A 71,300-nucleotide genomic window follows, 5' to 3' on the forward strand; every position below is an offset into this window, starting at 1 on the left:
ATTCATTCAATTCATTCATCAATATGCACAATGGAGTGAAGTACAGAAGCCAATCTAGTTGCAAGGATCTTTGGATAAAGTTTACAATCTTGGTTAAGCATGAAGGTAGTGTGGTAAATAAATAAATAATACCCTATTTTTGAATGAATAAATGAATAACAGATAGCTCAATAAATAAGAGTCAAGATTCGAGGTAGCAGGAGTTTTGCAGGTTTAATACAGCATAAGGACAGGAACAGGACGACCTGCACAGGAATAGGAAGGCAGGGCCCAGCAGCTGCTGGGGCTGGATCTGGGATGAGCGCGCTAAGGGAGGATAACTTTTTAATAACAGTACATGAGCATATATACATAGCGCAAACACATAGCATTACATTGCAATAGGCGTAGCAGTGGGTGGAGCAAAAGGCGTGACGCGTAGCAGTCGCGAAAGATAAGGGTGAAAAGAGGTGTAACAGGGCGTATACATAGACATGTGATGCAAACGTAACAGAATATGTCATGAATGGGGCGGAAACCATGGAGGGGGCTACCTGAGGAGCCGGGACCTCTAACCTGATGGTGCGCGCAAACTAGCAATGACGTGTTACTAGGAGAAGCTGGGGGCTTCGAACTCTGTGCTAGGAGCAGAGACTGAAGTCTGGAGAGTCAGGGCGACATGTACCTAAGCAGTATCTAGTATCTGATGTTTAGAGAACATGTTGATATAAACTAGAAGTCAGGAGGGGAAAGGCTAACAGACACTAAGACTGGACCATGCATTATTCTACATGTAGTGCGTGATGAAGAATACTAAATGACCATTAAATGCAGTATTTCTCTTACATGGAGACGTGAAGGCTAGACACTGACGGAAACTGTTGATGTAATTCAGTAGCTTTAGGAATGCAGAGAAGGAGGACTGAACTGATAACTGGAATCATAACATACTCTTGGCAGACTCAGAGGCAGAGCCAGGCTGAACCGGGCACTGCGAGGCAGGAAGTAAGTGAAGGGTCGAGGATACAGGTGGGGGCTGTATCGCTCCTCAGCGAGGGCTTCAGGAGACAGGAGCTGAATCTGATGTCCGGGCCCTTTTGAGGCCTAGAAACGGGGACTTTACAATGGAATAACGTGCACACTGAGAAACGTGACAACGTAACTTTACATAGGCCTGATATTCGTAGTATTCACGAGAACTGGAAACTGGCATACTAGAGGTGGACACAACTATAATTGCGTCTTTAATCAAACATAGGGAATACATATGCATATTTAATCATGCACACATAACATACGACGGATGACACGTAGGGACACAGAACATGGCAAAATTTACTTTTCCACATTCCCTCCTTGTCACTACGTTTCCATCAGGAAACATCAATATTCATGATACCATCTATCATTTCATACAGTATCATTTGCTCGTCTCGAATTGTCTTGGAACGGGATTTAGAACGGGGCTTGGGACTAGGAATACAAGAGGTAGCACAAATGCCGCAAATCGCAGGGCCACATTGTATACAGAGGCAGCAGCTGAATATGATCGCTACTGCAATACCTAGAAAGGACAATACTTTCCATCCCCAGGCGGAAATTATATTCCAGAACCAACCGGACCATGTCCAGGTGCCTGGATCTTGGTGTAACAGATGGGCAATTTTATGGAGTCTGGTTATAGCTGAATAAACAGACGGCGCGTTATGTGGAATGAAAATGCAGCAACTAGATCCGATGACTCTACAGGCCCCGCCCCTATCGGCCAATATGACGTCAAGGACAAGACGATTCTTGAGCACGACAATTCTCATAAAGGATTGTTCTTCGGTTAAATTACTTAGAGCAGAAGTAGTCTCAATTACTACCGCTTCGAGTGTTCTGGTTAATCTACGTATCAGTTTACTATTCACAACTGTACCTAAATAAGGAAAGACACCTTTATTGATATCTATATATTGTTCTAGAGTAGTTTCAGTATAATCGACAATCGGGAGGTTTCTCTTGGGTCTTGTATGTACTAGGTGGGAATTCCTATGGTAGTCGGGTGGGGCTAGGAAAACTGGTGGCAGTAGGAAGGCAATGTAACAGGTTCCCTCCCAATCGAGGGGCAGACGAACATATGCAGTTTGACCACAAATAAAATAAGAATGACGTGAAGCTTTGAAAATAGATTTCCCACTGTCACTATACTTGACAATAGTAGTACAATCACTATGTCCTACATGTACGGAACCATTATTTCGGACACATAATTCACCTTTGACTGGTAGTACTGAAATAGCAGGTAAGTCTGGAGTAGTATCAGACTGAACGTTCAGGACCATGAAATTCGAAGAATAATTACCTAAATTATACACTTCATTTTCTAGATCTAACCCGGTTCTATGGGGGAGACCTTGCTTGTCTGGAAAACATGTACTGTTAAGAAAAGACATATCTGTTGGGGATGACGTTAACGTGGACCATGCTCCACACGAACCATTATGTGAAAACGGATAAGGGAAAAGTGGCAGAACTCCCTTCGGTGTCTGGAAAGGGGGGAGTCGACCACACACCCAACAATTAGTGGCATTGCTGGTCTGGTGTGAATAATGTAACATGCGGATGAAAGAAATATTTCGCATAGCGAGGCGGTAAGAGAGTTCATGAGGAGGTAGATCACTAAACGTATGCTCTACTGTAGCATTAGCAGACTTATTTACATGAAGAACTGGGAAATACAAGTAAAATGCATAACTGGTGCAGGAAGTCATAATGCTGAGAAATAATATGAAACATAGAAAAACGATACATCGAATTGAGTTTTGACTAACTCTCTCACTATGGGGGTCTATTTTATACATGTCAGAAACAGTCTAACCGTTTCACCTAGGGGAGGACTTAGACAATCAAACTGGCTGACTTATTTTACTAGACCGGAGTTTCAATTTATACTCCTGTTGCGGAGTTTTCTCTAACAGGGGAGGGTTTGTAGCAATGTCTTTTGCGGGACAGTCCTTGAGAATAGTATTTTGGCAATCCTTCAAATCCTGGGAAATGTTCTTTGAGACGGGTTTCAGTCCATAAAACTTCTTTACATGCGAAAGGTGCACCCAGCCTTTGCGACCCTCCAACTTCACGGCTGTACGGGTGGCGAGGAGGACCTGTCGGGGCTCCTTCCAGCGTGGCTCCAGCGGACTTGAGCGGTCAAAATTGCGGACAAGAACCATGGATCCTGGAACGATTTCATGCGGTGCCACCTCGGTATTGTCTGGAAATGCGGCGGCAACCTGTGAACGACAAGAGTTGAGGGCAGACATCAAGGAAGCTAGGTAATCTGTCAGCATATTACTTGAAACATCGGTAATACTTCGGGGTCTAGGAGTACCCCACATGTTAGGGGGGCGGCCGAATACGACCTCATACGGGGACAGACCTGATCTGGAATGTGCGACCATGCGCATATAGAACAAAGCGACTGGCAGAGCTACTAGCCAGTCTACACCTTTCTCTTTACATACTTTGGCGATGCGAATTTTCAGAGTCTGATTATGTCTCTCTACGAGACCGGCTGCTTCAGGATGGCGTACACAATGAAACTTCCACTGGTACCCTAACAAAAGGGAAACGTGCTTCATCAACTCAGATGAGAATGGCTGGCCGTTGTCAGAATATACGACTCTAGGGAGTCCATAGCGGGGGAAGAACTCACAAACCAACTGCTTGGCAGTGGTCGCGGCTGTGTAATCTGGGACTGGATATGCTTCTGTCCACCTGGACAAAGCGCATACAACTACAAGGACATACTTGAAACCTCGACATCGTTCCATTTGAATATAATCCATCTGGAGGACTTCAAAAGGGTGGTCAGGGGGCTGGAATCCACCTTGTTCCACCGGGACACTTTTACCTGGATTAAACTGGCAACATATCATACAGGTACGGACTTTCTGCTTGGCTGCAGCTCGTAAATGCTTGTTGAACCAAATGTTCTGGATACTGTCTAACATAGCTTTTTCTCCTAAATGTGCTGGACTATGTGCGGTATTAATAATGACTTGAACCATAGAGTCGGGGAGAAACCATGTGGCTCTACCCTTCGTTAACCATCCTTGATCTGTCTGGACCCCTCCTTGTTCGGACCATTTCTTAATTTCATCGGGAGTAGCATGTAACTGGATATCTATGACATCTTGAGTAGGGTCTTTAACTGTCATGCATGTAGTCGGATCTGGAGCGTGTGTCTGTGTCGGATTAACTGGAATGTCTGGAGTCTGTGCTGTAAGCTGGGCTGTGCGATCTGCTAGATCGTTACCTTGAGAAATAATGTCAGTAACGTTCGTATGTGCTTTGCACTTCATGATAGCGATAGATGTCGGTAAATGTATGGCATCCAACAGAGCTTGAATAAGGAGACCATGCTGAATCTTGGTTCCATGAGAAGTCATGAAACCTCTCTCCTGCCAGAGCACTCCGAAGTCGTGTACAACTCCAAATGCGTAGCGTGAATCTGTGTAAACATTAACTTTCAAGTTCTTGGCGTGTATGCAGGCTTGTGTCAGAGCAACTAGCTCTGCTGCTTGAGCGGACAGGGTGTCAATACGGTGTGTCTCAATAACTTCGGTGTCGGTAGTCACTGCATACGCGGCGACTAGTTCTCCTGTACTTGTTCTCATGCATGAACCATCCACATAAAGTGTCAGGTCGGGGTCTGGTAACGGAATATCTGTCAGATCTTGTCTTGGCTTTGTCGTAATGTTAACTACTTCCACGCAATCATGTGTGGCAAGATTCGAATTAACTGATGGTAACAGTGTAGCAGGATTGAGAACGTTGCAGCGTCTGATTTCTATGTGTGGCTGGAACAGTGTCAATTCATAACCTGTTAAACGTGCAATTGTCAAGTGCTGAGTTTGTGTTCGGTTTAAAAGAACTTCCACGGAATGTGGAACTTGTACTGTCAGGGAGTGTCCTAATACTATGGAATCACTTTGTCTGATAGCTAGGGCTGTGGCTGCAACTGACTTGAGGCACGCAGGCAGAGCCTGGGCTACAGGATCTAATGTGCTCGAAAAATAAGCACAGGGCTTGTATTGTCCTGCTTGATCTTGTGTGAGAACAGATAATGCTGTACCTTCACGTTCTGTGACGAAAAGTGTAAAAGGCTTACTGTAGTTCGGTGTCGCTAGAACTGGAGCTTGGCATAGGGCTTTCTTTAACTCATTGAAACTAAGTGTATGTTCAGATGTCCAAGGGAGTACAGTCGATACGGCTGCCTCCTGTGTCGTTAACTGTATCAGTGGCTTGGCTAGAAATGCATACTGAGGAATCCATTGTCGGCAGTAAGAAGTGAGGCCGATAAAAGCACGTACCTCCTTCTGGGTCTTGGGCTGAGGAAGACTCGCTATTAACTGGATACGGTCTGGTGTCAACTGCCTACCCCTCTTGGACAGTAAGTGTCCTAAGTAGACCACTTGCTGGACACAGAATTGAAGCTTAGAAGGGGACACCTTGTGCCCCATCTCGGCTAGGAAATACAAGACTGTAAGGGATGCTCGCTCGCAAGCACGTTCAGAACGGGCTGTGATCAGGAGATCATCGACATACTGGAGCAGGGCAGTGTCAGTTGGCATGTGAATGTTGTCTAGTTGTCTCTTAAGTGCTTGACTATAAATACTAGGACTTTCTGTGAAACCTTGAGGAGCTCGTGTGAACATATAGCTCCTTCCATTTAAACAAAATCCGAAAAGGAACTGGCTGTCTGGATGAATAGGGACACTGAAAAACGCGTTCTTGAGGTCGATTACAGTAAAGAACGTGGCTTCGGAATCAATGGCTGTCAATAGGGAAGAGATATCTGGAACGACTGGGTACTGAGGAATAATACATTTATTAAGTTCTCGTAGGTCAATCACTAATCGATATACTGGGGGTGCATTTGGATCAGTACGTTTCATGACTGGAATGATCGGAGAATTGCATACATTGGAGTCAGTTTCTACAACTACTCCTTGAGCGATGAGCTCGTCAATAATTTTGGATAAGGCTGCTACAGCCTCAGGTGGCAATCTGTACTGTCTGATTCGTGGTAACACCACACCTGGCTTGAGAGTCACACGATGAGGTGTGATTTGCATATAACCAACATCAGTTGGACCTTGCGCCCATAGATGCTGCGGAACATTGGACAATCTGGGATCAAAATCTCGTAATACATAGTGACCCTTAAAGTCACGTAGGAACAGACGTATTCCCTCTGGGGAACAGCATATAACTGCACCTAACTCTTTCAGTGTTTTAATGCCTAATAGATTTTCTGGACATGACTTAGTAAGTAACAGATCAGTAGTACGGGACAATGGACCTACTTCTAGAGTAACTGGCTTTGATATTTCATTTACAATGGGTTTTCCTGAAAATCCAAGGGAAACATTTCTTGAGCCTGAGAGCGGAGCCCCTGGAACTTCGGCGTGACTGATGGTGGTCCTACTTGCCCCTGTATCAATCAAAAACTTTCTGTCTTTCCCTAATACTTGACTGTGAACATAGGGACCTTCTTGATCTACAGGTATCTCGATGAGAGGCAAGCCTACCTCCCTCTCTAGGCTGTTTCATGAATATGGCTGGTACTCTGGATACTCAGACTGTGCATACTGGTACATCTGCTGTGTAACGTGCTGTGTTGCAGCAATAGGCTGCGGTACAGTAACTGTCTGTTGTGCATTCTGTGGCTGAGGAGTCTGTGAAACTTGTTCGTGTCTAGGCTGACGTGGTCTTTCTTTAGTCTTACCAGTGGCTATGTTGTGTTTCAGAACTGCACACTCGTTTATAAAATGACCTGGCTGTTTACAATAATTGCAGTTCCCTTTAACGGGAGCTGCAGGATGACTGGCTTGATTCGGACCCCTCTTCTGACTGTCTTGAGGAACAGATTGTGCAACTAGTACTTTCATTTTCGTGTCTTTCATACGTTTTCTCTCGTGTTCTTGTTCTTCCCTGATCCTATTCTGGTGGTATTGGAGCATCTGCAACATCTGGGACGGGGTATTAGCTTGCCAGGTACTTTCGACTTTCAAAACTCGATTCTTAATTTGTGGACTTGAATTCTCGACTAATTTAGTAACAAAAAGGTGAGGGTATGACTCACTACTTGTCTTGAGGCCACTGTTGATGCTAAAACATTTCTCAAATCTGGAATAAAAATCACTAATGTCTTCGTCTTGTTTCTGTTTACAGGCTGAGATTGCATCCCAGTCTTCTTTTCTAGTTGTCAATAACCTAGGCAAAACTTGTATTAATAATTCCGGTAATTCTTTACATTTCGCTCCAAGACCGGTACCTGGTACTCGTGCCTTGTCTTCGGCTTCTAGAACTGCCCAATCGATCTTTTTCTCTCCCACCTCCCATTCTTTTTCCTTGAGCTTTTCATACACCCCTGCGGGCAACAGAACCTTTAACATTTTAATTATATCTGGATACGTGTATTCTCCCATACGGAGCATGTCTTTTAATTCTCTATGGAACCCTGCTGGATCTTTATCATGACAGGGAATTAATTTCTTCATCTCTAGGAGTTCCATCTTTGTAATCGGAGTGTAAACAAACACTCGTTCTAGTTCGCCACCCGTTCCTCTAACTGGGTGGACTTCTCGTAACGGATTCTGTCTCTCCATGTAAAATGGTTTACTTTCTGGGGGTGAGACATGAACAAAATGCGGATTCAAAAACGTTCTATATTTGTGACGCTGTTCTAGAATGACACTAATTAAATCGGTACCTAAGCCTTTCCATCTATACTGGAGTAACTCGTTCAGGATATCGTGTAACGGGCCTGGATCAGAGTGTTGACCCTCATACAATGTAATGAGGTGCTGAATCATATACATACCCGCCAGTCGTTGCTCGGCTGGGGGCATTTTCAGAAACATTTGTGCCACTATTTCGTCTGGAAAAGTGGTAGAATCAGTAGTCCATCGGACTGCCGATCGGGCTAGTTCTTGTTCATGCATGGTACTTAACTCACTGTAACCGATTCGTGATTTCAGAATGTGATCGGTAGCTTGAAATACTTGTTCTAGAGAACCTTGTTCTGGTGCTGGATGATGAAAAATAGACTTGTGTTCTAGGCGTAAATGGCGATCTGGAAATCTAGATTTTCCTACATACGCTATTCTGTCGGGATTCTCGTCGTCTAACTCTTCAGGATCAGAGTTACTTTCTTTCTCGCTTACTTGTGCTGCTTTACGCTGTTCGTGTAACTTTATTATTTCTTTACGGATTTTCTTGTACATACTTTCCATAGCACTGATGGTTCTGTGCTTACCCTCGGCTATATTATCACTCCACTTTGTCAGGGTTCTCATTTCGGCTGGATCTTTGGTCGGATAATCTTGTTCTCGTATTAGACAATTAATCAGAAACTTTAATAGCATGAGCTGGACTTCAGCTTTTCTTTGAGACATGACTTCGCCAATGCTTTCTGGATCATCCCCTGTACGGATGAAACGATATATTCTGTCTAGATCTTCTTTCATATTCGGTAGGGTGACTAGATACTCGGCCACCCTTCTTACACGTAATGAATATAAAACCATATTATCCTCTCCTGGGACTGGATCATAGCCACATTCATTAAGGGCTTTTCTTATTTCTGCTACAGACTGATGTCTGGGCGTACGCTGTGACGCTTGCATATGTAATTCGGCTGTCGTTAAACGCTTGTGTGGCGGCGGGGTTTGAGGAGTACCTCCCCCTGCGGCCCCTAAACTAGAGTCGTCGACTGATCCTCTTCGTACTAGTGTGGCAGGAAATTGAAATGCGGGCTGGACTGGTATGGCGGGCTGGACCTGGGGGACCGTAGCAGGTACTGCAAGGGGTACCCCGGTGTCTGGAGGAACGGGAAGTGCCTGATTTACAGGGACTGGCGGAGCGCGAACAGGATTTGCATATTCTGGGACTGTGTCGTCCAAATAGGACGAAATAAAAATATCAGCTGCGGTCTGTTTGTGACGTAGCTTGGTCGGAACTAATGGTGGCGGGAAATTACTGGATGCCTCTGGGGTCGCTTTTGGCAAGCCCTCGGCAAGAAGAGGATACATACCCCTAATAAGAGCATGCCTCTGTCTGTCTGACTGTTCGGCTTTAACTTGTTCACCTATCTCGATTAGTTCTTTTTCTTGTGCTCGTTCTAAGGATTCTCTACTTAATTCTGACTTTCTGATTTCTTTTTCGGTTCTTTTATGAGATTCTTTGCGCCATAACTCGATGGCATCTTTCTGTGACTGTCTGGCTTTCTTTTTCCATAATGCCTCTTCTACTCGCATGATGCACTCGGCATCCCATGTACCCGATACGGGCCATCTATACTTTTCTTCTAACTGTTTGGTATACTCTACCCATAAATCTAGATATAGTATGGCACTTATGCCATATTTCTGATACATAAAATGACCTGGACTGTCCCTAGGCGGAACTGGAACTGCTGCTTCCAGCAGACCCTTTCTAGTTTTTAACTGACGTAACTTAGAAAACAAGGGCATGACTGGACTGTAATCTAGACACAATACAATACACAATGAACACGATACTTATTCCCCATTCATACCACGACATTAAAATACATGAAGAACATTTAAAAATAACAGTTCGAACAGAATACTACCTGGAATACGGAACACAGAATACATGAATTTTCTCGAGAACAGAACTGACTGGAACAGAAACTAGATGTACTGCTGAAACAGTACGAAACTTACCGGTCTCATAAAGAGACACGTCAGGACCCGCATCCACCGAAGTGGACACTTCGTTTGTGGGTCTGTGTACCACCAACCCACGGACCAGAGTCAATTAAATTGACCCTGTCTAGATACTACCCCAGTAATGGTACTTACCGGGCAGTAAGAACGGAAGGCCTCAGACTGGACTGGACTGCTTCGACGTCGGACGGACGAACTTCGGACTTCTGTTACGGGTGGGCCTCCGGATACCTCGAACCTTGGACTCTCGGCTTGGGCTCTGGTCGGGACTCGCCGCGTTCCTCCACCGTCTCGTCTGGATGCTGGACCGCCTCCTCCGTCTCCTCCGTGGGCCTGAGGGATACTTGAAGCAGAAATATCTGCCGGTGCGCAGAAGAGTTCCGTCACGACTGCAGAGGGTCAGGGGGTCGGCGTGGCTTCACCGACGCGTGGGGAAAGGGCAAGTCCCTATTCGGGCGCCATTATGTGGTAAATAAATAAATAATACCCTATTTTTGAATGAATAAATGAATAACAGATAGCTCAATAAATAAGAGTCAAGATTCGAGGTAGCAGGAGTTTTGCAGGTTTAATACAGCATAAGGACAGGAACAGGACGACCTGCACAGGAATAGGAAGGCAGGGCCCAGCAGCTGCTGGGGCTGGATCTGGGATGAGCGCGCTAAGGGAGGATAACTTTTTAATAACAGTACATGAGCATATATACATAGCGCAAACACATAGCATTACATTGCAATAGGCGTAGAAGTGGGTGGAGCAAAAGGCGTGACGCGTAGCAGTCGCGAAAGATAAGGGTGAAAAGAGGTGTAACAGGGCGTATACATAGACATGTGATGCAAACGTAACAGAATATGTCATGAATGGGGCGGAAACCATGGAGGGGGCTACCTGAGGAGCCGGGACCTCTAACCTGATGGTGCGCGCAAACTAGCAATGACGTGTTACTAGGAGAAGCTGGGGGCTTCGAACTCTGTGCTAGGAGCAGAGACTGAAGTCTGGAGAGTCAGGGCGACATGTACCTAAGCAGTATCTAGTATCTGATGTTTAGAGAACATGTTGATATAAACTAGAAGTCAGGAGGGGAAAGGCTAACAGACACTAAGACTGGACCATGCATTATTCTACATGTAGTGCGTGATGAAGAATACTAAATGACCATTAAATGCAGTATTTCTCTTACATGGAGACGTGAAGGCTAGACACTGACGGAAACTGTTGATGTAATTCAGTAGCTTTAGGAATGCAGAGAAGGAGGACTGAACTGATAACTGGAATCATAACATACTCTTGGCAGACTCAGAGGCAGAGCCAGGCTGAACCGGGCACTGCGAGGCAGGAAGTAAGTGAAGGGTCGAGGATACAGGTGGGGGCTGTATCGCTCCTCAGCGAGGGCTTCAGGAGACAGGAGCTGAATCTGATGTCCGGGCCCTTTTGAGGCCTAGAAACGGGGACTTTACAATGGAATAACGTGCACACTGAGAAACGTGACAACGTAACTTTACATAGGCCTGATATTCGTAGTATTCACGAGAACTGGAAACTGGCATACTAGAGGTGGACACAACTATAATTGCGTCTTTAATCAAACATAGGGAATACATATGCATATTTAATCATGCACACATAACATACGACGGATGACACGTAGGGACACAGAACATGGCAAAATTTACTTTTCCACATTAGTACAATAATTTGAATCCAGAGAGGGGTCTTTATGCGGTATTGGCAGGACTATAATCAAAGCTTCCTTAAAAGACCCTGACGTTGTTCCTGTACGGCTAAAATGAGGAAATAATTTGAAAAAATGTGGTGACAGGAGAGTAGCAAATTTCTTATAAAATTCAGCTGGAATACCATCCGAACCTGGAGATTAACGAAACGTAAGTGATTTATTAGCTGAATGTACTTCATCAATATAAATTGCCATGTCTAATTTATCTTTAGCTGATTGGGAAATGTGAGGTAAATAACACTTCTCTAAAAAATTATCAATAAATGATAAATCATTAGAAAGAGGTTTATTATTTAACTTGGAATAATAATTCATACATTCATTCACTATTGCTGTATGAGATATAGCTGTTTGCCCATCAGATTTTCAGATAGCATTAATTTGAGTTGTATCTTTCTTAATACAAAGATAGATGTCTAGGAATCTTTTTGATCTATTTGCATTAAAACAAAATGTAGCTTTATAAAAAGAGATTTCTTATGCCTGCTCTAGTGCTTAATATAGAGTACAATTCATATCAAAGTTTTTGCAGATGTATTTTGTATTTAATGTGATTAGATGTAATGAAAAAATATTTGTATTTGACAATTTGTTTGTCTAATTCTTGAATTTTTGCATTAAATGTTGCATTATTATTAGCCAAATTGAAATTATGACCCCCCTGATATGGCTCAAAGGCATCCCATCTGTTTAAAATTGCTTAAGAACCCTCAGGATTAAAAGTAAAAGATTCATGAATTGGTGATACAATGTTAGGTATGTTGTCATTCTTAAGAACATTATTTGTTTACATGAGCCATCTTCCGCGAGACTGTTGTGAGACTGTAGGATGTAAATGCATGAGACAAGGGCATGATCCAAAATCTATATTTAGAATAGTCGGTTCAGAATTAGAGGGAATTAAATGAAGGGATAATATTAAACAATGTAATCGAGAATATGAATTGTGAGGATTAGAAAAAAAAGAGCATCTATCCAATGAAGGATCACTTACAAGTTTAAAATCAACTCCAATAATAAGTGGAACATTACCCAATTTTAAGACTTCTGACGTAAAAAGAGACCAGAACTCAGGGTCATCCTTCATGGGAAGATATATATTGATCAAGTGTAGGACCATGACACCAAATGTAATTTTAGTTATAAGAAAACAACCATTAGAATCGGAATACTTATGTAATATTTGACAATTTAGTTTTTTTTACAAATAAAATAGCAACTCTATTTTTTTATTAGGAGCATTATTTTTTTCATGTAATTTAGAATACCATCATCAACATAAGTCTCCTGTAATAAACAAATATCAGCCTTATGCCGTAAGCCTTTGACATTAAAAGAAACATGTTTAATACCATGAATATTAGACATCATTGTAAGAAATTGAGAAGAGAGAAAAATAAAGAATTAAAAGAAGTAACAATATATACGTAGCTCTGTTGAAAAAGAAACAAAAGAAAACGGACCAACATATATTAGGAACGACATGTAGATAGAAATAGAATTCTTGAATCGCACACACGCATAACAAGAATAACTGATCGAAAGGTGCCCATTAAAGAATTAAATCAATTTAGGCTAACTATAAGAGAGTAACATGACTACATATCAAGCAAAATTCCCATTAGTTTATATGGAGAGTTGTGAGCGCTGATTTAAGTATAGACAAAGGTCATCCGGTCGTTGGAAGGACTTTGAGAAGCCATCTTTCCATATTCGCATGGTAGATAGGTCGAACAGGCCATATTTGAAGCTACAACTTCTCAGCCTTGGAGGAAGATCAGCAAATTATTTGTACATTTTTACAGTCTGCTTGGCAAAGTCTTGATGAATAAAAATGTTATTACCGTTGACCATTAAAGATGGAATTTCTCTTCACGCTTTCCATATTAACACAAGATGAGATGGTGATGATGCAGCACCTTGATTAACATTTGATGAGGTTCGGTTTGATTTGGCTTCTGTGGGAAGGAATTCTATAAGCTGTGTCCATCTCAAATTTTTTGGGAAATGTTAGACTTAAAAGACCAGGCAATAGGTTTTTTAAGTTCATCCTGCAATCATTACCTTCCACATCTTCTGGCAAATGAAAAATTCTTAAATTGTACTGCCGATTATGATTTTCTAAATCCATCAATAATTTTTCATTGGTTCTATATTTGTTGCAACAGGAATAAGAGCATCTAATTTTGTTTTGTTGTCTTGAGTTTTAATTGCATTGTTAGAAACTTTCATGGAAATACTTGCCAAGTATTTGCGCACATTTTTATTTTTTATTTCTGACACAATAGTGTCAGTGTTAGAACGAATAGCCTGTATTTCATCGAAACAAATCAGCTAAGGAAGGTTCACAAGTGTCTAAAATGTTAGATTTGACCAGTGGAGGTGAAGTAGTACTTGTTTTAAGTTTGCTGAATACCAAAGGAGTATTTTTACCTTCCATAATAAAGAGTTAAATGTTTAAAGCAATAATTTATTCAGAATATAATTTCCAATAACTTAGATCAGGAACAGTATAATTTAGTACTGTGCAGCAGCTAAAACCAGCTGTGGGAGTAACCAGGCCACAGCCACGCCCTTTCCTGCCTGTGTCTCCGCCCTCCTGACAGAGCAAAAGGCAGGAATGGGCCATATTGCATTAAATACAGCGCATCCCTGCCCTTACCTGTAATGCAATGCAGCACAGCAAGGTTACGTGCTCCGCTGCACTGCATGACATTCTTGTGAATAGGTCCCTCAATGTCTGAGATATCCTGGTTCAATCTGAAAGATGGGACGGTGTCATGGTCTAGCTTCCTGAGTTTTAGTAATCTGTATCTGAAATTCGATCCCTACCGCAACCAGTCCAACCCTCCAGCACGTCCATACGTTGCTTACTCTTGGAAGGTGAGTGGGCAGAAGTAAACAAAATGAACCTAGAGTCACTGTAGAAAGGGCAAGAAGAGGAACACACTGTTACTGTAGCACTTCTTTCTCTTTGGGATGACAAGGTTTGCATGTTCTGCGTTATGAATTTTAGGTGTAATAGTTGTGCACATGTTGGCTGTGAGAAAGACATCCTTTTTGCCCTGATCATCTGAGTGTGTCTGGGTTCTGGTAACCAGGCCCGGTTGCAGTGCTCGGATTAAAAAGGTATATGGTAAATAAGTAAAATTGCAATTGGCAATGACAGACACCTGTAAGTTCTTAGTATATAATAAGGCAAGGGGGATTCAAACTACCTACAAGTCCCTAGTATATAATAGGGCAGGGAGGCTGAGAGGCCCAGTAGATTTCCTGGTGTTCCTGCTGTGTTGCCTGCTGTCATTTTTTAAGGCAGTTCTGTCTTTAAAAGTAGATTATATGCAAATTCGACTTTAGAACTAAAGGTACTTCCCCTATGACAATCTACCTTATGTTTTTACATACAAGTTACCCCTAAGGTCTCTTCTAAGTGCCCCGGGTGAGTGGTGCAATGTAACTAGAATCAGTAACAATATAGAAGATGATTTGTATGCACAAGTGAGGGAATAGCTTCCAATTTTGTTTTTCTCCATTGTAGCTCCAGAGACTAACAATGGAATCTTTTATTTTAGTATTAATATTGCTAGGATGGAGCTGAAAATGTCATTCTAGGACTTAAAAGACTGGTGATGATAGAACCAACAGCTTGCCACTGTTGAATTTATGATAACTAGTACAGAAATGAAGTTATAGAACTTTATTTTCTGTGAGCTGAATTCCAGCCATCCAGCAGCCTCTCCCGATAGGACAACCTTAACAGGCTTAGCCAAGCTGCTTTGATGAGGTGATAGGTGACCTGCATAGAGCAGACATTATCTGATGGAGAGAGCTCTGCAGCTGCAGATAACAAGCCAGGATGGAGCCTGTCTAAATCAACCTGGGCTTCAAAGAGAGCAGGAGAGTAAGGAACACCAGAGCTACCCCCTCTTCCTGTAACCCCCGGCCAGATGGCAGGCTCAGGAAAGGAATTTGTAAAAGGTCTGGAGGGGAAGTAGTAATGGAAATGAGTCACATCAGTAGGTTGGTTTAGCCATATCTTACTCTCCAGAAGGAAATCTAGAATTTTAAAGTACAATGCTTTGTGGGACAAGCGTATGATACACTTTGGAAGAAGCTGTCATCATTTTGGGTTGCACCCTGCACCTGGTTGGACATGAGTGCCCCCCACTTGTCGCCCAAGATCATTGAATAAATATGTGAGAGCTGCATTGCAACTCAGACATCCTGCTGGAAACTACAAGGAGAAGAAGGACTGCCTTGCTTGAACCCTGGACTGACCTAAAGGCTTGCCTTCTGAAGGACTGCACCTGCTGCACACTTAGAACTGCAGCCCTCAAGCTTTGCTTTGTTTTAAAAATAATTAAGGCGTGGACTCCCTGAAAGCAACAGGTTAACAGAGCTTCCCTGAACCCTCTACCTCAAGATGACCCCAGCCTCGGTGAGTCCAGTGTACTCTTAAGGATTTGGTCAAGTGCATTGTGGGAATTGTAATTCCAAACTTCCATGGACCATCTCAGATCTTCTAGACCCATGGATTTGTGTTTGGACACTTTGAACCCTCAAGGTGAACTTCAGTAAGAAGTTCCAGAAGTTAGGAGAAGTTTGGAGCAACTTTTGGAATAAGATCCATAAGTGGACTGACTCGGCATCAAGGATCAAGCTGAGTACCCTCAACTGCATCCACGGCCTGTAATTCAGGGTCATCCCACTGAAAGCATTGGAGCTCCAGACTTTCAGGATTTGATTGGGTCCTCGCCGAGAAGCAATCTGATGTTGTTGAATCAAAATCGGCCTGGAGGGGACCGCACAATGTCAAGAGAAAATCCTACAGAAAAGTTTCGAAGTCCGTAGCAAAAAGTTTATCTGAGACCTCCCACTTAGTGTATCCGACCAGGGCTCCATCATGATCAGCCTGAAACTTTGACTTTGCTCCGGTCATGCGCAACCAGATGTCACAAGTTGGCGATATATGTTTTTCAGCACTATTAAGTGTTTAATCTTAAAAAAACATATCTTCGGTTCCCTATATTGGATTGTTCTAATTTTGGAGTCATTTTAAAAATACAAATATTTCATAGTTATATAAATTGTGGTGGGATTTTTATTGTGTTGCATCTTACTTATTTAATTTATTGGTGTTTTTAAATGCTTTCCTTACTTATGACCTGAGTTAAGCTTGCCTTCTCGTAACCAGCTACCAATGGTTGAGCCATGGGGTAATGTACTGCATATGAAACGACTGGGCCACTCCACTATTTCCTATTTTCAAGGTGTAATTGATAAATTATGAATTATTAAATCACTGTAAAACTGGGAAGAAAATAAAACTGCAACAGATTTGTGGTTAGAAAACTGGTTTTATTGTCAACATAAGTGATTTTATTTTAGTTGTTGAATACAATGACCAGGATACATTACGTTCAGTTATTCTAAAGTGATCTGCAGTTGAGGCAGCTGTAGAGTTTGATTCACGAGGAGCACGACGGCCTTGGCCTGGACTCCAAGTATCTTCTCCTAACAATGCTCTCTTCACATGCCCTGGACTACAAGAAGCCAACAGGGACTCACCTTGAGTCAATAGAAAACCTGCTTGGCAACCATCTTAGGAGGTGCATTGGCTGTCACACGCTTTCCATCTTTACTATTGTGTGTTCCATTATATTGACATTTTCTTCCACTTTCTAAAGATATTCTATAAACAACCTCTTTTTAATGAAGAGTGATTTTCTGTTGATGTATTCATCAATAGCTTTTTTTACTGTTTTACTCCATGTCGATTTGCCAAATGTTTGTTAACCAGTTATGGTGTTTCTGCCCAGTCTCTCCCTGATGAATCTGGGACATTTGAGGATGCTTCTTCTTCAGTTGCTGGAAGCCAGGCCAATGGCATTGTTTGCACTGTCAAACACAACATAGTACTCTCTGATGAAGACGTCTCCAAGGATCCAGAAGCGAGTGTTGGAATTGATTTTCATGGTGCAGTGTTTCTGTGGGAAGACAGAAAGTGGCTATTTAGTAAAGGTTGCGTGATAATTTGATGCTTTTCTGTGGTTTACTCATTTTCTAAATTATTTGGAAGTACATCCTTGAGATAAATATTTTAGATCAATGCTTGATCAATATACACCGAGCCACATACTCTACAGAATCTTTGTGAATAGATATTTCACTACATTTGCTTGTGTGAGCGCTTGCTGGAGCTCATCAAAAGATAACAGGATCATGTCTTTCTGTTGGGCGATGCCTATTGTCATGTCTCAGTCCGCCAGAGAGGGATCTGCTTTGAACATCTCTAACAAAGCTGATGAAGAATAAAGGAGGCCACCTGAAGAACCACCTCAAATATGTCAGCAGTGGGTTTAGGAGTGGAATGACCCATTGATAAATATGGCCGCTAATGAACCGAGCACCCTCAACTGAAGTCATGGAAGAGAAGGAATGTGACCTTGATGACAAGATTGTCACGGTTTAACAACATGTTAATGTACATCACATTTAATCATAGCTTACGTATATTCTAGTATGATTTTGTATTCATGTGTGCCATAATTCATTACTTCACATTAATAATAATTCATAGCTAGTTAACTTAGCCATAGTCACAGTCGGTCTGAATTTGAAAGGCCCATTTCTGTTTGCTGTACATAATCTGTTCTCTTGTTTCAGAAGTCAAGTTTCACCTGTGTTCTCATTAAACTGTGCTGTGATTGGTAGATCGTGTGTGTGAAGCTCATTGAACGTATGTTTAACTGAGCTGGACAGAAACTCTTAGAACCAGTGTGTGACTAAACCAATGAAAATGAATGCGCCCTTGTGTGATATCTATGAAGACCATGACGCTGACAATCTTCCATAATATGGTTCATGAGAAGAGGGCTGACACATTGGGCCCGATTCACAGAACTAACTTAAGACAAAATCCTAAACTTACTACCATTTTGGTATTCACAGAAGGCACTTACTCATTTCGGTATTCACAGAAGTTAGGACCCCTAACTTTAGGACTCCTAAATGCCTTCTGTGAATACCGAAAGTCTTAAAATTAGGATTTTTTGCAGTTTAGGAGTTCTAAAGTTAAGAGTCCTAACTTTACTACTACTAAATTGAGAAAAATCCTAATTTTAAGACTTTCAGTATTCACAGAAGGCATTTAGGAGTCCTAACTTCACTACTACTAAATTGAGGAAAATCCTAATTTTAAGACTTTCGGTATTCACAGAAGGGATTTTGGAGTCCTAAAGTTAGGAGTCCGAACTTCACTACTACTAAACTGAGAAAAATCCTAATTTTAACACTTTCGTTATTCACAGAAGGCATTTAGGAGTCCTAAAGTTAGGAGTCCTAACTTCTGTGAATACCGAAATGAGTAAGTGCCTTCTGTGAATACCAAAATGAGTAAGTGCCTTCTGTGAATACCAAAATGGTAGTAAGTTTAGGATTTTGTCTTAAGTTAGTTCTGTGAATCAGGCCCTGAGAGCTTTGTGAATGTTTACCTTTGATTGGTTCCTTATCCATGGGAACAATAGGAGTGTCTACCTTGTAGAATTTCATGACTTAATTGTGCATTTTGTGTGCTAGGCAGTTAAACCTGCTCCCGTCCACCTCTGAAGGTGGATGTCCCTTTATCTACCTTGAGACATGATGCTTCTTTTATTTCCGCTCATAGAGTTAATCTCTTCAGTGTACTCCTTTCTCCTTTCTGTAATTGGAACCTTTATTTGTTTCTGCTTATTGGCTTTATTTTGCTGATACCTGCTGCTTGACCATCTACAACTTCACTTCTGGAAATGTAGTTCAGGATTAGGGAGTTTCCCTTCAGGGGTACTCAAACCATTATGATTTGCCTACAATAATCTTAACATAACCTGGCGCTGCATTATTTGTTCTGACTTTCTTAGATTTTGTTGATGTTTGCTTTCACCAGCTGATTATTTTAAAATTCTAATATCTCAAGAACTATTGCCACTGAATCACAAAGGTATGCTTTCTGAATAAAGTTCTACTTTTGTGCTAGATATGGCACAAATCTATAAAGCAGTTTTTGCTGTAGCTGAAAGCAAATTTTCTGGCAGTATCTTGAAGGGGAAGTATATCCTTTTGACCCACCTCCCCTTAACTTTTTCTGCTTCATGGAAGTGAAAATAAAATCACTTTCACTATATTTTCGTCTAAGTTTGTTTTAAGGGCCGGGCAACATAAACACCTCTCCATTAACTTTGGATAAGGTAATGAGAAAACAGGTTATTAGTTGGGAAGTAATCAAGTTCTATCAAAGTAATAATTGAAACCATGGCTCATCCCCTGGTTCCTGTGGCACACAGCAGACAGGCTTCATTTAGGAATTTATGGTGAGTATTAAAAACCATACACAAGACAATCCCCAAAACCAAATGCTTAAAATGTATGACAATCTAAAAAGAAAAAAAAACACCAACACACCAAAAATCCAATAAAGGGGGGTGAGTTAAATCTTTAAATCAAAAATTGCCAAGAAAAATTAAAGTATCAACCAGAAATCATTGTTTGTAATTGACTGGAAGCTAGGGCACAACGTCAGGCTGACAGCAGCGGGGTAGAGGTTGGATATTGGCTAGACTGATCAAATCCCATGGCTTTGCTATGGTGTCATATGCAGAGGCCCTTGGAGCTGGGCCCTCTCCCTACCCCTGCCACTAAGGCAACAAATCTGTGAGTCATTTTTTATACCACCCTGTCCTTCTCCCATCATGTGAAAGCGATGTTTTCATCCACCTGATATACATTGAAGATTCTGAGGAAGATGTTTCCATACATACCGCCAGACCTTTGGAAAACTGTGGTTTCTGCATTAGTACTGTCAAGGCTTGACTACTGTAACATCCTTCTGATCTGTATAAATAAAGCACTTCTTGTGAAATTGCAGGTTTTACAGAATTCTGCCACCCGTTTGCTCTTTGGCATCCCAAAATATTCCAAGATGGCCCTCAAAGCTCTACTTAGGCTTCCAGTGGAAAATAGAATTACGTTTAAGGCCCTCTGTATCGCCTTTAAGGCACTGCATAATCAGGGACCTGCTTACCTGATTGACCATTTCCGCTGGTATACCCTGATAAAAAATGTGGGATCCTCCTCACATATGTTAGTGGAGGTTCCCAAACCTCCTTTATCAAGCTGGAGTGTAGTCCCATACAACCACACCAAACTCCTTCTGGGAGCCAATTCCCTCCTCCACTGAACTTAATGCCAGAAGGCTAACACGTATACTGGGATCACAATATCTTTCTTTTCCAGGATTCCCTCATCACTAAGCTGAAAAAGAACAGGGATCAGGTCACCTTTGAGTTAGGGAATCAAGGCAAGTAAGGCCATTTGTATTTCACCAGCAGGGCCTTCGTGTAGGCAAATCATTACCTTTTAAAAGTTGCTTTTCCTATATAGTTATCAAAATCCACATTTATTCTTGCTCTGAATTTTGAATAAATATTGAAAACAGTGGTGAAGCCCCCTCTGAAGCTTATTCCAAACCAAAGATAATAGATTAACACATTAATTGCACTTCAGCGTTTTCTTCATAGAACCAATTGCAGTCCAGACAGCCACAATAGCTTTTGGAGGCTGATCAGTGTAGGGAGTCTGCAACTTTCTACATGTTCCAGTTTTAAATACCAGGCAAACCATGTTATGGGCTATCTGGGCTGCTTGGGGCAACTTGAATAATAACTGGAGATACAGTCAACGTCCAACTTTCTATACTATTTGCATTTATTCTTTCACCATGGCCTTACTAGAAAGTTAAAAATGACAGTTGGGGACTAGCCAATTTCAACATCTTTTAGCAGTTAGAGCACAATGAGGGTGACCACAAAAAGGCAGAACTTTCTCACATGGGTTGGTTAAGGCTTTCTTACCAGACTCCGAGGTATTTATCTTTTAATTTGCTGCAAAACGAGTATTGTATAAGAGCACCATTTTACCCCATTTTAATTAAATATTTTTGGTGAGAAAACAGCCCAAAGTCTCTTTGGATTAGGAAGCTCACTCATTCAGTGTAATATATCACATCTTTTCTAGGAGTGGGTATAACTCGTGTAACGGAGTGTGTAGCGGAATCAGGTGCAATTACGCAGAAATTCCCCCCAAATTACCAAAAAATTCTGAAAGATTATCTAAAAATTATGAAAGATTACCCAAAAATTCTGAAAGATTATGTGGAAATATAGGGGAAGAGTAATTCTGCTTTTAGTGCCATTTTCTTAGACCAAAAATGGCCCATCTCATAAGAAATAGGGTTAAATGCAAAGGAAAATGAATAGCAAGCGCAAACAGCTGCTCGCTAAATGTGCTCTTGCTGTAGAATTCCTTCCCCACCTCCAGTTACTCTTAATTATGCGAGCAGTTGTAACTGTTGTATTATTAGTACTGCTTATCACTTCAAGTCATTTAACACCAGCCATTCAATAATGAATAAGAGAGTTTAACTGCCTTAAACACATTGTTAGGTTTCCTAGTTTACAGGACATATTACCCAAGCAAACTGTGACTGTATAATTGTGTCTAGAGCCGCATGTATCCTTAGATGTTGGAGAGGAGAGGAGAGAAGCCTCACTGCATGGCGGCCACCAGGTCCCAGTCCTAGATTGTCCATCCAAGAGGTTTGAACTTTAACCCCTTGGCCGCGGGGGTAATTCCCCCACTGTGCGGTGGGGAGGGGTCCGCGACCCAGCTGTGCTCACGAGGAGCTCAGCTTGTCATGACTCACAGTGGAGCTGTGCTCATGACTCGCTAAGCTCGTCACAGACCCGCCCACTGGGCGGGCCGCGGCCGTTATGACGAGCTCAGCTTGTCATGAGCACAGCTCCACTGTGACTCATGACGAGCTCAGCTTGTCATGAGCACAGCTCCACTGTGACTCATGACGAGCTCAGCTTGTCATGAGCACAGCTCCACTGTGACTCATGACGAGCTCAGCTTGTCATGAGCACAGCTCCACTGTGACTCATGACGAGCTGAGCTCGTCATGAGCATGCAAGGGGTTAAGGATCTTTCAAGTACTGACAAGACAGTGCTCTTTGGAAGAACTCTTACCTCACTGATGTAGGCGCTGGCCGGTACAGGATAGTCCACACCACTGATAGTGAAGACGATGTCTGGCAGGGAGGTGATGGAGCTGCAGTCAACCTCATACTAAAGTGAAAGAAAAAGACAAGGTGTGTTAGGGTCATCGACCAGCCAAGGTCCATATGCTAAAAAAGTCCAATGTGTGGGCAAACATGTTGGGGTGTAATTCCTGCTGCACACTATATTTGAGGGCATAGTTCACGCAACGCAGAGCAGCAAGTAAGGTGTTTGCGTTCCACTTCATTGTGTGAATGGGAGAGACCAGAACTGTGACATATCTACTTAGAAGTGTCTCAGTCTTACTCTGGACCTGCACTGATGCACTTGCGGCTGTCATGCGCTAATGCAGGTTCCTCTTTCTGTGTGTGCTGTAGAATGCAGCACACATCAAAGATGAAAATGACAGGAGAAATTAAAATATTTCTCCTTGTTACCCCTGCTTCAGGGAGGCACAGGATTTTGCTGCAAGTCCTTGTGTACAATTCTTAATAGATGGGGATTTGCATCAAAACCCATGGGTGGTTGCTTGGGAGCATCAATGCTTCACCCGTGGAATGTCCCCTCGATACAAAATAATACAAGTCAGTGCGTTGCGCTGTGTTGCGATACTTTGCATTACAAACAAACGCAAATTGTGTTTTTCAATGGTTTCTAAATTCCAGTAAAAGACTTTGTGCTGGGTTGCAATTAAAAATGAATGGAATCTCTTTGTGAATCTGGGCCTGGGTGTTTTTCAAACATACTGTCATGCTCCTATCAGTTACAGGTATGGCACGTACTCCAAATGGCTTAAAGTTCTTTGAAAGCCTGCTGATAACTGCATCACAAAAACTAGTCAAAGAGAGGGTAAAATGCACCTGGAATTGTATAACCTTTCAGAAAAAGAAGAAAAGGATATGACATGGTCACAGGCTCTAGAGTATAGCACTACTCTGAGTGTAAATGTAGACTCAATGAGGGATAAACAGGGCAGCTTCTCAGTGGTAAAGAGCAGATCTGTCACTGCCCATTGTGTACACTTTCCTGTTGTCATGCTTGATGCAGGGGGTACACATTTTACCTGTTCTTTCTAATCTTAGATGGCATACCATTGAAATGCATGGTGTCATTATTCAAAAGTGCACAGTGAGTGTCAATTAAAGGGAAATAAATCTATAAAATATTCCAATAGTAGCTCATTACTGAAGACACTAGAGATTTGCGGATTCTGAGTACAACTATTCAAACATAAGCTACATGAGGTAATACTCCATCAGATTGAACACAATTGTAAGCACATATAGATCAAAGCCATAAGGCTCCAAAGGTGTCATCTGTCCCTGCAGGTCAACTCTTCTCCTAACTTGAGAAATCTTAGTTACTTACCTCTCCATCTGAGTTCTCACTCGCTCCAATCTCGTTCTGGATACTTGCGAGTCCAGAGGGCGACGCATCAAGATTTGTGGTCCCGGTGTCCACGATGGCTTGACACCCCCCATCACAGGCGACCACGTTCCCATTCATGGAAACACTAACAAGGGATACAAGAGACAACAAGTAAAAGTCAGACCATCCAAACTGAGCATAAGTCCTGAACTTAAACTGACAGAGGAATTATGGACTTAATTACTGTAAAGAACTTGGATCCTGTTTTCCAGATGGAGCCTGAGGCTATTGATTATGGACATGATTATTCCAGGAGAATTCCCAGTCATCCACCTGGACAGAATAAACAAACTCATGGAGGGAGTTCTCTGTGATTCTCAAGAAGCTCATGAGATATATGAGTTCACCGATCAATACTCCAGCTTTCAAAGCCTGTTGATTTCAGTTCAGTTCATATAGCTTTTGATTGAAATTACAATGACCTACCATATACCATCCATCCGTGCGACCCTTATCGAATCAAATAATGGCATTTTCATTGGAGACTTTAATCTCCACTGGGCAACAAAAGAGAAACTTCTGCATCCCTCCTTGCTCCATTTGTGTATGTTACTATTACCTCAGTCAACTGTTTGCAATTCCCACCCATGCAAAAGATGCCACTCTAAGCCTACACTGACCCTGGTTACCTGGTCAGACTACATCTACATTCTTTTAACTCACATATCCTCAATAATGATCATGGCTGCTCAGTTATGAAGATCTAAGTCATGGGTAAGGGATATGGGGAACTTCATCAATCGTTTACTTGCTGAGAAGTAGCTCATTCACTTCAACTTATCGAGCAATAGGTGTCGTGCATTTTGGTATGTGTGAATTCCAATTTGCGATTTGGTAAAATGTTCCCGAATCACAATTTGGAATTGCAAATACATACTGAGTCGGTATTGGGAAAGGGCGTGTCAAGAGCGTCCCTTCTAGCACCGAATCTCAGCAGCATGTAGGAATGTTTTGTGATTGAAATGTGGTCACAAATCATTCACATTTTACGACCTACTTATAGTAGGTGGTAACCCATTCACAAGGGAGAATGGGTCCCCAAGGAGAACGAAATTTTTTTTCACGTCAGGCACTTGTCCAGGTACTTCTGACTGCTCTTCAACAAGCATAAGAAATGCATAGGTTTTGCCAATGCGATGAACAATGAGTTGTTATTATTCACCGCCGGGGACAACGGGACGAAGGAAAGAGCTCCCTGACAAGCATTACAGGAGTGGACAGGATGTGGTGCAGCGGCCAGAGCTACTGACTCAGGGCTGGGGATCCCAGTTCAAGTCTCGGCAGTGCAACATCCTGTGATTCTGCGCAAATCACTTAGAGCTAGATGAAGGTAATTGAAATTTACCGATTCGAAAATACTGAATTTTACCGATTTGGTATTTTCGAATCGGTAAATGCTAGGTAGCTAAAAAATCGGTAAAATTTACAGAATCGTTAAGATTCGGTATTTACCGAATCGGTATTTACCGATTCGGTAATTGCCATTCATTCCTATGGGCCTGGAGGCCCATAGGAATGAATGTCAATTACCGAATCGGTATGGTAAAAGGGGAAAACATTGAAGGGTGGCAGGGTGTCACTTTGACACCCTGTTGCACCCCTCGATTGTGTATGGGTGCACATGTTGCAGACATACATGCCCTAAGGGCTATAATGTCTGCAACATGGCACTGAAGCAATTTGCATGAAATTGCTTTTTTTTTTTCGTTATTTACCACCAACTTGTAGTTATGTGACCCCACAACATTCTTTAGAGTTAAACTCTGAAAGTTCCACCCACCCCTTATTTGCAACCCCTACCGTCAGAGGTAGCACAATCAGTGCCAGGGACACTGGGGCAGCTCGTCCTTATCGACATTTGTTGGAGCTCCAATCGCCTTGTTTTTTTGTAAATGTTTTTTATGACACTGACAGAGAATAGTAATATATTATTCACTATCAGTGTAATAAAAATGGAGTACAATTAGCTGGAATATGAATATGGTAAGTGAATATACTTTTAAATAAATTGTGTGGTCATGCCTTCAGGTGAGAGTGTGTTTATGTGGCAGACAGTGCATGTATGTGTGGTTGTGTGTGTATATGTAAGAATGTGTGTGTGAGTTAACGAAAAGTTCAAATTGTGTGTGATGTCACATCCGGTACCCCAGGCCTTTTAGCGAATGGACATTCACGGGTGTTTTTGCAGTGTAGGAATAGCATTTTATGGTTTGTTTGTAGAGCTATTGTAGTAGTACAAATGTGTTAGAAAATGACGTTTTTGATTGAGGCTGGATGTGCCCTAGGTTTCATTGACGACTTCCTAGTTGCCAGTCACAATGCACTGCAATGGAAGTTCCCTTGCAGAAAATGTGTTTACTGACCAGGTACTGAGGCTTGAGGCTGAGTAAGGCTTAGTAGCCTGTACTGGGGCACTTCTCTGAAGAGCTGTGCACAGTGAGAAATATGTACTATAGCAAAATGACACCAACTCAATAATTACAGTTATGTCACTAAGGTATAGTGCAAGGAAATGCATTATCACAGAGACCACCACAATGACCATAATGCATCTCCGCGTGGGAAAATAAGTTAAGGACTGGGTGAAGGGGAAACTTCAAATGTCTTTACGAAGGTCCACAATGCAAGAGGAGACAAGAGCAGAAGAGATACTAATGCCAACATGTACACCTGAAAGTTTTTACAAAGCACTTCAAATCACTTATGAGGGTCATTATGCCTCAGGGCACTATTTAATCTTCTTTTAGCCTCTTATAGCTTCTTTGAAGAATGCACCAACAAGATGTCTGTCGGATTACATGATAGGGTTCATTATCGAGACATACCTGTCGATGGTGATCTGCCAGTAGCGCTGCTTGGACACCGGCACCCAGTTGAGCTCTCCAGAGTAGTAGGATGAGTCAATTCCACCAAAAATCACCACACTCCCACTGTCCCCTTCCCTGTGAGAGGAAAAAGAGAACAATTTGAGATTTCATCTGTGATGTCATAAATGATGTCATAGATAATGTAATGAGTGATGTCATATGTTAGGTCATAATCAGTGTATGTTGGGGGTGCAAGTGATATTTAGCTCTGCTAACAATCACCAGTGCATTTCTGCGTTTCTTTTATTTCAAATCGTTGATGTTGTCACTGACATATTCACCTAACTATAATATGACTTTAACCTTTGTTTCTTTCAGTGAATTTTTACTTTTTTCTGATTTAAACAAAAAGAGATCTTTTTATCACACCTAACTATAATGTTACTTTAATCGTTGGCTTTCTCATTGAAGTTCCAGGATTTTTTTAAACATAAAGTAATATTTTATTACCACATGAAAGGACAACCCCCTGCCACACACGTGACCGTGCCCCGTATGTTTTTTAAAGGTGAGGGGGTCCATGCGCTCCCCTCCCTGAGTCTCATTAGGACCTGGGGAACGCACATTTTTAAGGTACTTGTATTTTGTAAAGGGAAGGGGGGACCGAGTTGCCCCTCTCTCCTGAGCATTATCAGACCCTGGGGACCCGATCCCTCAGGGCTGTTTTTTACTATTGAAAGAGGCTGGAGGCTGCGTAGCCCCCTTTATTGAGCTCTTTTAGGCCCTGGGGACTCCATCCCTCAGGGTTTTTTTTTATTAAAGGGGGGGGGCAATACATTTAGAGCTTTAAGAGACTCCAGGAGGGGGCCCCCATCCCCATATACACTAATTTCAGCTTTAGAGGTGGGCTCCACGGTGCCTCTGATGACTCAGGGAGCAGGGCTGTGCGCTCCCTCCCCCCCCCCCACCCTTACATGCAAATTTCAGCCCTCGCAAAGCCCCCCTCCTCTTTTTCATGAGTTCGCCTGCATGGGCCATTAATGGCTTGGGAAGAGGGGAGGGGGTTCCTCTTACTAAATAAGGCCCTGGGGGTGGACTCCCGCAGGCTTATGAATAATAGATAAGGCCCATGGGATGGCATCAATTTCTGCTGACTTTTTGGCCCCAGGGGGCTTCCCTCTGCATCTCCCTTTGTGGCCTGGGCAGCCAGGGTCCCTATTCACCATTTCAGGCATTAGGAGAAATCCTACAGATTCCCATAGAGGACATTGAGCACTCAAAATCTCCGGGGTCCATAAAGTCCTGATGAGACCTCCTACCCTGCCACGCGGCCCAAACGTTATTGATTGACAAAGTAGCATTCTAGATATAGGACATTAAGGACTAAAAAACTAATCTCAAATGTAAAGTTTTTGATACAAAAACACAACTTATTTCTGCTGCAATTGTTCATCAGCCTCGTTTTGTTGTGGTTTTCTCTTCACTGGCTACACAATGGTCTTTTGGTTTTCCTTTTTATGTGGAAATTACTATTTCGTGTTTATATTTTATAAACATTGTTTCTGTTAAAAGAACAAGTGTAATGGTAATTTATAATGTATTTACATAGCATTATTTGCAGGAAGTGATTTCAAAGGTTATGCAAAAGAATTGTGTGAATGATTCTTAAGAGAACCAATACTGCCATAGAATAACATTTCCTCTTGAATCACGATTGCTCAGCAGACAAACACTTAATCTAACCTTTAATTATGATTGATGTTTACTTCCAGAGTTTTCAATACCTCTTTCAAAAATGTATTTGTACTCAATTTACTTTTCTTATATTAAAATGGATTGTTGTTGAAAGAAATGAAGTTGATGTTATCTTTGAGTGGACTTCTTGCTAATGAATCTAAGATGAGCAATCCGCATTAAAAAACATTTAAAATATTTACATCCCATTACCTAATTTTTTAAAATACTTATGTATATAGTTACAGGTTTCTCAGCGTATATTCCCTCCTAAAATATTATGTTGTGCTTTGTAGCAAGAGCTCTTACTTACTGGCTCAAGTAGACAGAGAAGAGGTCTTCCGACAGTAGGCCCTGATTCCACATGTTGTCAAAGACAGGGGTGGCATCATCGTGAGCATCACTAGGGTAGGCCATACCCATGATACCATCATATGGCCTATGTGCAAAGTGCTGGGCTTCAGTGGTACAAAGACCAAAGGCCTGCTGTGTGACCACAAGGTCTCCAACCTGCAGCAGAAGGATATAGACATCAACAGTCAGCAATACGAGACAAGGTTAGAGCAGTCGGGCATTGATTATTTCTGTTTAATAAATTCATTGTTTAAAACAAGTTATATTACTGTCTCAACACTACAGTCAACACTAAGGAGAGAGCAAATTGTACCAAGATACAAAGGAGCACACTTTCCTGGGTTATGATGTAGTGTCTGGCCATACCCTTTTCCCTGCCCAGACTATTGTTCATGACATCCTCTCCCATTTATCACACATTCCTAATGTTCCTTTTGGAAAAATTGCATTCCAGCCCATGGATTACACTTTATCCGTCCCGAGCCGGCGATTACGGCTCGAGCCGGAGAGTACGCCCCTAGACAGAGAGTACTTTTCGGGTGCAGAGAGTACCGTCCGGGTGCGGAGATTCCGGCCCGACTGCAGACGTAAAGTTAGGAGTCGTAAGTGATTTATGTGAATACCAAAAATAGTAAGTGCCTCCTGTGAATACCAGAAGTAGTAAGTTTAGGATTTTTTTTCAGATTAGTTCTGAGAATCGGCCCCTAAGACTCTGCAGGCTATGAAGGTATTAGAACAACAATTCTTAATTTTATAGTTGGATAGATGATCCCTCAAATTAATTACAAGCAACCTATCGTGGTCCAGTTCTGCAGCAAATTCGTAGCCAGAGTAGACATTTTCAGGATGTAGGAACATTGTCATTACTTATTCGGATTCAGACTAGGCTGACCTAATTGTGTGCACACACTGGATTATAGTCAGTGAAAACTTCTCGAGCAGTCAGTCTGAAAGTTGACTGCTCCCTCGAGTACTAGACCTCTAATTTGTTAGAGAATAAAGACTGATTAATACCACATGAAGTGGAAAAAAGTCAATGGTTTTGAGAATTGTTGAGAGTGTTGTTTTCACTGTCCTTTCCCGTCATGTGACCAAATAGGGTATTACCTATTTGATAACAGGATCAAAGTTTGCATAAAATCCATTTGATCGTCTGACATACTGTAGGCCCGATTCACAGAATGACCTTAAGACTCAATCCTAAACTTACTACTATTTTGGTATTCACAGAATGCACTTACTGCTTTTGGCATTCACAGAATGAACTTACTACTTTTGGTATTCACAGAAGTCAGGATTTTGTCTTAAGACAAACTTAAGACAGACTTAAGACTGACTTAAGACAGATGTATGACAGATTTAAGACAAAATCCTAACTTAAGGCTGTCTTAAGTCTGTCTTAAGTCTGTCTTAAGTTTGTCTTAAGACAAATTTTAGACAAAATCCTAACTTCTGTGAATACCAAAAGTAGTAAGTGCATTCTGTGAATACCAAAATAGTAGTAAGTTTAGGATTGAGTCTTAAGTTCATTCTGTGAATCGGCCCATAGAGTCAAGTATTATATTCCAACTACAACAGAATGTCAAATGAACAAAAGAAGTCTTTTTTGTGCAGATACAATACAAGTATCCGTGTTAGGGATACCCGGTTTGTGTTTTGTTATTTAATTGGTTGACTATTGCTCCAACTGTTCTTAAGTCTTTCTTGCTATAAATATATTGTAGTATATCCCAGTTCCATCATATTCCACTTACTGTCGTGGGTTAGCCGTTCTTTCAGTTTTCTTTAAAACTTCGCCTGTGCTTATTTATGCACAAATGACAAGACTTAGGTCTAAGGTGAACTTGTTATCTTGTCTCTTGCTATTGGTCTCCTATGTACTCTTTCCCTATGTAGTTAGTGAGTTGGCTAAAATGAAGCGAGTTGTGATTGGTAAATGTAACTGGTGTTCTAGGCAGATACTCTTGAGTTATCCACATGATTTTATTTGTCTACAACAATTGATAAACTTTTCTCAATTTTATTAGAAGGGATTCCAGAAATTTTTCTTCCACAAAAGCATATCTCTAGAATTTGTCAAACTAATCACAGAGTGTGCCTGAGTAGGGGGTATTACTTCTAGAATAACATACATATAGACTCTTTGAGGGCGAAAGGGAGAATTGCCTTGAAATAAAGCTATCTACAGATACCTCTTCCCTTCACGCTCAAGCACCACCAGACATGCCTGATTCCAAAAGCTCTACAATACATTTGCATGGGGCTAAACTTGCTCGTCTACAACTGCAGAGGATTCTAGTCAACCAAAAGTGTGACCTCAATTAAATTGCCTGAGGATACTCAAGCAGGACAACCACCATTTCTGTGATTTCAAGGTGACCCTACCTTGGCCAAAGAACAAAGAAACAAATTTACTCTGAAATTATGTTTCTTTGTAACATCTATGTATGGCTCCACAACCTCTTACATTTTCTATTTATTTTACTTGCTCAATGTTAACTCTCCCAAGGTTTTATGTGAAACTAATTCTGCTTGAAGGGAGGACATGTGTAATACACACGTTCCTCATCCAGCCAGATTCTTCAGAGAAGGACAGAATGGCAGTCATGGGTTCAAGGAATATATCATGGTGGATTTTATCGGAGACATTTTGAGCACAATTAACTCTAAATATAGCCCCCCCACTCACTACTACCCTAAATCTAAATTCAGGCATTGTTTTGAATTCTAGAAATGGCTTTAAAGAAAAAACAAAATGTGGGGAACCTCTGTCTCATTAGTAGACTTAGGAGACAGTACGATAAATGGACAGCAGGCACATATATGTATGATCTCTTTCCTTTTCCCATACTATAAATTACACAACGATGTGGTGAATGCGGGGACAACATAATTCAAATTCTGTGTTTGCATGGAAAACCAAGGGCTGCATCTAATGCTTTTAATGGGATTTGAACCACTAGGTCTGAGGTTCCTCTTATGATGTTGCAGGAGGGCCTCTGGCTTTCCTAGGATGGCTCTATATTTGGTGAGTCTTATCACAGCCCTAATAATTGGTGATTACGAATTTGGAAGACTAGTTAAAGTTCCTGTTTATGAAGGGGCATTTATGGGAGCTTGGATGATGGCTAGGGTCCTTACTCAACTTAGGTATCTGGTTGGGTATGGCTTTAAAGAAAAAGGCCACTTCCTTCTTCCCCAACAAGACGTAGTTCAGTTTTTGTGGATTGTTTGTCAAGAGGTCATATAAGTGATGAACACAGTCAGTTGATTTTTGTTAGCTTTAGGGTCTACTGTTGTTGTTTAACACTCTCTTATGTCAGAAGTATCAAGATAACAAGAAAACAATATTTGGTCTGTAGTACAAGGGGCTTACTTTAATTGGACTAAATATTGAATAATTTTGCTTTTATTTACATTTTATATATTTCAGTGTTTATTTTTTCCGTCAGGACCTTGCTTCAAGGAAATATATTTGTTTATTGAAGGAGGAGCAAGAGTGCTGCAGAAGAGTATACCATAGCTCTATTATGTCACACCAATATGTTTGACTTAACATTAGAATTTGATGGTCTGTACATGGGGATGAAGTGACTTGTACAGTTTCACTCAATTTGTGCTGAAGGTCCACAATAGAGAGTAGAACTCATGTCCCTGTGCTTTAAAGTTAAAAATCCACCTACTAAACCACATCTGCTGTGACAGAATTTTATGGCAAGTGGAGCTGGCATTGATGATCCACTTTTAGCTGTGATGTAATTGTGTGGCACAGACCGGTTAGGTTATCTGACAGAATATTTGGCAATTGGTCGAGTGGGTTTCTGTAGCTAGATTGTGGTAAAGCACTTTCATCCAGGGTATGGCACGTGGAGTGCGTGTGTTTCAACCATGTCTTGATACTTGTGACATCCTTCAGGACAACCCCTTCCATCTCTCTGCATTGTGAGACCACAGATAACAGCTTGATCATAACACCTTTGTTCTGGCAAATGATGTATGTGAATTAATGGAAAACCAAAAATTGAGAAACCATACTGGAGGAAACCAAATCATGGAAACCCAATTTTAAGGGAATACCATTTTAAAGAAATAAAAGTAAATCGAAAACTAAAGGTACCATTTTGATGGATAGATACATTTAAGAAAAATTCCAAAATTACATTGAACCTGGGTATAGTCTATGAGTAGGGAGGGGAATTTGCATACAAGGATGGGTGATTTTAGGAGTGACCAGGGGTTTGTAGGGGTCAAGGATGGGTGAAGTACAGTCGTGGAAAGGGGTTTTTAGAGTACAGGAATGGTGAAGAGGTAATTTTTAGGGATCAGATATGGTTGAAGTTTATGGTGGTGAGGGGTTTTTAGTGTTTAGAAAGTAATTGGCATTTAGAGGTGGTGAGAGGTTTAAGGGTTTGGGATGGGTTGAGTTTAGGAATGTTGAGGAGTTTTTAGGGTTCAAGATGGGCAAAGTTTAGTGGTGGTGAGGGTTTTTAAGGTTCAGTTTAAGGATGGGGAAGGGATTTTTAGATTGAGAAATGAGGGGTAATAGGGATCAGGGATAGTAGAGTTTATGGGCTGAAAGAGTTTTAGGGTTCAGGACTGGGTGGGGTTTTGTGTGGAGAGGGCATTGTAAGGGTTCAGCAATGGGTGAAGTTTAGGGCTGGTGAGGGTTTTTTAGGGGACATAGTGGTTGGTTTTTCGAGTGATCAGGTTCTTTTAGGGTTCATTGGTGGTGGTTGTGATGGGATTTAAGGGTTCAGGGATGTTTGCGTTTAGGAATTGAAAGGGGGTTTAGTGTGCACGAATGGGGATTTAGGGATTAAAAATGGGTGTAGTTTGGCTGTGGTGTGGGAGTTTTAGTGTTTGCAGATGAGTGGAGTTTAGGGGTAAAAAGCGCTTTTAGGGTTCAGGGATAGGTTGAGTTTAGAGGTCATGAATGGGTGTAGTTAGGTGTGTTAGGGCTTTTTAGAGGGCAAGGAATAATGGTGTTTAGAGGGTGAGAAGGGGTCAGGGATGGATGGTGTTAATGGATGTTGAGGGGTCCGCGAGGTAAGAGCATAATTATTTGACAATATAAATCTGAAATAATGTCCCCTGAAGAAAATCACAGAAATAAATACCTCTGACAAAAATGCTTTTGAGAAGTAAGACCTGCAGCCATTTCATTTACACCTTAAATCTAAGTGTGCAAGAGCCAATTTGAGAAGGAAGTCATTCTATGAATTAGTTTCTATGAAATTGCACATGCCATTCATGCTGCAGATTTCCATTAAGTAGTTTAAGTGTAATGGATTCTCAGTGATGGTATTCTATGAAATAGTTTTTCTATGAAATCACATACAGCCCTGGGAAATACATGGTACATTACCGCTGTAACACCACCCACCAGCAGACCCCTCGCTCAGTAAGGATAGCGTCTCAAACGGGAAACATCCTTTAAAACAAAACTTTTACAATGCAGTGCTTTTACAACGCAGGTTTTACAACGAAAACCATTACAACGCATTGCGCTGGGGGGTGCTCTAGGATAGGGACGTTTTAATTTACTGTCCAACACCTTCCCTACTATCCACAGGGACTGGAGTTGGAATAGTAAATTAAACTATTCACTATCCAGCACCCCAAAGCGCTATGCGTTGTAACAGCATGCGTTGTAAAAACTACGTTGTAACAGCATGCGTGGTAAAAGCATGCGTTGTTATGTCATACAACCGTCTCAAACTCCTAATGCAACCACCATTGTTACTTGAATGAATGAAAGTGTATGTAATTTCACTCAAATATCTCAAAGGGATCTAATTCTGCCACCACTAGTTACACCATTTTTGAAGGGTCAGAGAGGATCATATAACACAATTATACTATACTAGATTACTATAATACAATACCTAGCTTTCCTTAGCAGGTCACACGCCTTGGTCTGTTCTTACCTGGACAGTGTCATATCCAATGACCCCAGTCATGCTCCCTTTGCCATAATGAATTGAAAGATTTTCATTGGTAGACTGGAAGCTGGAAGAGCTGGAGGGGTCAAACCTATTGTGGTTTACTGTGGAGACAAGAAAGATTCATTATTCTCAATCACCAGAAAGACCACATAAGTCATTGACAAAGCTTGATAAACTCCCCAGTGTGTGCTATTATTATGTGACTACAGAAGTCCTCTTTTCTAGTAGAAATGTAAGGTCCAATGAAAGTTTCAGATCATTAGAACAGACAGAAGTATTATTAGCTCCTTCAGAAACTCTGCAGAATCAGACTCACCATTCACTCATTTTAGCATTGCAACTGAGTTTGGAAGTGCTGGAACAGGGACCCTACCTGACTCTTTGAGGTTCTGCCACTCTTATAGTACCCAGATTGGAGAGGGCATGCAACCTGGACTGCAGACTGGTGAAGCTGAAGGGGGAGATGGAAAACTCCACCGTATGGCTAACAAGGCAGATTCAGATATAACCTCACTCTCTCCCCCTACCTGTGTGCAGCCAGATAAGCAGATGTGTAGAAGGAGTAGCTGGTGGTGGGGACACACCTGAGGATGTGAAGCACCTAGACTCATCAGTTCTCCAGTGCACCTGGTGTGCCTCAGAGCATTGCTGATCCCCTCAAGACTCATAAGGCTCCTGGAGCTTCCACAAAATCCTTTGAAGCCCATGCGACCACCACACATCATTGCTCCCGACCCCATCCTAGAGAGGCCAGGACATCCTGATACTTAGAGTCGGATTAGCAGATCTGTGTTGACAGACTTGATGGGTGACGAAGACCTGAGCAATATCTGTCAACACACATGGACTCTACAACTCTTCTTATGGTACCTCCTGCTGCATGGAATATTTCAAAGAACAGGCAGAGTGAGCTTTAGGAAAACTGAAACAATGACACTAGGAGCATCAATGTAAAGCAAGCAGATCAGCTGCAGTACAATTACAGCAAAGTGAAGCAAATGTGTCCATTGCAGCTGAGACAGAGGCTTTAACACACCCACTCTATAGACATAGTCAAGGTGTTTGCATCATGTTTTGTTGAACTATATGGCACGATAGGCACAGATACCTCGCAATTAGAACATTTCTTTGAATAATCTCAGCACTGGCCAGTCCTATGAGATGAGGAAAGAGCCCTGATTGGTGGATAGATCTCTAGGGACAGATCACAAGGGCCATATTGGATTTTCTACTTGTAAGTTGCCTGAGAATGATGGCTTCCCTGGTGAATTCTGCGAAGCTTAGAAAACATTTATAGCATTCATCCTTTAGAAAGCTTTTAAGGCAGCAGGAGCCACCTGCACCCTGGACCCCAGAAAAGTCCACCCATGTGCTACTAGCCAAGTTGAGGAAGGATCCGTTCCTCTGTCAGAGTTATAGATCGATTTACCTGATTAACACAAACATGACCATTCTATAGAAGGTCATTCCCTTTGTAATGCATCCCAAGTGAGCTTCGTACCAAGGTGATCATCTAGAAATCATTAATACACATTATCACACCTCTTGTGGACATCGAGAAACAGTGTGCTCAAAATCTTTCCTCCTTTGCCAAGGATGTATGACGTTACAACGCATACTTTTACAACGCCTACCTTTACATCGCAAGTTTTACAACGCATACCATTACAACGCATAATGCTTTTGGGCGCTGGATAGTGAATAGTTTAATTTACTATTCCAACTCCAGTCCCCGTGGATAGTAGGGAAGGTGTTGGATAGTACATTAAACCTATTCCCTATCCTAGAGCGCCCCCAAGCGCTGTGCGTTGTAATAGTTTGCGTTGTAAAAGTTTCGTTGTAATGGTAGTTCGTTGTAAAAGTTTTGTTGTAAAGGTTGTTCACCCTTTGCCAGGTCAAGGCAGAAGGCTGGAGCCAAAGATAGTTCCATGAGGTTGGATAATGCTTTGGCAAAGGACCACTGAAACGGATTGACTGCTACAGGGCAGAATATAACCGGAGAAGTTGCAAAGTCAATCCTAACTGCGATGTACCTCAAGTGAATAAACAAGCAGGCTGGTCCTAGTCTCCTCCTGGGTCTCAGGGCACATTTTGGCCAAATTTTGTTTGTGCACAGTTATGAAAAATGGCCATCTGGGCACCATTAGCTCCACAACCAAGGGTGTAGGTCTGGTGGGACACATCTTGGTTGTTCAGGACTCACTCAGGTGTGGGTTCAAGATGGTGGGAGCCTGTTATGTTCCTGTGTCTCTGAACATGAGGCTAGAAAACAAGCCCTTGGAGTCACTTATGGTAGTCTTGAGTGCAGGTGTAGACGCAGGGATCAACAGCAGAGCTGGTCTCTGAGTGTTGAAGGCAGGCTCCAGGCAGCAAATCAGTCCTTCCAAGGTACAGCACCAGTCTGATGGAGTGCACAGCAGGTCAAAGCAGCAGGCAGTCCTCTGAGAGCCCTTTAACAGATCCAAGAGTGAATTTAAGAGTGGGCTGAATGTGTTATTTTTGTACTGCCCTTCTTCTAGAAGATGGGAAAAGCTTCTGGAAAGGTTCTTTGAAGTGCATGGGTTTACCTGCCTCCCCAGGCCGTGGGTACAAGGTTTTACCACTCCGCAAAGGACTACAAAGTAAATAAAATATGGCACAAGGTGTATACCAATCAAATCATGTTTAGCGGAGTGTGCACAAGAACTTTAGCACTAATTATCAACGGTATAGTGCACAGAGTCCTAAGGCCAACAAAGCAAAAATCCCACAAAAATGGAAGGTAAGTAGCTAAAACTTTTGGGGCAAGACCACCCTAAGGCTGACCGGTCTAACAGCATTAAATCCATGGGTGGATGCACAATAACTCCCATAATCTACCCATTAAACACCTTCCAGAGTGAAATATAATGCAATGCAGAGAAAGCTGCTTTGTTGCGTTACATTTCTTTTCAAAGTCATGCAAGATGGTGCAAATCCCTGGTTCCATGGCTGTGTAAATATCAGCTAGAATTTTGTGTTGTTGCTGCACAACAAATGTGTCCCAACCATGAATCAAAATGTTAGTAAATCTAGCCCCATAGTGTTAACAAGACCATGGTTCTACCATTGTGGTGTCTGCTGAACACCAATACCAGGTACAAACATTCCTGAGGATTTCCTTCTTTTTTAATAATATTGTTTACCCACCTATAAAACAGCATCTCTGATAACTGGTCAGCTGCTCTGCTAAAAATGAAAACATTGATGGAATACTCATGCAGAAGGAGGTAGGAATAATTCCTCGTGATGTCTGCTTTTTGGAAGCAATGGATGGGTCAGTAAAAAGGGTAGGTCTGACTTATTCTGAACATCGAAAGGCAGAACTGCAAGCCATCCTGAACTGCTTCACTGGGGGGAAGACCTAAAATCATGGAGGCCATCTGAGCCAGCACAAGCCAAGGTGAAAGCAAAAAGGAAGTGGAGCAACCCTCTACAGGAGACGCCTTTGACAGGATCTAGAAGGAATTCTTAGTGAATGGAAACCATATGCTAGAGAGACCGCTGGATGCTCTGGTGACACTGTCACCCTAGACTCCTCTCATGAAAGGGATCCCTTATCCTTCTATGACAAATCTGATTGTGAAGACTCCCAGGGTCACTCCGATGGGGGTCAAGAAACTAATCAACCAGGGTGACCAGCCCCAGAGCCCAAGAGAACTAGACAAAACATAGATAGGAAAGCAGAGGATACAAATCCCTCAAACATACTGGACTCAGAGAATGTACACCATTCCTAGTTTTCAAATACAAATCTGTAGACAAAGCCATCAGTCATGCGGCGAGATGCCTTAGTTATCCATTAGACAAGAAATTCTGCGGTAGCCTGAAGGCAGAATACCCAAGTCAAAAACTTGGAGTGTAAAGTTGTGACAGCTCCTGAAACTGACAACAGAAAATCTATTTTTCTGTGAAGCAGTTCTTGTGTCAAAAGAAGCTACCGGACTTGGCTGGTCCCCTAAGACTTTAGACCTGGTGGAGGAGACTAAGGAACTGGGCTCCCTAATCGTACCTGAAATGTTATCCTGTTGAGCCCAGAGGTAGATAACAGTGCAATTTCCACAAAAAAAACAGATTTCATTTGATAAAACTGGGCCCAAAATGTACGGATCTTATTTCACTGTAGCCTGGCACATTGATTCAGGGATGCCTTTTTGATAAAACAGCTAGGGAATATTGTCTCTACATTCAAGCCACACAACAAAGCTGAAGGCAATATCAGAAGTTCCTTCACTGGCACAAGGGCAAGCTATCTTACAGGCGTGCTATGGAAGGTGAATCTAAGGCAAATGGGGACACAAAAAATAAATCCAAAGCTGAGGGCTCTCTCAAAAAGATTCTTGCCCTAGGAGGCATTTAGCTGGCCTTTCCCCATTCAAGTCCCCAGAGAGGCCAATAATCCAAAAGAGGACATTTTCCCACTAGAGTATAAGTGGAAGCAAGGGGAGCAAGATTACCACTTAGAGGCTCCAATTATGTTGCATATTTTGTCTGTCCATCTTCCCCCTTCTTCCTATATAGAGATACAGTAGAGGTTAGCTACATCTTTCCACCAGTAGCAGGCCCTGACCCAGCACTTGAGCACCACAAACTTTATGAGGGTTTTATATGGCATTTTATTGGTCAGCAAGACAGTACTACTGTCCTTGACCACTAACCTTTTTGGAAGAAGAAATTAACCTCAAAGATCAGGAGGTGAAGGTAGTCATTATCTAGACTGCCCTCCATTTGTGAGGCTTCGTAAGCCACCTCTTTCAGTGGTGGAAAAAGGATAAAGGTCAATACATGTTGATGAACATCAGGAACTACAGTGAGTGACTGGTCTTCCACTACTTCAAGACTGGGGGAGTTTACCTGCTTGGGGACACTCTCCATTTAATTTAGAGATCACAAGAATGCTATTCAATTCGGAAGAAAAGTCTTGAGACTTTCCTATCTGACTTCCCCAATGTTGGCATCAAATGTCAGAGCCAAAAGGGAATACACCCCATCTAGGAGAAGATTGTAGACTGCACTCATGGTGTGGATGCTTACAGGAATTACTGGAATCTCTTCACTTTTAAAGCCAGCAGAGGAACCCATTTAAAAAGCTTGAGTATAGAAGGCTGTCAAGTGGTTCAGATCAGCTTCGAAAAGATAGGTGTATTAGTGCATGGATTGGTGCCTGGATCTCATGGTGTTGGGATGAAAAAGTCCTTTTATGGTAATGGACATGCCCGCCTGCCCTGAGAGCCCAACTGTACTGATGCCCGGATGCCTAATGCTGGTTTAAGTTGCCATGGGCAAACAAGGATCATACATGTGCGCCCTGACATAGACTTCTGCCTCAAGGATTGTTGTCTTGTTGGACCAGGAGGGGTGACCAAAGTGCTACCCTCATAGTGGTGGAAGGCTACCCCGTCACTAAGAGTTAAGCAGCACAAGCTCTGTGGTGGCAGAATACCGTGTAGTGGTCTGTAGACGTGAACAAGTTCTTTTTACCATGTGCCATTGCAGTGATGCCTAGAGGTTCACTCATTTTTCTAAAGTTTCGCTTCTTTGTGCTTAACGCACCATTTGACCTACATTAGATGGATGTGAAGTGCTTGACAGTTCAGGAGTGGTGACTCTGTGCTGGATGTACTTGTATCTGCTAGGGGTGCAATACAGGCATAGGAAAGTGCTGTGTGTGTATTGACTGTGCATTTACTGAGCATTTTTGTACCTGTAGGTAGTGCAGTTCATGAAGGATATAGTGCTGTGCAGTGCATGCATGGTAAGAGAATGCAGCGGGTGTATGTGCACCTGCGGGAAGTAAAGGGTGCAGTGTTGTGCAGAACACCCATGGACAATGTATGTGCTGGGTGTATGTGTGCATGCGAGTGACACAGTAGAGAAAGGCTAAAGTGCTCTGCAATGTACTCAGAGTGAATGTCTGTTCTGAGTGTATGTTGTTGTATAAGCTTTATTTCCACAGCTTCTGTCATAAAAGCAATAAAAAACACCAATTATAATAAAATAAGAAGTATAAAAATAGACAATTCATGCAGCAGCTTGTTACAATAACATACAACAAATTCTTCATCATGATTCACAGCTACAGCGAAGGAGCAGTATAGGATTCCACAAATCAGTCGCAAAGGAAACATTACAATAATAACACATACTTAAAACATTGTGGAAGGGAAGGACGAGCATCACAGTATTTTCGTACAACTGGCTACTTTCGACTGGACCTAATACAAAATGCCCAGCTGATCTTTTAATTGCTTTTTCAACCGGCTCAGGACTGAGATGCAGAGTAATTATGTACAATAAAGTACATGTGTCTAGCAGGTGAGCGAGACATGAGTTACCATCCTATGAGCCCTTCGGCAACTGTGTATGAAGGTCGTCCTGCTAGATACTGTGACGTTCCTATCTGAGTCTTTGTGTACCTGAGGAAGCACAATGCATGCAGGTAACAGTGTTGGACAGGGTTTATGCTGTGTACATGCACTGAGAGTAAGGGTATTTGTAATGGTACATTACATGGAGCACCCTGGGTTCCATTTTGGGGGATCCGGGTCTGCATGGAGAGGACATGAGGAGATAGAGTGATGCCCCGGACAAGATGTGTGTACTGCTGCATTCCAGTGGACGGACAGGGACACACTGGGGAGGGGAGAAATAGGCTTCCCCTGTACCCTTGAATGAGTGCTCTTCGATTCAGTGAGATATCACAAGGAAAGGGCCTTGACACAGGTCAGGAAGGAGATGGGGCTGGTAAGGGAATTATAAAGAGTAGGGCTGGGAGCCCGGGATTAACCCTTTGATGCACATATCACTATGGCTGACATCCAGGTGTGAACTCTAGTCACTCCCATGGCCTGTGTTGTGGGATTATTAGCTTTGGAGACTCTCCTGCTGTGACTGGCGGAGATTCATGAGGAAGAGGGTGGTATGTATGGCTTGCACAAACATGAGCTCCAGCAGTGCCAGAGAGGGTCTGTTGTGATTGGCCAGGGAGCTTGTGGCTGGTCATTCTACAAAATGCTGGAAATGTTGAGGAGCGACTGGTGCTGGAGCGCTGGTGAACCTCAGGAGCTGGTCTGATCACCGGTGAATCTGCAGCTGATGGAATATGAGTACTACTATTAGTGCATTTGTTGCCCTCAAGAGATACTCACAGCAAGCCGGGCTTGAGCAATACACAGAGGGGACCCAGAGATTGGCCGAACCGGTGTCAAAGATCACTTTGAAGTCCTGGGGTGGGGTCCCAATGGAGATGGTGCCGTAATAAGTGGTCTGTTGGGCAAGAAGAAGATTATTTTAAAGGTAATTCCTAATATAAACCATTTGGAAACTTTAGCTACTTTGTAATACATTCTGAAGCGCTTCATGACAGATACAAGATGCAAGGACTGGAACAGTGAGTACAAGTGGTGTTTTCCACTAGTGCTCGCTGCTCACTTTTTCCAATAGTTAGAAGAGCAACAGTTTAACATCAGATTACCCTACGCAAAGTCAGATTGTTGTCTAAAGTGGGGTGAGGAGCTAAACGAGGTGTACTTTGTTGAGAAAATCTGAGACCCTTGTGAAATTGTGAGACCCTTGTGAAATAGTGTGACCCTTACCCATCTGTAACTCCAGCATAGAAGACAGGCAGAGCAGGGCAGACCTGAACCAGCACTGGGCAAGTGTCTGATCAGTGATCATCCAATGGGCCATGCGTTCTTCTCGCGTCGTGCGCCAGATGCCCAATCAGATACTTACAAGGGGATGAGCCTGGGACTCTTGGATGGACCACGCCACAACCTCCACTCATCATCTCTAGACCTACAACTCTTGTGTCCCATTTCCACTATTGCACAAAAAATGTAACTTGTGATCCTCTGTCTACAAACTATTCTCTAAAATAAATCCATCTGTCCATGGGGAACTGCTTTGATGTTACTAGTGAATGATATTATTCTCTCTAATTTCTTTCTCATTTTACAATGTACCTTCTCTTCACCTCTCCAATGGTAAAGTCAATTTCTTATTCAGCAAATTAGAAAACACAAGACACTTTACAGATAATACCTCACCCAAATCTCATAGCGATAAAGATGAAACTTTACCTACTGAAGTGATCCACTCAGGTCTGAAGAAAGGATGTGATTGTGTTGGAATGTTTTCCTAGGTCAACCTTCAACTTGGATAAATGAAATTGTCAGAAAAACTATCTTCAATGAAATCTATTTTTTTGAATTAATTGTCACAAGGATATGGGGAGTTCCTGGTTAGGGATCTTTCGTTACTTCTCAAGCATGTTCTGAATTCTTGAGAAGACACATAGAAACTTAAGGTGGAGACTGGTTATTAGCTTTACCAGATGTCATTCACACTCTTAATTTACCTGCATGTTGAAAAGCGCCTTAATGCCTGATGTTGAGCTGATTGGTGATAATAAAGTCTTTCATTTCTGAAGGAAGTGCTGAATCTAGAAGAACCTCCACTGGGTATAGCATGATGGAGAATATTCCACTAATGGAGTCTTAGCCAGGAGATGCCAAAATGAATTAAAGGATTCCCTTTTGATGCAAATGTTTTACACCACACTTCTCGTTGATTTTTCCCCATTGTCTCCTGCAAACGTCTATCAATACCCACATTTGGAAAATTACCTCTTTCGACAATGTCTTTGGAGAATTATATCTAGTTTATCTGGATATCTTCTGGATATAGTATGAATGGCCGTCAGTAGGTTTATAGAATCCATCCTCAAATAAGTTCTGTGGCCAATTGAGGAGTGAAGAGCTGCTGTAATGGACATTTAAAAACAAAGATACTTAGGAGTTTGGTGACAAATGTACATCTTATTACAAGTGCATTGCATCCTATGGCACGTGCAATACGGTGGGTGGAGTATCCGTCATGTTTGCAGCAGAGTAACTTGTCCATCAAACTCTGAATCGGGCACCGTGTTGGCTATGAGGTCCCTTTGCTGTTTTCCCACACACATTTTTTCAACATCCCAAATGATGCAGGAACTTTTTTGACAAAGGAATAATGAAGGAAGCCAGACTAGAGGTGTTTCACTAATGGTGTGTGCTTATTCCTCATTGTATGTGGGTGTATGCCTCTCCAGTCTGCAATTGGTTGACATTTTCTTGTAGAAATTGATTTACTACATTTAAAATGAAATCGAATGCGCAAACAAAACAACAGTCACTACAAATCACATGCAGTGAACTGAAGCTGTGTCATGTCAGCAGCCAGGCTCTCAAAATGGACCAGGACGTGGGTCTTAGGGGGCCCTAGGGCCTTGCAGATGTCTACAAGGACATATTATCTGCCTGGTCAGGGACCAGGAGGGTCACAGCGTGGAGCACACATCTCAGACCTGCAAAGCAGTAACATGCATTCAGGGTCAGGGTCAGGGTCCTATGTCTGCTCACAACGGGGTAAGAGGTAAGTTGCTGTTAGCCCATTTTATGACGTGTGGGGAATGTTTTCTTCACCAGAGCCTAGTACATGCCTCTGCTGGAAGCTGGTGGGACTACAGTGAAAGGGGTCATCTGGTCGGGTATAGAGCCTCGAGGTAGGAGGGGTGTACTGTGCACAGGTGGCGAGAATCTCCATCAAGAGTTTACACTCTGTATTTGCAAACCCAATTGTGTAGTAATTAATTCTGCTGCATGAATAAAAGTCCTTCTTGTTATCAAAAAACAAGCATTGCTGGAGGGTGTCTGTTTGTTGACTGCTGACTTATGAGCTCCAGCCCCTCACACTATCCCTCTGAAGCCCGCGACTGCTCTCCGTCACCGTCCCTGAGATCTGGTGCTCTGTTTATCAAGGGCTTGCATTGCCCTTGCATCAGGCAAGGTGACGCAAGGGCAACACAAGTCCTTAAGTAAGAGTTACTGTGCCTCGGCTCAGCAGCACCTTGCATGGCTCTGCGTGGCTTAGTAAATCTGGAGTAGCGCAAGACAGCACAAGTCGCCGCCTTGGGTCACTTTGCTTTGGGCCATCCAAACATTGGGGAGGTGTTCCATTATTCTGAATTCTGCTGCACACGTAGAAAGAAGAAAAAACCTTAAGAGATTGTTTTTATGAAGGTAGGAGCCCTTTTCTGCACAAAATACAATTCCTTTAACCTAAGCCTCCTTGCAGCGTGCTGCAATGGTGCCTGCATTGGCACTAGGCTGCTGGAAATGTGCCACCGCTGTAGCAGGGTGGACCTGCGCCATATCTTAGTGCAGAAAGATCCCTTCTTGCATTGCATTGACTGAAAGAGGATCTATGACAAAATATAGAAAGACTAAATATCCACCTACAAAAATATCGGACAATAATATCGATGTCAACAATATCGACATCCTATCTATAAAAAGGTTCACCAAAAAAATATTGATGTCAAAAATATCGTTTTAAAAAAAAAAAAGTAAAATTGATTAAAAAATACTTAAATATATAGTAAACATAGTACAAAATATATTATATTATTTAAAATTAATAAGTCATATACATAATGTAATTAAAAAAATAATTAAACATATAAATATAATATATAATATATATACTTAATGATCAGTTGTAATATTTATTGTAATAACTTATAAATAATTAAAAATATTATATATTACAAATGCATCTATACACATAAAATTATAACATAAATAAAAATTAAAATAAATACATTTTTAAAAAAATATTTTTGCAATTAATTATATACTACATTAACTAAAACAATACAAAAAATATTAAGTAACAGAGGGAATAAAATACTATTCCAACTCCCCAAAAAACAACAGTAAGGAAAATGTTGGATAGCGGAGGGGTAAAAATTACTATTCTCACTCCAGAGAGTGCAGCAGTAGGGAAAGTGTTGGATAGCGTAGGGGTAAAAATGACTATTCTCACTCCAGAGAGTGCAACAGTAGGGAAAGTGTTGGATAACGTAGGGGTAAAAATTACTATTCCAACTCCAGTTAGTGCAACAGAAGGGAAAGTGTTGGATAGCGTAGGGGTAAAAAGTACTATTCCAACTCCAGAGAGTGCAACAGTAGGGAAAGTATTGGATACCATAGGGGTAAAAATTACTATTCCAACTCCAGTTAGTGCAACAGAAGGGAAAGTGTTGGATAGCGTAGGGGTAAAAAGTACTATTCCAACTCCAGAGAGTGCAACAGTAGGGAAAGTATTGGATAGCGTAGGGGTAAAAATTACAATTCCAACTCCAGAGAGTGCAACAGTAGGGAAAGTGTTGGATAGCGTAGGGGTAAAAATTACCATTCCCACTCCAGAGTGTGCAACAGTAGGGAAAGTGTTGGATAGCGTAGGGGTAAAAATTACTGTTCCCACTCCAGAGAGTGCAACAGTAGGGAAAGTGTTGGATAGCGTAGAAGGTAAAAATAACATACTTATAAATAAATTAATAATTTAAAATAATACAAAAATTAATTATTAAATAAATATAAACTATTTACAAATACCAATACATAATTATTAAAAACATGATTAGCAATAAATAATTAAGTAAAAATGAATTAATAATGAATACCAATTAATAATAATAAATTACAAATTAATAATTAATTAACAATAATAATATTTACTAAACAATGAATTAAAATAAATATTACTTAATTACATTTAAATTACTTCCCACCCTATTCCCCTATAAACCCATAACCCGCTACAGAACATAATTATCAATTAATCAATTAATTAAAATGTATTACCAATTGATAAAAATGAATTACCAATTAATTAAAATTAAGTTATAATTCCTAATAATTAATAATTAATTTACTGTAATTAAATTACTTCCCACCCTATTGCCCTATAAACCCATTACCCGCTACAGAACATAATTATCAATTAATCAATTAATTAAAATGAATTACTAATTAATAAACATTAATTACCAATTAATTAAAATTAATGTATAATTCCTAATAATTAATGTACTATAATTAAATTACTTCCCACCCTATTCCCCTATAAACCCAGACCCCTTAACAGTACTAAAATACAACATTTACTTAAATTACATAAATACAAATTAAATACATAATAATATACATAGAAAATCATACAAAAATCGATATTAGTAACATCGATATTACTAACATCGATTCGATATTAGTAACATCGATATTAGTAACATAGATATTACTAACATCGATATTAAACATATCGATATAACTTACCTTCTATATTATGTCCCTTCGATATTTAAACATCGACATTATTGTATGTCGATATTTAAAACTCGATATTTTGTCTGCCTACCGGTTACTCCATCACTAACATAATTGATATCCCATCCCTCAAATTACAACTCCATTATATCCTATGAAACTAGTAACCAGGCCTTTAGTAATCCACAAGGTCATAAACCTGGGAAGGAAGAGTGTGTAGAGAAGATAGTGTGCAGGGCCGGACTGGCTACCGGGCATTTGGGCATGCTGCCGAGCTGGGGGCTGATGTCACTGCGGCGGGGCTAATTTCGTTGATGGAGACCTGCGTGTGCTTCGAAATAAACAAAGCAAAATTAATTTCATTCAGCACACACAGTTCCCCATCAACGAAACCAGCCCCCAGCTCGGCAGCATGCCAAAACGCCCGGTAGCCAGTCCGGCCCTGATAGTGTGTGCAACTGGAGGGTATATTGTGGAAGGGGGTATTTTAAAATACAAATGTGAAAGTGTTGAATGTGAGGTTAAGTAAGTGCCGCCAGAACCTACAATTCAAACTAAGTTCTCTATTTTTTCTAAACTCTTTAGAACATCTTCAACTTAGATTTTCATCAAGTGGGGCTTATGTTAGTCTGCTTTAGTCAGACTAAATTTTTTTGTTGCAAAAATAGGGTGCAAAAACTTAAGTGTTTTAAAAAGTGTGTGGTCTGGAGTTTGTTGTCCTGGGGCCATGATGCTGTCTGGTGTTCCTTGCACAAAGTGTAAAGATTCAGTAGGAGGGCAGTAATCTTTGCAGCACTTGCCTGAGTGTTAAAGACCCTCTCCTAGTGCATGATGTAATCAAAAAAAGGACAAAACACTGGAGTTTTTCACTTACGTCGAAATAGTTGATCATGGGCTCGTAGAGTGCGTCAGCGTCCAAGACTGGCAAATATTTGTTAGCTCGGTCTATGTTGTGCGACTTCAGAAATTCCTTCAGAGTTCCATCTTCTCTCATCTGTTCCCTCATAGATTTCCCTTTCTGTAGGGGAATCCTAAAAAGTAAGTGATAGAGTCAAATGTATCCATACCGGAGAGAGGAAACATTGTGATATAGCACTTAGGGCCCGATTCACAGAACTAACTTAAGACAAAATCCTAAACTTACTACTTTTGGTATTCACAGAAGTTAGGATTTTGTCTTAACACAAACTTAAGACAGACTTAAGACAAAATCCTAACTTCTGTGAATACCAAAAGTAGTAAGTTTAGGATTTTGTCTTAAGTTAGTTCTGTGAATCGGCCCATGTGTGTGTTTATTCATGTGGTTTTACTTCATTCAGAATGGGGAATCAGTCTCCTAAAAACACAGGGGGATATGTACAAGGAAGTGGCGGAGAGCGGTGTTAGCCTCCTTGGTTTAACGCTGCGCTCCGCCACTTTTGAAACCCAAGGCTACACCATATTTACAAGGATGTGGTGCAGCATCGCATTTTCCCCTGCAATGGTGCTAAGTTTAGCAACTTAGCGCCAACGCAGGGTCCCTTGAACAAGAGTGCAAGGGTGTCTGCATACAGGGGATGATTGTTTATGTGTAACAAAACTAGACATGCCATTCTGTCACTTTCATGTGTGCTGCTTCATGCAGCACACATAAAAGTGACAAAATTGATTTTTTTAAAAGGTTGGTTTATGTACAGGAAGGAACACCTTCTTCTATGTAAACAAACCATGGCATTTTACTTATTTCCATGTGTGCTGCACAAGGCAGCACACATGGAAAAAGCAAAAGGATAAAGAATGCATTTCTCCTAGTTTTGCCAAGTTAAGGCCAGGGTTTACCTGGTCTTAGTTTTCTGTGCTTCCTCCTATGTATGACACCCTTGTACATAGGGGGTAGCGTCAAAATGAATGGTGTTGCGGCGGAACGCCCACCACAACACGCTCTGCCCATCCTTTTCATGCTAACCATAGCATGAAAGGGGGCCTTTGGACAAGGCAGTCTTAAGCCACCTTAAGTAGCTTAACGCTGCCTTGTACATCAGGTGCAGCCCCTATCACCACCGCAATGTCTGTGAAAGTGAAGTTGTGGTGGCGATAGGGGTTGTAGATATGCCCCCCAGTATTCAAATGGCAATGATAATAAGTGTGTTCTGTCCATGTTTTATTTTTGAATACCCATTTTGACACTTTAAATGAATGTCCCATCTCTCTATGCTGCATGTGGTGTTTGCAGCCACAAGGCCACCCCGCCGTGAACAGAATTAGCTTGGAAGGAAGCAAAGTTGCCAGTGGCAGCCAGCACGGCTCATGGGTGGTGAGGCAGGCTTGGCGCTGTGGGGTGAGGCGGCGCGTGGGTCATAATTGTAAAAACTAAAAACATACCTTCTGCCAGATCCTGCGTCTCTGCTCCTGCTCTCGTCTTCCAGGAACAGGAAGCACCCGGCACACAGGCTCCCCTGACCAATTACAATGCTACAATGCAGTGTTGTTATTGGTGTGAGTGCCGTGACACAGCGCTCTGCCAGGAGCTGGAGGAATTGACATGTTCTCCTAGCAGGCTGTAACACCGCCTGCATGGAGGACACTGAAAACGTGCATGACTGTTTTGGGTGGCACAAGAGGGCCGACCAAATGGTCATTGCACACCTAGGAGGGCTGTACCCTCCTCCCCTGCTCTTCAGCCGCATTCGCACCCTCCTGTAAGCTGACGCTGCTTTAGGACAGAATACAATGATAATAACATTATGCTATTATCATTTAATTTTTTCCTTTCTTTTTCTGCTTGAAGGCAGTGGGGCAACGCTCCTCCGCCTTGAAGGAAGAGCTGCCACTGAAAGTTGTTATATCGTTGCCTTTTATGCACTTCTGCAAGACAGCATTATTCAAGCACAGAGGTATCTACAAATGTAAAGAGGAGCAATACTCCTTCTGCTCTCCCTAGAAAATCATCGGAAGCTAAAGTATAACAAAGAGCCAGAAGGGGCGGGGTCAGACACACGGACCAGGTGCTGAGGTGGACATGCTGCTGAGAGACTGCAATCCAATGACAGGACCAGGAGCAAAGTAAAGTATGAAGGGAAAGCTGGTGACAACTAAAGGAAGCAGATGAGTAATCGTGAGCTAAAGAAACTCTTTAATAATAGAAAGGCATTCTAGACCAAAAGGTCTAGGTAAAGGTGGAGAGGCATGGGAGGGCTTTCCTTGGTTCTGTTGAGTTATAAATGTTCAGATTTCAGTTATCACTAGCATAGTACTGATATTTACATTTAAAGATATTGTGTTCATAATAAATACACTTTTATTGTAAAACACCACCATCTGAATGTGTCTACTGTTCATTCTCCCTCACTTTGGAAGGATTGTGGCATACAATGTTACCCGGGAGCTGAAGAGGTCTCACAGGGTGTGAACCGCACACTGGGAGGTCCACTACAACCTCCTTTGAAGTTCACCACAGCCTCCTTTGAGGTTCACCACAGCCTCCTTTGAGGTTCACCACAGCTTCCTTTGAGGTTACCACAGCTTCCTTTGAGGTTCACCACAGCCTCCTTTGAGGTTCACCACAGCCTCCTTTGAGCTTCACCACAGCCTCCTTTGAGGTTCACTACAGTCTCCTTCGAGGTTCACCACAGCCTCCTTTGAGGTTCACCACAGCCTCCTTTGAGGTTCACCACAGCCTCCTTTGAGGTTCACCACGGCCTCCTTTGAGGTTCACTACAGCCTCCTTTTGAGGTTCACCACAGCCTCCCTTGCGTTTCACCAAAGCTTCCTTTGAGCTTCACTACAGCCTTCTTTGAGCTTCACCACAGCCTCCTTTGAGGTTCACCACAGCCTCCTTTGAGGTTCACCACAGCCTCCTTTGAGGTTCACTACAGCTTCTTTTGAGGTTCACCACAGCCTCCTTCGAGGTTCACCACAGCATCCTTTGAGGTTTACTACAGCCCCCTTTAAGGTTCACCACAGCCTCCTTTGAGGTTCACCACGGCCTCCTTTGAGGTTCACTACAGCCTCCTTTGAGGTTAACCACAGCCTCCTTTGAGGTTCACTACAGCCTCCCTTTGAGGTTCACCACAGCCTCCCTTGCGTTTCACCAAAGCTTCCTTTGAGCTTCACTACAGCCTTCCTTGAGCTTCACCACAGCCTCCTTTGAGGTTCACCACAGCCTCCTTTGAGGTTCACTACAGCTTCTTTTGAGGTTCACGACAGCCTCCTTCGAGGTTCACGACAGCTTCCTTTGAGGTTGACCAAAGCCTCCTTGGAGGTTCACTACTTTTCTGACTCATAAAAGGGCTTTTAAACATTGTCAATGGGGGTTTTGCATTGCAGCCGCTTATAAATTGCACTACAAAGAGACCTCAAAATACATCCGGCAGGGAGTGTCTTTGACTCCATGCCCTTTGAAATGGGGCAGTGTGTGTCTGCACATGTTTTGTTAGCTTCCTCCTGCTGCATTAAAAGGGTGTGCACATGTGTATCTGGAGGTGATATTATATCACTGTGCCCTGATTACAATGCGCTATGTCTGCGGCTTGCATTACAGGCAATGGAACAAACAGACTTCTCTACAAGTCTGGCTCCAGATTCACTAAACCTTTGTAAGTAAGATCTAAACCCTCCCGCCCCCACACCCCGGAGTAATTTGCACCTCCTTGTGTGACTTTCTAAAATCGTGAGCAGACCTTACCATCGTCACCTGCTTATTAGATTTAGGTTCAATTTAATCCAATACTCCTTGGGCGATCTTCCCGTGTGGGGTGTTCCTGATGAATCTACCCCGTGTAGCTGTGACAATTTTTCTGACCAAAGCCTCATGCATTTCATCATGTTTTGTAGCCACTACAAAGCGAGTAGGTTGAGGTTTTTGGCACCCATTTTAAGAGATGCAGGTTTTGTTCAGGTACGGCCTGCTCTACTTTACCTTCAGTTATTAGGCAGCATCAGGACAATTCTCGGGGTTGCTAGCTTCCTGGTCGCCGCTATGCGCACTAGGTCCAGGATGCTATCCCCGAGACAACTGGAAGGGTGATTTTATTATTATGATTCCCGGCTTGCTTTTTAACCTTTATGAATTTTACTGAACTGTTCTGTTTTTGTAACCCACATGAATTTATCAAATTGTAATGAATTTTATCAAATTGTAAATCAATTTTTAAATACATGTTGTCTGTTACTTTTATGATTTTAAATGTAATCGAATAAAGCTTGTTTTGACTTGACTTGACTTGACTTTCTAAAGAATTGAAATACAACACAGTGTCTTGTGCTGTGTTGCAGTACATTTCATAGTGGGGGCATTCCTTGGGTCGAGCATGAGCGTTCCTCTGCATCTCCTCATGGAATTTGACGCAACCCCATATTTACTGAAAGCAATACACTTGGGATTGCGCCAAGCTAGTGCGCCACCCCAATCATGGTGTAACAAGACGAAATATCTTTATTTACCGTTGTTACTTCCTCTTTCCATGTGGGCTGATTCAGCATCAGGCATTAAATGAGAAATGTGCCTCTAAGGATTGTTTTTAGGAAGGAAAGTGTTCCTTCCTGCACCAACAAACCATGCCCATATTGCAAGCAGCCTTGTATTATGGTGTAAGGGTGCTTGCATTGGCGTTAGGCAACATCACGCATGCCAGTGATATAAGAGGGATAAAGAGCGCCGTATTGTTTATAGATATGGCGCTGCTCAGCTCTATCCCATTTGTGTAAAAGGGCCTCATGATGCACACATCCAATGCACTGGACCCATCCGTGGTGGTCTGTGCATGCGGGTTTGTACTGGAAACGGAGACAATTGTTTGTTTTTAATTTTGAACTGACTCCAATGGAGATATTCATTTTTACCCCTCTGCTATCCAACACTTTCCCTATTGTTGAACTCACTGGAGTGGGAATAGCAATGTTTACTCCGTGCTATCCAACACGTTCCCTACTGTTGAACTCACTGGAGTGGGAAGGTGAACAACCTTTACAACAAAACTTTTACAACGAACTACCATTACAACGAAACTTTTACAACGCAAACTATTACAACGCATAGCGCTTGGGGGCGCTCTAGGATAGGGAATAGGTTTAATGTACTATCCAACACCTTCCCTACTATCCACGGGGACTGGAGTTGGAATAGTAAATTAAACTATTCACTATCCAGCGCCCAAAAGCATTATGCGTTGTAATGGTATGCGTTGTAAAACTTGCGATGTAAAGGTAGGCGTTGTAAAAGTATGCGTTGTAACGTCATACATTCGAGTGGGAATAGTAATCTTTTACCCCTTCGCTATCCAACACTTTCCCAACTGTTGCACTCACTGGAGAGGGATTAGTAACTTTTACTAGTCAGCTGTCCAACATTTTCCCTACTGTTGCACTAACTGGAATGGTAATAGTAATTTTTACTCCTTGGCTATCCAACACGTTCCCTACTGTTGCACTCAATGGAGTGCAGAATTTAAGTTTAAAGACTCTTAAATATTTTGCTGTTTTAATTAATAATATAATGTTTTATATTAGATTTTATGTCATTAGTGTATGTAAATAAATATATATATTTGTAAAAAATATATATTTATAAATTTATAAATATAAATTAAAATGAATAGTTTATTAATTGTTTTGAAGTAAATAGAAATATATATATTACATGTTATATATGTATGTTTAAATGTTTTCTCTTATATTTCTCAAAATGTATACTAAGTCTAAATAATTTTTCAAAGTTAATTTTATTAGTTCATATATTTAATATTATTTTTCTATAAAAATAAAAAATCAATATTTTGTACATCTATATTTTTTATATCAATATTATGTTTCTCTGTATTTTTTCCTTACCATTATAAATATAGGATGTTGATTTTTTTTACTTCAATATTTATGACTCGATGTTTGTGTACGGAGATATTTTGGGCGTCGACATTCTATCAGTGAACCCCCACTTAGGCGTGTGTGTGTCTGTGGGCAGTGTCCTCACTTCCCTGGTGTTAAATAACTGTGCTCTGTTAATGATGCATGTCACATGTCCCCTCCCCATGTGTGTGTGTGTGTGTGTATGTGGGTTTGTGTACGTGTGTGTGCATGTGTGTAAGTGTGGGCATTGTCCTGACTTCCATGGTGTTAAATACCTCTTCTCCGTTAATGATGCTTGTCACGTGTCTATTCTAATGTGTGTGTTTGTGTGGGCAGTGTCCTCTCTTCCCTGGTGTTAAATACGTTTGCTCCATTAATTAAGGGTGTTGAATGCCCCTCTGATGTGGCTGTGGGCAGTGCCCTCACTTCCCTAACCAGATAGGCCTTCCAGGAGTCCAAAGAGACCATATAAAAAATATGTATAAATGTGTCCCAGTAAGAGCAATGTTCCAATATATATTTTAAACCTAAGGGCCTGATTTAGGGTGTGGCGGAAGGGTACTCCGGGTAACTGCTGTGTGTGTTACATAGTACCCGTCCAAAGGACTCAAAATCTGCACTAAGGTCTAATAGAGTACCATGGCAGTACCCTTACTGTACAGCGTTATTAGGTCAGCATACTTACAGGTACAGGGGTTATTGTGCAGTACCCTTACTGTTACAGGGGTTATTCGGAAGTACCCTTAGAGGTACAAGGGTTTTTGGGCAGTGCCCTTACTGTTACATGGGACATTGGGCAACACCCTTACAGATACACAGGTTTATATGCAGTACTCTTACAGGTACAGGGGTTATTGGGCAGGACCCTTGCAGGTACATGGGTTAGTGGGCAGTACCATTACAAGTAAAGGGGTTATTGGCAGTACCCTTACTGCTACAGAGTCATTGGGCAGTACCCTTACAGGTGCAGGCGTTATTGGGCAGTACCTTTACTATTACAGAGTTAGTGGGCAGTAACCTTACAGGCACAGGCGTTATTGGGCAGTGCCCTTACAGGTACAGTGGGTATTGGACAGTACCCTTACAGGTACAAGGGTTATTAGGCAGTGCCCTTACAGCTACAAGGGTTATTGAGCAGTGCCCTTACAAGTACAGGGGTTATTGGGCAGTACCCCTACAAGTACAGGGGTTATTTGGCAGTACCCTTACAAGTACAGGGTTATTGAGCTATACCCTTACAGGTACTGGGGTTATTGGGCGGTACTCTTACAGGGGTCATTAGGCAGTACCCTTACAGTTGCAAGGTTATTAAGGCAATATACTTCCAGGTACAGGGGTTAGTGGGCAATACACTTACAGTTACAGGGTTATTAATGCAACAGACTTACAGGTAAAGGGTTTATTTGGCCAGTACCCTTACAGGTACAGGGGTTATTAGGCAGTACCCTTAAAGGTACAGGGGTTACTGGCTAGTGCCCTTACAGATACAAGAGTTATTGGGCAGTGCCCTTACAGGTACAGGAGTTATGGGGCAGTATCAAAACACAAAACAGGTACAGGAGTTATTGGTAGGTACTCTTACAGGGGTTATTGGGCAATACCCTTACAGGTACAGGGGTTATTGGGCTTCACCCTCGCAGGTACAGGGTTTTTCGGTAGTACCCTTACCGAGCGATTTGGGCAGTACCCTTATAGGTCCAGGGGTTATTGGGCAGTACCCTTACAGGGCAAAGAGTTATTGGGCAGTACCCTTACATATACCAGGGTTATTGGGCAGTACCCTTGCAGTGGCTTTCAATATTTCATCAGTGACATATGTCATGTCACTGCTCAACACTGTTTGAAGTGTGGTCAATACCTGTGGGTAGTACTTACTTCTAATCTCTGCAAGTACTGTACTGTACAGTACCTAAATACCTGTGCGATTAAACACACAAGTCCAAACATGTCCTTTATTCTCTGGCAATTGGTCTCCCAGCACTGACCAATGATAGGTTCTCTCAAAGCTTCAGTCTCTCTCAAACCCTATGACTCTACAGCCCACTGAGGGACTCATAGCAAATACTCACTTGACCAGGTTCTCAAAGCTCCCATCTCATCACCCTACAGCACATGGAGGGATTCATAGAACATACTGGAGGAGGAGTGTGGAGGAGTGTGGCTCAATGGTTAGAGCGGCAGACCCTGATGCAGAGGTTTGGCCCGGGACCAGGGTTCAATACCCACCTTGGCGGGTCTTGGGCTCAATTTCCTCGGACCTGACAATTCTCGCCTCGGTGCCTATTCCAATCATGGGCCCCAAGCTGCAACTCTGGGCAATAGCTTGCTTAATCTCCACACCGGCCCCAACAGCGCTAGGATGCCTGGCCTTCACCCTGGGGGTGCCCAGGAGTGGACACTTCACAGGGAAAGCCAGGATGGGTTCCTCAGCGGTATGAGTAATAGCGCCAGGAAACCGCTTGGTGACAGTGCGCTCTACAAATACCTTGACATTTACATTTACATTTACATACTCACTGGACAAGGCACTCAGAGGGGGTCACCAGGCTCTCTGAAAGCTCCCATCTCATGAAAGTACTGCATACTGACTCTGAGTAATACTCACTGGACCCGGCACTCAGGGAGGGACAGGAGATTCTCTTGAAGCTCCCATCTCACGACCCTACAGCACACTGAGGGGTTCAGAGTAAATACTCGCTGGACCAGGCACTCGGAGAGGTCACCAGGCTCTGTCTAAGCTCTGATCTCATGAAAGTTCAGCACACTGACTCCAAATAATACTCACTTGACCAGGCACTCGGAGAAGGCCACCAGCCCCAGGAGCAGCAGCCACTTCATGGTTTCCTCTTTGACGCAGTATCGCAGGAATAACCAATGAGTAGAGGCCCCTTATATACTGCTGTGGACGCCAATCGGACAACCTTATCCAAGACCCTGATAAGACGCCTTTTCATGACTTCTTATCTCATTCATTTTCACTTAAGACTGAGCGCGCGACAAGGCACCACTCTTAGCCTCACAGGTTACTTATAGTACAAAAGAGGCCTGGGTCCATATGTGTGTTTAGCTTTACCTGCCTTAATGTGTATTTCCAAAGCAATTCCTTTCAACCAAGTGACGCACTCTCATGTAAAGTGCATTAACGCAGTGATAAGAACATAGATAACTTTGTTTTTCTCCTTCTTCCTTGAGGGTCATATTTACTCCCCAGAGGTACCCTTTCTCATCATATAATAGAAACAAAACTAGAACCCTCAGGTCTCCATGCCTTCACCATGAAATACCCAACTCATCTATCCAAAAATGCATCCAAAAGACACAAACACCAGCTACTCAAAACCCGCACGGAAACACTTATCTCAGACCCATATTTCTGCACCTGTAAGGGTATATTAACCAATGACCTCTTCTTCTACTCCAAAAAACATGCACAATGGTGGAATGTCTTTTATTCCATGCTTCGAATCACCAGTACAAGAAAAACTCCTTATGGCCTCAAACTATCTGTATCTCTCTGTCCCTTCTGCAATGCAAATGCTTCCATATCCCGATACAACAGTGGTAATATTGTAATACAATCCAAAAATTACAATCTAGCTACAAGGGATAAGATCTTCCCTATTCTCAAGAAAGCGGTGACCAATAAGAGTTTACATCCCCCCACAAATCACCCTAGCTACCATGATGGCACTCCCACACCCCACCAAACGTCCTTGGTTACTCCAACGTCAATCAGCCCACTCCATACCACCAGTGACTGCTACCTCACCCACTCTCCTGACCTAGCCAAGCCAGAGACCTTGGGGCATATTTACAAGGAAAGTGACTGAGTGCGTGCCCCAAGCCATTTGGCTGCGCTACACTGAGTCACTTTCAAAGCACACTGATGCAACATATTTACAACAATATGTCGCATCCCTGTGCTTTCCTCTGCACTGACGGACAAACTGCTGCCAATGCGCCAGCACAGGCACCCATACACCATGGTGCAAGGATGCCTGCATCATTGGGAGATTGTTTCGGTGCAGGAAGGGATACCTTCCTGCACAAAAACAATCAGAAATGGCATGTTTCAGCTCCTATGTGTGCTGTATTAGCACACATAGAACTTGCTAAACGTCATTGTTTTTCTGATTGTTTACAAGCAGGAAGGGACACCTTCCTGTACATAAACAATCCCCAGAGGTGATTTCCTCCTTCTATGTGTGTTGCAGAATACAGCATGTATAGAAAGAGGAAAAAAACGACGAGAAATGCATTCATTTCTCGTAGTTGTGCCTCCCTACGCATCCCCTGGGGAGGGGTATCATTCAGATGCATTTACGATTTCTCGTAAATCTGGAAATGTGTCTGGTTCAATGGGTGTTTCACGCAAAGTGCTGTATGCAAAGGGGCCATATTTACAAGCAGAGTAAAAGTCATGCAGGGTGGCTTTTCCTGTCCTTGTAAATATGGGGTACTAAAATGAACCGTTGGTGCGTCACAAAAAGTGATGCACCGGTGGCGCAAGGGGCTTGTAAATCTGCCCCCTTATCCTCAGCAGGGCTTAGGAATCAAATGGTGAGTTGCCAATCCTTGGCACATACCTCCACGGCCTTTATGCAGAAAATCAGAGAATCCCTCATCTCAGAACCTTCTCCTGCTCCTTTGCTCCATCTCCCTTCCGTTGAACTATTCTGTGAGGTTCCCCGAGGTACACCCACAGCTCCTTTCTATGCCTGGAAGCTCTCTTCACCTATTATCTAACTGAAAAGCTATACCCTTCCCCAATGCCTCCTCTCTTCCAAGGAGACTGAATATTGAACTATATGACAGTGCTATTTTCGAACTCCTCCTCTCTTATGCAAACTCGATAGACACTAACAAGTCCTACCGGGGTCAAATCGAAGGCTTTCAAACTAACACCTACAGAGAATACAAACACAACGACGGATCTGTAAATAGCGATAACCTCAAGCGCTTTAAGATCTCTTGGGCCACTGCCCAGACCACTAGCCAACTGAAATACGTACTTCTTAACTGCTGATCAACTAGTAAACATGCACTGATATTTAAGATCTCATCCTCACAAATGAACCTGATATCCTTATCCTCACGGAAACCAGGCAAAACAGCTCATCTCCTCCTATCCTAGACTGACTAGTCCCTCCTAGCCATGGCGTAATTCAGCTCAATAAAACTAGGAAACACAATCTCTGTGTACCAATGAGAAACTGTCATTCTGCCTAGCCTACCTGTGAAAATCTCTGCTTCAGCATCACGAGGAACTACAGTCTCATTTGCAAACTACACATGTTCTACCACCTCCCTGGAGACAATCTGCCATTCATTTAACAAATCATGAAAGTTATCACAACCAGCAATGACCCTTCACCGCATCGCTGCGACGGCTTTAAGTGTCCCAGATGTTCCTTGGAGATTTCAACCTGCACTGAAATAACCTGAACGACCTTCCAGTAAACTGCCTTAAATCCTTCCTATCGGACTATTATCTGATCCAATTGTGTGATGGTCCAACCCACAACAAGGGAGAGACATTGGACCTTATCATATCTAAAATTAATAATATTACATTGGAATCCATTATCCCCTGCGACTGGCCTCCCACTACAGCATCAAATTCCTCATCAACGTGGAGGTGACCTCGAAGAGAGACCAACCCAAGAAAACTAAACATTGGAAAGGAATCCCCGAAACATTAATCCTAACAATTTATCAACCCGATGTAACACTGCCTTGACTCTTCAGTTAGGCATGATAGATCTACATAACTTCACTGAGTTCTATAATACCTCTGTTCTAGACGTCCTTGATTCTATTGCCCTCTTCAACAAAATGAAATTTCCACAAAAAGTTTGGTTCAAAACAATCTAAACTCTGAAAGACGCATTCTAAGATTGGCAGAAAGAACCTCGAGATCTGTACCATCCACTGAACAACTACAACTCCTTAGATCAGTGAGGTACACATGCAACAGGAAATTCAAACATGAAAAGGCTGACTTCTTTAGAATTCAACTTAACCAAGCCAAAAATCCACCCGAAAACTGTTTGAAATCGTCAAATAACAATCGCTTAACGCTCCAAACCTGCCTCCAGGCACACTTTCCCCTCAATGAAAGTGACATCTATAGCATCCTTCTATAGGTTACCCCATCTAACCATTTCAGCGACTAGCTCCCACAATCAATGTCTAAAAAGAGATAAAATCTGCTATTCTATCCTTATGGTCCAGGATTGTTAATGCCTCACTATGGCAAGGCACTATCCCTGCCTGCCTAAAAGCAGGGCAGGCAACTCCCATTCTAAACAAAACTACCACATACCTTCAGCTCTTAACAACTTCCGCTCTAGCTACAACATTCCCACTCTGGCTAGACTGCTAGAAAAATGTGTGCAGATTCAACTGTGCAACCACATAGAGAACTTCCAACTCCTGGATCAACATCAGTCTGGTTTTTGTCAAGGTCACAGAATCTGCACTCACTCACATCATGGATGACATGCTAAAAATGTAAGAACAAATAAATCATGTCTTCTGATACTACATGACTTATCCTCTGCTTTCAACACTGTTAAACATGGCAGTTTACTGTCCCTACTGGAACGGAGGATGAACCTACAGGACCTGTGCCTGCAATAGTATACTTCATTCCTACAGAACAGAACCCAAAGAGTCAAGTTGAATCGATCCTTCTCCCAGCTCTGTGCGGTCACTCTGGGGGTACCACAGGAGTCAGCTCTTTCATCCATTCTTTTCAATCTATTCCTTGAACCTCTTGCAGAAGCATTGAATTCTGCCAACATTCATCACATATATACAGATGACACTCAACTGTACCTGAAAATCTCCTGCCGAGAAGAAATAATTTCTCTCAACTCTGCTCTGCAGAACCCTCACAACTGGGTCACTGGCAACCACCTCAAGCTCAACACCACCAAAATGGAATTCCTCCTCATCACTCCTCCTAACCACACACCCAAGATCAATATCTGGATAAAGCATCTAACAGCCTTCAACTGTTCTCCTCATATTATTGACTCTGCCAATGTCGTGTTGCGGCACTTGCCGTTCCCTTGGGGGCCGCTAAGCACATGTAGGAGAGGGGGATACTCACTTCCGGTGGAAGTTGAGTCCCGGTCTAGTCTTTGCTGAACTACCCATGACTAAGCACTTCCGGGGGAGAACGCATATCACCGCGTTTCCCCGCCGTATCTGCGCTTCGGATTCGAGTTGAATCCTCGGACGCCAGACCCGGCTTGCTGTGCCTGGAGTATGCAGTTAAGCGCAGGAGCGCTTGTCTTCTTCATTCATTTGTTTCCTCAGCCGCGCTGGAGCGCTGTTTACTTTTGTTACCTACCTTCCGCGCTGAGAGCGCTGTTTTTCTTTGGACCCTCATTGCGCTGGAGCGCTAGAAATTACCCTTGCAGCAGCCGCGCTGGAGCGCTGTTGTTTTACTTTCACGTTTTCCTTCCCATTTCGGCGCTGGGGCGCACTCAAGTACTTTCACCTTTTTGCTCTTTGACATTTAAACGCGCAGGAGCGCTGTTCTGTTCTTTTGTTTATGCCTGAGAGGAACACCACTTTCTTGTGTTCTCCTGTTGACTTTGTTGTACTGCGCAGGAGCGCTATGATTTGAGACTTTGTCACTAACGCGCAGGAGCGCTATTCTTTGGTTACCTGACCTTGGAGCATCCATGAATTCCTGGGTACGGCGGTCTGCACTACGCTGGTGAGTCCGTGGGTGAACAGGCTTTCTGTATGTGTTTAGATGTCTGCAAGGGTAATGGGAGGGGTGGTCCTTCCCTGATGTAGTTTTCTTTATCTTTCAGTTGGCGCCAAGACCCTACCCAAGCTCCACACAGGCCGGGCCGTTTTGTTCCTTTCTGGCTTCCTTCCCTGATCCCATCTCATCCATACCGGGTATTGCAGTCGGTTTGGGTCGGGTGGGTACAGGGGCGGTAGCTCCTGTCCTCTCTACGGTAAACTCCTGTCGTCTCTGCGGAATCGCTACACAAGCAGAGGTAAGATTTGTGGGGCTCCAACAGCCAAATCCTTGCAAATTATCTTAGACAAACAATTGAATATGCAGAATCATAGTACAGCCACCAAAGGAGCGAATTACCAGATGACTATACTAAGGAAATTTAAACCCTTCCTACCACAGGACGACTTTAAGCTGGCAGTCCAAGCACTTGTGTTGCCTAGATTGGACTACAGAATCTCCACTCTACGCAGCCTCGCTAGACACAAACTGGCCCTGCTAAGGGCCTCCCTTAATGCTGCAGACAGAACGGTCTCCGGAACAAAAATAAATATTCACATATCCTTGGCCCTAAAAGCACTAAACTGGCTCCCTTATGATGCAAGAATACAACTAAAGATTGCTTGCATGACTCATAAAGCCCTACATTTCAAGCCCCCCAGATATTTGGCTAGTGATATCGGGGTTGCAGATTTTCACGAAGTGCGAGCTCCCTGCTACTGAAACCGCAGATTTTCCACAAAAATAAAACGTGCTACAGAGCCTTCTCGGGTATCGCCCCGAAGATATGGAACTGTCTTCCGCCGGATATCTGCTGGATCTCATCTACCCTCTCCTTCAAAAAAGAAGTGAAAACTCTGCTGATGAACAAATTCCTGCCCTAAGATAAACACCTTATGTTCTATTGTTAACACCTTGGGGCATATTTACAAGAACTTACCAAAGCCGTAGTGTAAATCTGTAGATTTCACTGCGCCACTTTTATGAGGCTTTGATGCATGGAACGCCCACACTGCACATATCATACCTGATTAAAGAAGAAAGGTACATAAGTAAGTGTCTAACTCTCCAAACAATTTTCTAGGCAACAAAATATCTTATTTTTTAACAATAAACAATGCGCATCAATTCAAAAAAGGAAAACAGAAAAATATGTAACAATATTAACATATTTATTATTTTTTTATTTATATCTTAGTCATTATAAACAATACACTTTTTGGGGGGGTTTCTTTAGGAAATAGTTAAAACTATTAATACAACAACAACATAATCATACATCTAAGCAAAACAAATCAGTGATATTGCATTTCATTATCCAATTTGATTCAGTAGAGAGATCCAATGTCACTGTAGATCGTGGGAAGGCTAGCGGTAGATGAGAACTACACACGTTTTGGCATGTGTGCCTTCATCAGGCGACCATCTTAGCTTTCTCTATTGTTGTATCTGAAAGGGGCTACTAGGAATCTAGCTGCAAGTATGACTCCAAGTCTTTTCAGTAGGATTATCTGTGTTTTAAATTCAACCCAGTCTTTTATTGGGCACAGATGTTCCCATTCCTGTCCAATATGTTCAGATAGAGTCTAAATGCCAACATTTCTGAGGTTCTGATGGCAATATCCTGTAAATGTTGCAAATTTGGTGTACTGTTTTTATCTTCATTAAATATAATTCCTCAAACTTGATTGTAGTAGAGATTTCATAATGATGTGAATTTATGTTGGAGATGTGGAAATTAAAGATATTTATATGCGATGGATGACCATAATTTTAGTTGATAAAAGGATTGTTTAAGTTAAAGCCCATCTTGCTAATAGTCAATTAGAACCATATTGCAAGATTGGTGGTCTGATATTGGCAGGGAGACAGGGCTAGAAAACTCGAAGCACATGTGTTACTGGGGTTGAAATGTGATGTGCTGGCTTACATAACTAAACATAGCCTCAGCCTGCGTGTAATGCAGGAATAATGTGGCACTGGGATTTACAAGGTCACACATATGCCTAGATGCGTCATTTTGTAAATACCGTGCAACGTGGTGCAAACTTCACGCTGCAAGTATTTAAAAAAATTACGCACCAGTGGCACTAAACTGTCCAAAGGGGCTTATGAAAAAAAAAACTTTATTTTTCTCCTACTTTCACACTCAATGGCTGCCATTCGCCAATGCAGGAACCCTTGTGCCATTGCGCAAGGGTGACTGTGTTGCAGAGTTGATTGATGTTGTGCAGTAAGGGATACCTACTTACCTGCACAAAACCTATCAATTCAAGGTACTCCCTCTTTCTCTTTGTGCTGCAGAATGCTGCACACATAGAAAAAGTGAAAAACAGAGGAGAAATGAAAACATTTACCCTTGTAGCTACTCCCAAATGTCACCCTTGGGGTGGTATCAGATTTTGACGCATTCCAAAGGTTTAGGGTTTCTCATAAACCTGGGAATGCCTCAGATTCCATTGGTTTGGCATGCCCACAGCAACACCCATTGAACGCCCCTCTCACACTGTTTAATGCGTGAAAGGGGCACATAACTTCAAGTCCATGAAAAGCCATGTAAACATGCAGTGGAGCATTGCACAACCGGAACATCAAACACGTGACGTCACAGTGTTGCAAGAGTGCCGCTAGGGCCTCATAAATGAGGCCATGGGGTTGTTGACCCTGCCAAGGATGAATTGTGGGAGTTCTTCTGTTATCCAAGAGCCTCATACATGAGGTCAGCAATGCCATGGAGGCCCTTGGATAATAGAAGAACTACCACAATTCATCCTTGGCAGGGTCAACAATGCTGTGGACCTCCTGCCATTGCAGTTTGGAGCATCAAGGAGATCACCATCACCACCCCTGACATGCATAGCTACCCTGAACAACTGCTCTGTTCCCTTTGAGTGACAACTGGACATGATCACCTCGAAGTGCTGACCTCTGTCCACCGGAACTTCAGCACTTAAACTCCTAGATGATCAGATATCTTGTAAAAAGAACCATCCTCCGATAATACTTGCTGGAGACTTTAACATTACCTATGAACCCCTTGAATCTTTGCTAAATCTAACACAATGGGAGGACGAGACTATAGGAGCTCCTGATTTGGAGGCTGACCCTATTGTATCTTGGTCAACAGATGCTTGGATTAGGATCATTAACCTGGTCTCATGGCTTACAACCATGCAATGGGAGGTCTATTTCAGACAGGTCTATAGGTTTCACATTTGAAAGATGTAACTATAAGAGCAGAATCAGCAACTGTAATATGGAAATTAGGATTGGGGGAATCTCTTGATTTTAAGAATATTTCGAGGTGGGACAGTGATCATAATGTCCTTAATTCATGTCATTTTTTTTGTTTGATTTATTAAGGAAAAGAAAAGGGGAAAGGGGAGGGGGGAGAAGAGTTACAATAAGCAGATGGATAAAATAAGCAAAACAATAGCTGCATCATAAGCATGAAAAATTATGAACATATCTTATAGATGTAAATACAACAAGTGAAATATATTATATAAATACAATAAATACAATACATTATAATGAGACTTAATAATTATAGCATTAAGTAAGAAGAAAGAAATAGGTAATAAGAGATCACGGAGGTTTGCGAACCTCAACTGTTGCAACATCAGGAGAGGGATGTGTAGGGGCAGAGGAAGAAAGGTATGTTACCAAAGGAAGCCAAATCAGGTCACGCTTGATAGCTAGGGAGATGGGGGTTACATAATTGGTATCTAGACGATGATGAAAACAGACTGCATTCCACCAGGACTGATATGAAAAATGAGCAGCCTGTTTCCAGTTAGAAGTGATGGTATGAAAAGCTACAGCAATAAAAAGGTCAAGTAAAGGGTAATGACTGGAAGATTGAGGGCGTTCTGATGATAGGGAGCCTAGAAAAACTAGTGAGGGTGAGAAGGGGACCTGAAAGTGGATTTTTTTTTGTATTTGCTGCCAAACCCTCAGCCAGAACTGGGCGGTAGAGGGGCAATCAAACAGCATATGCTTGAGGTCAGCGGAGGGACAGGGACAAGACCAGCAGGTAGAGGAGGTATCTGGTGAAAAACGGGATAAAGCAAGTGGAGTAAATAAAGTTCTATGATGAATGAAGTACAAAGTTTGGGTAGTGCTAGCAGCTCTAGAGGTTTTATGGAGCTTAGTCCAAATTTTATCCCAAAAAAGTACAGGCCAACTCTGAGAAAAGTCCAACTCCCAAGCAAGCTCAATGCGCGACTTCGGTCTATCAATAGTAAAACGAAAAGAGTTATACAGAGCGGATGCAGAAGGAGAAGTCTCCAGTAAAATAGAAGTGGATCTGCACTCTAAAGGAACATCGTTGGAAGGTGAAAGAGATTGAAGATAGAAGATCAAGACTGGATAAAGAGCAGTATATTGCGATCGGGCAGAGGCAGGCAAAGAGAAAAGAGATTGAAGTTCTTGAAAGGAGAGGGGGGAATCTTGAGAAAGTAGTTGAGAAATCCAACATATTCCTCTAGAGTGCCAGGTTCTCCAATAAATGGTACGATTACGGATTTTGAGAAGAGAGTTATTCCAAATTGGTTGTTCATGAGTGGAGAGGAGAGATGGATAAGATGAAGATAAGTAGGGAGAAAGAAGAGTACGAGAATGTGAAATAATGGGTGTGCGAAGACGAGATAAAGAAGACGAGAAGGATAAGAATTTGTGGAAAGTAAAAGGAGAAATAAAAGAGGATTCCATACTTAACCAGACAGGAGGATAATGAGGTAACTCAGACGAAAGCCAGCGAATTGATTGTTTCAAGGAAAAAGCACGATGGTATTGTTTAAAACCAGGAAAACGTACACCTGATTGGGCCTTATCTCTACGCAGAGAGGCAAGGGCTATTCGAGGGCGCTTACCACTCCATAAAAATTTCAATAATAAAGAGTCAATCTTTTTAAAGAAAGAGAGAGGAATGTGTAAAGGGAGCATGGAAATAGTATAGAAGAGCAAGGGGGATAACATCATCTTTATAGAGTGATGCCTACCCCACCAGGACAAAAAGAGTGGATGCCAACGAGTAATAGCCGCATCCATTTTCTTGTAAATATAATCAAAGTTTAGCTTAAGAGTATCAGATAGTAGGGGTGCGAACCAAACCCCTAGGTATTTGATTTGAGATGGTTGCCAAGAGAAACCCGTAGAAGAAAAAAGATGTTTCTGGCAAAGAGGATTGAGCGGCATGATTTCACATTTATCTGCGTTCAAGCGGTAGCCAGAAACCGCAGAAAAGGAAGAGACCTGCTGGAGAAAAGAAGGAATAGAGATGATAGGATCAGAGCAGTAAAAAAGAATGTCATCAGCATAAACTGAGAGTTTGACTTGTTGGGGACCGAATTGAAAACCAGAGATAGTGTCATCTAAACGAATTTTAGTAAGGAAGGGTTCTAAGGCTAAAACAAAAAGTAAAGGAGACAAGGGGCAACCTTGACGAACCCCTCTGTGTAAGGAAAAATAGTCCGAAGACATCCCATTAACACAAATGGAAGCTTGAGGGTCGGAATAAAGTAAAGAAACAATAGAAATAAATTTGGGAGGTATACCAATCCAACGTAAAGCCTGGAACATAAAATCCCACCCAATCCTATCAAAAGCTTTCTCCGCATCTAGGGAGATAGCTGCGAAAGGAAGATTCAAAGAAGATGCCTTATTAAGTATGTTAAGAAAAACCCGGGAGTTGTCAGAAGAGAGGCGACCCTTGACAAAACCGGATTGTTCTGGGCCGATAAGATCTGGTAAAAGTGGATCCATGCGTAGTGCTAATATCTTTGCTAGTATTTTATAATCAGTGTTAACCAAAGATATTGGTCTATAGTTTTTGCATAAGGAGTGGTCCTTGTCCTCCTTGGGAATTAGACAAATTAAGGCTTGTTGAAAAGAACCGCTAGAGGAACCAGCATCAGAAAAAGATTGAAATAAGAGTAAAAGTTTAGGGAGAAGAAGAGAAGCGAAGTGGCTGTAAAATTAGATAGTAAACCCATCAGGACCTGGAGATTTGCCATGACGAAGTTTAGATACAGCATGGGAAATCTCAGAGAGCGATACATCCTGTTCCAGGGAATGAAAGTCAACATGTGAAGTCGAGGGAGATGGGAGAGAATGAAAGTAAGAGATGAGATCGTCAGACGTTGGAACCTGTTCTGGAGTATAAAGGGTATCGTAAAATTTTACAAATTCAGTGAGGATATCTTTATCCTTAAAGGTAAAATCGCCAGAAGAAGTTTTGATAGATTGAATTTTTGTGCGCTCCTTACGAATCTTTAAATAATTGGCCAAAAGTTTCCCCATTTTATTCTTACCTCCATAATATCGGGAGTTACATTTTAGCAAAATTTTAGAAGCAGCGTCGGTTGTGTATTTATTAAAGGAGAATTTCGCTTCAATAAGTGCTTTAAGGGAAGAATCAGATTTAGGAGCATAATAGGCCAATTCTAGAGCTTTAATGTCAGCCAGAATTTTTTACGATTTGGCCTCTCGAATTTTCTTCCGTCAGGATACAAAGTTAATAATAAAACCTCTAGAGGCTGTTTGAATGAATCCCAAACCGTAACAAAAGGGGAGTCTGGGGTTTGATTTAATAGAAAAAATTCCTTAGCGAAGGCAGTAAATTCGGTAGAAAAGGTGGGTTCCAAAAGCAAAGCATTATTAAATCTCCATCTGACAGAGTGGGGAGAGAATGGGAGAAGGTCAAAATCTACAAAAAAAACTGGAGCATGGTCGGAAAGTAAGATGGAGCCAATTTCAGAACGGATAACGTGTTGGGACAGGGATTTACTGAGAAAAATGTGATCAATGCGAGATTGGGATTGGTGAGGAGAGGAGAAAAAACTATATTCTCCAACATCAGGATTGCACAGTCTCCAAATATCTACTAAAGCATTGTTTTGAAAAGAGTTCATAAACTGAGTGTGTATTCTAGAGGGAACAAAAGTGACTTTCGAGCGGCGGTCGATGAATGGGGTCGACAAACTTATTACAGTCTCCACCGAGCAGTATGTAATCTCCAGAGAGAGAGGACAACTTGGTAGAGATAGAAGGCCAAAAGGATCTGTCAATCCCAGTAGGAGCATATACGTTAAAAAGGGTGAGTTGGATGTTATCAATGAGAAAAGTAACAATAAGCCATCGACCATCATCATCACATTCATGAGTAATCGAGGAAACATTTAACTTTTTATGCAACAAAATTACAACACCATTCTTTCTAGAGGTCGGAAGGGAGCAAATAACATGACCCACCCAACAGCGCTTAAGTTTTAAGGCCTCCTACTCAGTAAGATGAGTCTCCTGAAGGAGGGCAACGTCAGTTTTAAGACTTGCTAAATGTGAGAGAACCCTCTGTCTTTTAATGGGATTATTTAATTCCTTAACGTTCCATGTCGTTACACAGAACGGAACAATTTAGAAAAACAGCTAAGCACAACATGCTTATAAATGCAAAATGAATACATTGGAAGGAATTGAGAAAAAAATGAAAAATAGTGATGAAGAAAGAAGAAGAAGAGAAAATAAAGAAGAGAAATAAAGATGTGAGAAAAATTAGAAAAACTATTATAAAGAAAGGAATGAAATTGAGAGAGAAGAGGAGAGAAAAGAAGGAGAGAGCAGGGAAAGAGTGAAAGAAGGTTGAAAAGAGAAAGCATAATGGTAGAGAAAGAAAGATGAGAACATAAGATGGAAAGAAATAAAGATGTAAAGAGAAAAAAATGAAAACTGTTGTTTAGATAAGATTCAGTTAGAGAAGAAGAAAAAGAAAAGAGAGAGAAAGACCTAGAAGAAAGTGAAAGAGAGTATAAGGGTAAGAGAGAGAGAGAAAGAACAGAGACAAAAACGAGCAAAAAGACAGTACAAGTCCAGAACGAACGACTGAAAGACATCCTTACGAAAACGGAAACTTGATTCATGTCTAATCACAGACACATTCCAAGATATGGCCATCCCAAATCCTTGTATTAAATGAGAGCCTACTATCTCCAAGAGTAGAAGAGGAACAAAATGGCCATGCATCAAAGGGAATCCAACTCTATTGGCCAACATGTATACTATTATTATACCACACTGGCTTTTGTTGAAGCTGCATCTAATAAGAATATAAAAGTAATTGACTCACATACCAAACTGTGCCATTTTTTAAAAGCCCTTTTTTATAAGATCAATATGTACATTCCTAATCATTACTGCAAAGTAACGCATGCAAAGAGTGTTGTCAGGCCAATTCTCAACTTATTCTAGCTATTAGATCTATTAATCAAGCTGGTATAATATAATAGAGACATTCTGATAAGCATATCCTGCCCATTAAAAAATGAGAATGGTATGATGCCAACTGACAGAACCTGTAAGAGGCTGCCCAGAATAAAAACAACACTGCATTCTGGGAAACGATGGCTCATGGCAGCATAGCTGGTAGTACATCTACAGATAATTTCTTGTAACCCAGTGTTATGATGTAATGATGATATTGTCATCAAGTGAAATTTTCTAGGCTAACATTTTTATTGTTAAACATCAGGAAGGCGATAGAGGAGGAACATATAAACATAAGGATTCTATCAATGTGTGGAGGTGCAAGATATTTTTAAGGATTTTTTCAAAATTTAATTGTAGTGAAGTGATAGACTCTCTCTTAGAGATGGAAAGATGAGAGCACGTGTGCTTGTTTAAAATACCCCTCACACACTAAAAAAATCCGTTAGTGTCATGCTTCATCATAGGGGTCTTCCCGTCCCTATAACGGGGCGGGGCGTGCTACGACCAGACGGACTACGCGGGAGCACTATAAATGTGACAGAGCTATGTGTAGGTGCAGTGATAATACGTGAAGTGTAGGGATCTAACTAGTGAATGCAAAAAAATACAAAAAATTAAAAATTCCCGGGTGGACCTATCCTCGGAGCTGGATGGTAGGAATGACAGGCGAATTGCTCAAGCGGGTAACTAGACCGCGCTAATCTTCCTCCTCCTGCCAGCTCATGGGGCACTGAGAGAACTACCGAAAAAGACCATGGGTCACTTTTTTTGGCACTGATTTTTGATGCCTTGCTTCACCCGGGCCAGCTCATGCCCTGAAGCACAAATATCCAGCTTATTTTTGCCGGTATATTTGTAGGACAGTAGGCCTACTTCTTTAGAACTGAGCTATTCACAGTAGGGATCACAATTTGGTCCTGATGAGTAGGCAGCAGGGGACTGCCTATGAAACATGTCGACTTGGTAGTCAGTAATTGCTCTACCTACATCCCCTTTTTAACATTCCCAGCTAGAGACTCCAATAAAGTGTATTTGTTCTACTAGCCAGGGAATTTTTAATTTTTTGTATTTTTTTGCATTCACTAGTTAGATCCCTACACTTCACGTATTATCACTGCACCTACACATAGCTCTGTCACATTTATAGTGCTCCCGCGTAGTCCGTCTGGTCGTAGCACGCCCCGCCCCGTTATAGGGACGGGAAGACCCCTATGATGAAGCATGACACTAACGGATTTTTTTAGTGTGTGAGGGGTATTTTAAACAAGCACACGTGCTCTCATCTTTCCATCTCTAAGAGAGAGTCTATCACTTCACTACAATTAAATTTTGAAAAAATCCTTAAAAATATCTTGCACCTCCACACATTGATAGAATCCTTATGTTTATATGAACCGTTCAGGAGGGTGATTCTATCTCTACCTCTACGCTTCCCTTTTGGTTTTTGTGATAGAGGAGGAACACC

The 71,300-nt window shown here is 42.0% G+C and overlaps 1 protein-coding gene across 1 annotated transcript; it reads right to left on the reverse strand.

Annotated features, from left to right (window-relative positions):
* Positions 1-16,791: 16,791 nt before the first annotated feature.
* On the reverse strand, positions 16,792-56,705 carry LOC144773643 (pepsin A-like). Its single transcript, XM_078658791.1, has 9 exons — positions 56,591-56,705; positions 47,858-48,014; positions 41,983-42,100; positions 34,799-34,917; positions 28,831-29,027; positions 26,802-26,918; positions 23,917-24,061; positions 22,519-22,617; positions 16,792-17,441 (listed from the first exon to the last, which is right to left on the reverse strand). Exons 1-9 carry the CDS (start codon positions 56,641-56,643, stop codon positions 17,316-17,318), a joined length of 1,131 nt encoding a protein of 376 aa, XP_078514917.1. The 5' UTR covers positions 56,644-56,705; the 3' UTR covers positions 16,792-17,315.
* Positions 56,706-71,300: the final 14,595 nt, after the last annotated feature.

Source organism: Lissotriton helveticus, chromosome 8, assembly GCF_964261635.1.
Source record: "Lissotriton helveticus chromosome 8, aLisHel1.1, whole genome shotgun sequence".
Classification (NCBI taxonomy): Eukaryota; Metazoa; Chordata; class Amphibia; order Caudata; family Salamandridae; genus Lissotriton; species Lissotriton helveticus.

Excerpts from the sequence above, each read along its gene's own strand:
- LOC144773643 (XM_078658791.1), bottom strand. The coding sequence starts at position 56,643 with ATGAAGTGGCTGCTGCTCCTGGGGCTGGTGGCCTTCTCCGAGTGCCTG. Across the intron at positions 26,919-28,830 it reads TTCTCTGTCTACTTGAGCCA|GGAAGGGGACAGTGGGAGTG; the intron begins GTAAGTAAGAGC and ends TTCCTCTCACAG. Across the intron at positions 24,062-26,801 it reads TGGCAGATCACCATCGACAG|TGTTTCCATGAATGGGAACG; the intron begins GTATGTCTCGAT and ends ATCCCTTGTTAG.